The sequence below is a fragment of the Canis lupus genome, chromosome 16 (assembly GCF_048164855.1).
Source record: "Canis lupus baileyi chromosome 16, mCanLup2.hap1, whole genome shotgun sequence".
Taxonomy (NCBI): Eukaryota; Metazoa; Chordata; class Mammalia; order Carnivora; family Canidae; genus Canis; species Canis lupus.
Genome location: NC_132853.1, coordinates 23,509,659 through 23,572,486, shown reverse-complemented (window position 1 = coordinate 23,572,486; position 62,828 = coordinate 23,509,659). Strand labels below are relative to the sequence as shown.

The 62,828-nt window shown below is 41.6% G+C and overlaps 1 protein-coding gene, 2 long non-coding RNA genes and 2 pseudogenes across 10 annotated transcripts; 1 reads left to right on the top strand and 4 right to left on the bottom strand.

Annotated features, from left to right (window-relative positions):
- Positions 1-7,620: 7,620 nt before the first annotated feature.
- HEATR6 (HEAT repeat containing 6) lies at positions 7,621-49,607 on the bottom strand. 8 transcript variants are annotated; one of them, XM_072779564.1, is made up of 24 exons: positions 49,366-49,607; positions 45,452-45,559; positions 43,208-43,348; positions 42,616-42,731; positions 41,707-41,821; positions 39,743-39,844; positions 38,591-38,728; positions 36,303-36,598; positions 34,890-35,067; positions 29,473-29,679; positions 28,926-29,025; positions 26,273-26,628; positions 25,124-25,246; positions 24,681-24,767; positions 22,006-22,140; positions 21,114-21,236; positions 20,297-20,421; positions 19,357-19,453; positions 18,130-18,334; positions 15,335-15,939; positions 14,860-14,961; positions 14,128-14,268; positions 12,818-12,898; positions 7,621-12,705 (listed from the first exon to the last, which is right to left on the bottom strand). In XM_072779564.1, exons 1-20 carry the CDS (start codon positions 49,585-49,587, stop codon positions 15,365-15,367), a joined length of 3,549 nt encoding a protein of 1,182 aa, XP_072635665.1. In that variant the 5' UTR covers positions 49,588-49,607; the 3' UTR covers positions 7,621-12,705; positions 12,818-12,898; positions 14,128-14,268; positions 14,860-14,961; positions 15,335-15,364. The 8 variants fall into 8 exon arrangements, with proteins under 8 accessions (XP_072635665.1, XP_072635663.1, XP_072635667.1 ...); XM_072779562.1 differs by having other exon boundaries at positions 15,369-15,939; XM_072779566.1 differs by lacking the exon at positions 14,128-14,268.
- Positions 21,962-32,335, top strand: LOC140606338 (uncharacterized). Its single transcript, XR_012008676.1, has 3 exons — positions 21,962-22,767; positions 23,314-23,559; positions 25,792-32,335. It is a non-coding gene; the product is annotated as an uncharacterized lncRNA (long non-coding RNA).
- On the bottom strand, positions 27,578-27,696 carry LOC140607586 (U4 spliceosomal RNA; annotated as a pseudogene).
- A 2,107-nt stretch (positions 49,608-51,714) lies between the features above and the next one.
- On the bottom strand, positions 51,715-53,845 carry LOC140605650 (heat shock cognate 71 kDa protein pseudogene; annotated as a pseudogene).
- Positions 53,846-55,176: 1,331 nt separating this feature from the next.
- Positions 55,177-59,390, bottom strand: LOC140606336 (uncharacterized). The gene is made up of 3 exons (XR_012008673.1): positions 59,249-59,390; positions 56,599-56,699; positions 55,177-55,366 (listed from the first exon to the last, which is right to left on the bottom strand). It is a non-coding gene; the product is annotated as an uncharacterized lncRNA (long non-coding RNA).
- Between the last annotated feature and the right edge of the window lie 3,438 nt (positions 59,391-62,828).

The following is a 62,828-nucleotide window of genomic DNA, read 5'->3' as shown; positions in this document are numbered from 1 at the left end:
CATATCACTTCGGCTGCATTTTGGATGATTTCCTTACTGTAATTCCAGAAGTGGCATTCCTAGGTGGGAAGATTTTTAAGGCTTTGGGGATATATATTGCCAGACTTTTTCCAAAAAGATGGGGCCTGAAGGTACTTAGATCTGAACCCACATTCAGTGGGACGCACTCTGGTTTGCATGTGCAAGGTGGGGTCGTTACTGGAAAGTGCCTCAGCCTCTGCCACTTTGGTTAAGTTACCCAACTTCACCACCTCCTACAGGTACAGGTATGACCAGTCACTCCCCAGGAATCTGAGAGCGAGTGTTCTTCAAATCTAGGCTTGTGAGTGCCCATATTTAATTTCAAAAGTACGTCATTAACTAATGTGATTCTCCTTTTGTGTAAAGGGATCAACAACACAGTTTTCTGGAAAATGACTTGTTGCAACAGTTTAAAATGCTCTTTTGTCGCTGAGCTGGGAAAAGTTGGAATAAACACTGCTGACTTTAGGGAGAAACGTGTAGAGGACCCTGCTCATTCTTGCTTGGTGTCCTCTGTGCATGTGCCACAGCTGTGCTGGGAGCCATGTGTATAGCATCTCACTGAATCCTCCAAAACAGCTTTCCCCAAAGTACATTACAGAGAACCCTTGCTCGGCAGGAGGCTAGTATGTGTTCCTTGCAAAACACATACTTTTCTGTTGCTTGGAAGAGCCTGTGTTGATCAAAGTTAAACAGATTCTTTCACAGCTTTCTCGGAGCTTGGTTGATCTAATGTTATTCAAGAATCCTCCAGGTGGGGATGTGATGAGAGTCAGCATTTGCCAGACTCCCCTGACATCAGAACTCTTTCTCACACATCTCATCTGATGGATGTTCCAAAGAACACGCTTTAAGAATCACAGCTGACAGCAATTGTGCAAGATAATGTTTACCCTTGTAACGTACAAATGAGAAACCGAGGCTCAGATAAATTGACCAAGGTGGCACAGCTAGTGATTTGTGGACTCAGGATTTGAACCCAAGGCCACCTGACCCCAGGCCTGTGTTCTGTTCCACTGTTCCCGGCAGGGGATTGGGATCAGGGTGCAGGGTGCCTCTTAGTCAAGAGTTGGGTGCATAAAACTAGAGGGTGAATATGAAATCAAGCTCAGAGCTTGGGAAGAGGATGCCATGTGAGTGCATTGGTCATGGAGCTCGAGCCGGTGGAAACCAATACAGTCTTAAGAAACCAAGGAAGTGGGTGGCCCGGGTGACTTAGTGGTTTAGTGCCTCCTTCAGCCCAGGGCATGATCCTGGAGACCTGGGATCGAGTCCCACATCAGGCTTCCTGCATGGAGCCTGCTTCTCCCTCTGCCTGTCTCTCTGTGTCTCTCATAAATAAAATATTAAAAAAAACAACAACCACAAAACCAAGGAAGTGGGGAACACATAGAGCATTGTAAGACAGGGAATGGATTCTGAGGGCCCTACTATTAACACTTCGTGGATTTCTTTCTTATGGACTCAGCTGGTTTATGAGGGAGGAGAATTCACCTCTGTGCCAGGGGTAAGGTGGAGAGCGAGACAGGAGCATTACTCCGTTGTGTTCCTTTACTGTGTTGTGTGGAAGAACCCAGAAGACTCTCGCATTATTACCCAGCAGCTCTTGACTGTGTTAGCTGCTCCATCCCTCCCACTACAGTCTTTTCCCTTGTCCACCCTGCTCCATGGCCTCTGCTCAGACTGTTTCCTGCTGGGGCTCTCTAACAGCTGCAGGCTTAACATGCGTGCACTACCCTGGCCTCAGAGGTGTGGAAGAGACGAAACCTGGTAACACAATAGCCAGAGCACTTCCATGCATTCAACAAAAATTCACTTGCTGGCATTGTTCTAGGCTTCAGGCATGTATTAGGAAACCATCTAGACACAAACCCCCTACCTGGAGGCATAGTCGTTCTAGTGAGGGAGAGAGACAATAAACCAGATAAGAAAAATGTAAGATAATGATAAGTAATAAGGAAGAAAAGGGGACATGAGCAAGGTGGGGATGGCACAGTGGGGGCTCACATTTTGGATATGGATGGCCAGGGAAGGCCTTACTGAGAAGGGGCTTTTTATTCCCTACACCATCCTTTGAGCAGGAAAGGGATACGACACTTGTTGTACCTCTAGTAGGTGCCAGGTATTGCACATTTATATGTATGCCATATGTATTTTTCCCTTTTCAATTCATAGATGAGTAAAGTGAGGCTCAGAGAAGCCAAGTAATTTTTCCTAGGTCGCACAGCCAGTGGATGGAAGAGCCCCAGTACACTGGAAAGCCCATGCTTTGTCTGCAAACCCATACTTTCTTCTGCAAAGAGTTAGCCAGGCCGGGTACCTTCTCTTTCTCCCTCTGATAGCTTTATTGAGGTATAATCTGCATACCATATAATTCATCCACTTGGAAGTGTACAATTCGATAGCTTTCCTAATCAGGTGGGTACCCATCATGTGACCATCATTAATTTCAGAACATTTTCCTTACCTCTCCCCCAAAACCCCATAGCCCCTAGCCATTAGCTCCTAGTCTCCCCAGCACCCCAGCCCTATGCAGCCAATAATCTGTCTTCTGCAGATTGTAGATTTTAATGTAGATTATTCTACATGCACCTCTTCTGAACCTGTCCCATACATGGGATCATATGTGTTTTTTTGTGACTTTCTTCAGTTAGCATTAATGTTTTTGAGGTTCATTCATGTTGTAGTATTCGTACTTTATTCCTCCGTATTGGATAACACTTCATTGCATGCATTTCATCTTATCCATTCATTAGTCGATGGACATTTGGATCAAGTTTTTGTGTGAATGTATGTTTTCGTTTCTCTTGAGTATAGATCTAAGTTGCTAGGACATATGATAACTCGATGTTCAGTCTTTTGAAGAACTGCCAGACTCTCCCTTTCCTCTAAGAAGCCACATCAACAACCACCATAGGCTATGGTTCTCCCTCTTGAACATGTGTTCTCCTGCATCTCTAGAAAGTGCCTGACCACTTCTAACCTGGATGACTACAATGCCTCATACCTGGGATTTCTCTCCAGTAGGTCACCCTCAGCTGTACGTCAGATTCACAGGGAGGAGTTTCAACACCCCAATGCCCAAGCCACACCCCAGACTCATTACAGCAGCCTCAATGGGGGTGGGGGACCCAGGTATGAGCCCCTTTACAGCTCCCAGGTGATTATAGGCACCGCCAAATGTGATAGCCACAGCACCTCTAACCCATGCTTCATGCTGCCACCTTAGTGCAAATCTGATGTGTCACCTGCACTCTTCTTGAAACCCCCCTTATGGCTCCCTGTGGCCCTCAGCAAAATCCCAGCTCCCCAGGATGCATTTCTGTGACCTCATTCCACCTACCACCCTGTCCTGCCTTCTTCCCCTCTCTGACTCTGGTGGCCCCTTGCCACACCTCCTTGCCTTTGGACTGACGGGTCCCCCTTCACTGGCTAGTCTCTGCTCTCCCTGGGGTATTGTCTGGGCCCTCTCTCCCATATTGACTGTAACATTGTGCTTATTGGCCTGTTTGTGAGCTCCTCTGGGCCAGAGCCAGTATATCATCCATCTTTGTATCCTCAAGCTGCAGCTGCCTGACACACAGCAGGTGGGTTTGTTTGGTGGGTGGGGAAGGGTGATGAGTGAGGGAGAGGATGCCTACTGGTCTCTGGAGGGACGAGAGCCAGGTAGGCAATCCTACCAGTTGCCTGACCGTCCTCTTCCAAGTCTCAACATTAATCCTGGGGCAGCCAGTGGGCCCTGCCCACTACACCTCCCTAGACCAGTGAGTTGCACGTGTGCTTCCACACTGTGGCCACGTCCCTCCACATTTCTCCACCTGGCCCTAACGTGCTCCATTCTTCTAGCTGTGGGCCTGGTGCCAGGAGGTGTTGACAGGAAAGGGGGGACTGGGAGTGACAGTCCTTCTGCAGCTAAAGGCATAATGCCCCCACCTAGAGATAAATCATATAAATCTACTTTCAAAGGGCCCGAATGGAGTGGAATGTCCCTTGTCCCTTCTTTAGCCATAAATCTTCGGGCTGGAGAAGGTAATCGTTTTCTCCTCTTGAAGAAGCTATAAAGAGCATGGCCCATCAACAGTTGGCAGGGTAGAGATTATAACCATCCCTCTGGGTGGGGTCCAGACTGTGTGCTCTCTGCCCACTGAGCTTTCCTCTCTCTCCTCTGTTGGCCTGGGCTGTGCCACCTCAGGAAGGCCTGCTGAAGGCTGCAGGCTGCAGGGATCCACTGCTTGTGCTGGAGGCTTCCAAGGAGCATTTGCCCTGTAAATAACTGAGCTCCTTTCCGCTGCTCAGCCAAGCTGATGACACTTTACTTCCCATGGATAAGAGGAGCACTGCAAAGGGAGTCCAGCTCTGCTGTGCGACTGTGGGTGACTGACTTCCTTCTCAGGGTCTTGGTTTACCTTGGGGTGAAGAGGTGAGGGTAGACTGGATGATCCAGAAGGGCTGCTGTCAGCTCCAATGTCACAGCTCACCCTCCTGACAGCAAGGCTGTATGAAGGTCTTTCCTTGAGTGCCCAAATTATCAGGAAAACCATTGTCGGGAAGGTCAGAATCAAACACAGCAAAAAAGTCACAAGCTGGAAAATGACTCCTCTCTGTATTTTCATTTCTTCTATATCTGACCTCAAGGTAACAGCAGTTACTTAGGGAATGGCACTGGACAGAGAGTCTCCAAATCCTGAATTCAATTCCTGCTCTGCCCCGTACTGGCAGCATCATTTGAGGCAAGTCATTCTGCCCCCTGTGGGACTCAGTTTGCTCATCTGTGAAACGGATTTTTCACACTTCCTTCACACAGGCACTTGCCGAGTGCCTGCTCTGTGTCTGGCCCAGGGCTTGGTGGGAGAGATAAAAAGGTGGATAAGACATAATGCTAACTCTCAAGTTGCTCAGTCTGGTGGGAAGACGGCCAAGTAAGAGGGCAATTGTAATACAGTGTGGAGAGTGACATGATAAGGATCATAATAAACACCTGCGTGGCTAGGGGATAGGGCACCTGCGTGGCTCAGTTAAGTGTCTGCCTTGGGCTTGGGTCATGATCCTGGGGTCCTGGGATGGAGTCCCACATGGGGCTCCCTGCTCAGCAGGGAGTCTGCTTCTCCCTCTGCCCCTCCCTCCCCTGCTCATGCTCTTTCTCAAGTAAATAAATTAAAATCGTAAAAAAAAACAAAAAAAAACAAAAAAAAAACCCTGTGATATTAGCTAGCATTCATTTATGTCTTGTTAGTGCTTGGCTCTCTGCTAGGGGCTAGATCACTTCATTTCGTCCTGTAACAACCCTCTGAGCTGAGCATAGCCAACACCCCATGTCACAGGTGCTCAGGGAAGATGGCCCGGAGGAAAGGGTGTGTCTGTTGGGACCTGAAGTAGGTAGGGGGGTTTGGCAGGCAGAGCCTGAAGAGTTGGGAGGGAGCTTGGGGACCAAAGGACTGCACATGCATGGAGCCCATGTGGCTGGTGCACACGCTGGCGTTGGGAGGCAACCATGCCATGTGAAGAGCTCAGTGAGCAGCAGTGTGGAGAATGAGCTGAGCAGCGAGAAAGAGAAAGGGGGGGAGACCTACAGAACCTGCTAGTGGTGGGAGCACCCTCTTTGGAGGCTGTCGTTATAGTCCCTAAGGGCCTGGGCTTAGGGACTCGTGGTCAGAGGGGACTGATGGTTATATGGGTAGACAGTGATTGAAGCTAATGATATCCAATATTCAGGCAGCCTCCTGGAATGGTAGAGCCCTACAGGTCGTCCCCATTCTAGCATCAGTCTCATTCCCAAAGTGACCACCACCCCACTGGTCACCTTGTCTGTCAATACACTGACTAGCACTCAGAGAAAGGGGCAGAGCAGGCAATGGACTGGGAAGCATACCACAGCCCTGCAGGGACATAAGCAGGTAGGATCTGCGCAAGGAGGTACATCATACCCAGGGGACGGATGGTTTGATTATTAAAGCAGCAATAGAGAGATGATTGGAAAGACATAAAGTTACATCTCTGCCTCAAATCACACATCCAAATAAAATCTAACATCTGGTAAAGAGTTACATGTAAACCAACAAACAATTGGAAAACAATATCCAGCAAGAAATGGTTAAAATGTGATGTATTGGTATACTGTGGACGCCTATTGAGTCATTAAAATCATGTTTTAGGAGAGCATTTAATGCTCATGAGAGGTAAGATAGCAGGCTACCAAAAGCTACACAGGTTATGATCAGAGTTTTGTAGACTGATTTCCCACATACATATGGAAGAGTGCTCATGTGAGTCCATGTGGATGGCACATACTCATACTCCCACATGCATGTATCATTATAGATCTAACATGAAATATACCAAAATGATAATAGTAATCATCACCAGTCATTTTTACTTACATAACTTATTGGGTTTTTTTGCAAAAATTCTACAGTGAAGGGCACCTGAGTAGCTCAGTTGGTAAAGTGTCTGCCTTTGGCTCAGGTTATGATTCCAGGATCCTGGGATTGAGCCCCACGTAGGGCTCCCCGCTCATCAGAGAGTCTGCTTTTCTCTCTCCCTTTTCCCTTCCCCCCCACCAGTTCTAGCTTTCTCTCACTCTTTCCTTCAAATGAATAAATGAAATCTTTAAAACAGTTCTACCATAAAGATTCATTGCTTTTATAATATGGAAAAGAGATAGATGTTACTTAGAAAATTAATCTATGCTGGCTCCGATATTAAAATAATTTAAACACTTGGTGAAAGAAAGTGAAAACAAACCTGAGGAGCATACCTCATGAGGACTGAAAGTCCAGTTGCCCAAGGAGCTCAACTTTTTCCTAATGCCCCACCACGAAATGACCAGATATGACTACTCATGCTCCTAGGACCTGACGGAAACTTGTGCTTCTCTGGAGAGGAGATCTCTGCCTGTGTCCTGAAGATAGTCCCAGCCAACTCAGACGAAAAATGAAGTTCATGGTTAGCGGGGATTTTTTTTCAATAACAAATTTATCCCCTATAAGATTTTCTTAAACATTCGATGCCTAAAGGTACTGATACATTAGAATTTAGTATGAGATGATATCAGATTTAGCCCTGGTTGTATATTTAACTCCATTAGTTTAATATGTCATCATTTCAGTACTCACTGCTTCTCAAAAGAGTGAAGACTACAACAGCCCAACCAGAGTCTCTGTTTTTCACAAGTTCTCCAGATGAGTCTGAAACTCGCCAGCTGAAGACACACTGTTACTGCTCGTGCTTGGGTAGTGGCTCTCGAACTTTGCTGTAGTTAGAAACACTTGTGCAGATTTTAAACCTGCTAATTGGAAAAAAAAAAAACCCGCTAATTGGCAAGAGGGCGCCCAAGACCGCTAAACCCAGATCCTATGAACTTTAAAGTCCCTGAGATGATTCCAATGCAGCCAGGTTTGCGATTCACTGTTCTGCTGAGAGCTACCTGGAATCCAGGTGCTATGGCTCCTGAGCCTGAGAAGTGAGCCCTGAGTCTAATAACTTTGTGTTCTCTGTCTCCATCTGCTGGCCATTCTCCTGCCTTGCCATAATTTACCTGCAAAGAGGCACTGCTGTTTGTATTTTTAAGAACATTTGCCAAGAGAATCAAAGAACCAAAAATAAAGTTTTTTAAAAAAGATTTTATTTATTTATTCATGAGATACAGAGGCAGAGAGAGGCAGAGACATAGAGAGACGGAAAAGCAGGCTTCTCGCCAGGAGCCCGAAGCAGACCTCAATCTCAGGACCCCAGGATCATGACCTGAGCTGAAGGCTCAACCACTGAGCCACGCAGGTGCCCCAAGAATTGAATTTTTAAGTAATAAAAATGCCTACAGGATGTATTCTTGTATATTATAAGATGGTCTACGTTATAAATGCAATAGGATAACACATCTAGGATCTTTTCTGTACTTGAAATTAAAAGCAGCCAATAAACATTAGCTATTACCATTATCAGTTAGGCATGTTGGACCCCATCTTTTGAGTACACGGAGTCATTTCTGAAGGAATGCTTCTTATTCATTTAAAAAATATACTGAGTGCTATTATATCTGGCACCTTGTTGGCTATGGGTACCTAGTGTAAACAGACACAGTCTGTACATTGAGAAAGACATCGAGAAAGGGAGATTTTTTAAAAATTATCATTATTATAGACTTTTGAGGGAGTATATGTTCCATGAATTTCCATATAGACTTATGTAACCACCACCACAGTAAGGATTCCAAACAGTTCCATCAACCCCAGAACACTCCTTCATGCTTCCCTGCCATTGAATGTTTTGTCTCTCCCAAACCTTAGCAAACACTGATTTGTTTTTCCTGAGTCTGGTTTTGCCTTTTTCATAGTGCCATGTAAACAGCATCATGCAGTATGTAGCATTGTGAAAGTGGCTTCCTTTACTCAGCATAATATTCTTTCTTCTGCTTGCTTTAGGTTTTTCTTTTTCTATAGCTTAAGTTTGAAATTGAGATTATTGATTTGAGACCTTTCTTCCACCCTAATTTCTTTCCTAATGCTGCAAATTTCCATCAAAGCCCTGCTTTAGCTGTATCTGTACATTTTGACATGTTGTATTTTCTTGTTCACTTTTAAACTATTTTTCTAATCTTCTAATACCCTCTGAGACTTCCCCCTTTGACTCAGGGATTACTTAGAAGTATGTTCATGTCCAAGTGCTTATAGATTGTTTTTTTCCCCCCAGTTATTGATTTCTGGTTTAATTCCTTTTGCGGGCAGAGATCACATTGTGTATATAATTTTAATTCTTTGAAATTTCTTGAGATTCATTTTACGATCCAGAATATAGTCTATTTATATTGGTTACTGAGAAAGAAGTATTGAAGTCTCCAACTATAATTGTAGGCTGATTCACCATCTCTCTTTGCAATGCTACCAGTTTTTGCTTTATGTAGTTTGAACGTTTATTGTTAGGTATACAGCCATTTAGGATTATTGTGTCTTCTTTGTTGACCTTGTCATTCTATAGTGTCCTTCTTTATCACCGGTAAATACCCTTGCTCTGAAGTCAATTTTGTCTGATATTAACATAGCTACTCCAGCTTTCCCTTGATTAATATATGCATGGTATAGTTTCTTTTTTTGTTGTTCTTTTATTTTTAACCTACACTATTTACTAAAAATGGGTTTCTGGGATGCCTGGGTGGCTCAGTGGTTGAGCCTTCGGGCATGATCCCAGGATCCTGGGATGGAGTCCCACATTGGGCTCCCTGCAGGGAGCCTGCTTCTCCCTCTGCCTTTGTCTCTGCCTCTCTCTGTGTGTCTCTCATGAAAAAATAAATAGAATTTTTATAAATAAATAAAATCTTTAAAAATGGACCTCTTATAAAGTGAATAGTTAGGTATTAAGGGCCTTTTTTTTTTTTTTTTAAACATCCTGACAATCTCTTTTAACTGGTATAATTTAGACCTTTTGAATTCAATTGTTGACATATTTAGATATAGGGCTACTCCATTTTGTTGTTTTCTATTTGTTCCCTATGTTTTTCATTCCTGTTTTCTCTTTTCCTGTCTTAACTGAATTTTTTTTTGTATTTCAAGTAATCTAGTTTTTTTACTATCTTTTTGTGTAATTTTTAAATATGGTGTCCTTAGGGATTGCAAAAACACTTAACTTTTCATAATCTATTTAGGATTAATATTTTATCGCTTCGAGTGAAGTGTAGAAATCTTATTACTACTATACAGATCCCAATACCCTACCTCTTAAAATTTTCATACGTACTATTCCTACATTTACGAAAACTCCAACAGACATTGTTTCACTTTCATTGAAAATATGTTATAAAAGGCTCGAGATGAGGGAAATAGTTGATTTTTTAAAAAAGATTTATTTATTCATGAGAGGGAGAGGCAGAGACATAGGCAGAGGGAGAAGCAGGCTCCCTGCAAACAGCCCGATGTGGGACTTGATCCTGGACCCCAGGATCATGCCCTACAAGGCAGAGGCTTAACCATTGAGCCACCTAGGTGTCCCCGAGGGAACTAGTTGATTATATTTACCCACATGGTTTCCATTTCTGTTGTTCTTCTTTCATTCCCAAAGTTTCAAATTTCCCTTTGGTGTCAAAGTTCTATTAACAAAATATTATCATATTAAGAGGTCAGATAAGAAAACCTAGAGGGAGAGAGAAAGCAATGGCCATCACTCCCTTGAGGCTAGGGCTGCACTTCCTCTGGACAGAGAAGAGTTCCCTCCCAGGAGTTTTAGGCAACAGCCTAGCTGCAAGAACCCCTGCTGAGCGGGCTTGTCAAGGGGCTGGTGTAAGAAGCAACATCAAACAGGGTTTCCCCACTCGCTCTGACTGATGACCATGACCAATGCGGCCTTCTTTGCCTTTCCTAGAGGAGGAAACAGAGACCTTCTCTCTTGTGATCTGCATCTGGTCTGCAAGTCCAGGTTTCTGTGTGCTTGGGGTCTAAGCCAGGGGAGACCATAGGGGGAAATGGCAAACTTAGTGCCAGTCTGCTGGTGCTCGGAGTTTGCCTGTCCCCGCCCCCAGATGTTCCCTATTTACTCCTTCCCCTTGGGATAGCTGTTCCACGCATTTAGTCCGCACTCTACAGCTGCATCCAGTGGGAGGGACAGGACGGAGAAGGCCTCGAATGAGAGTTGAATTTTTATTTCACAAACAGGGGCGTGGGTTTACAAAGGCTGGGGTGTTTCCATGAGGCACACTAATTTAGGGAGAAATTCTTTTCTCCCACAGCCTGGTGGCTAAAAGCCTGATTCCTAGGTTTGGATTTTTGCATTCACTTTTCTAGATGAGATTGAGAATGGTTTCGTCATTCAAAAACAATCTTATTTTGATTTTGATGGAAATTTAAATTTATAGGTTTGAAGAGAAATGGTCTTTTATAATATTGAATCCTTTAATCTAGAACATGGTATACCTTCTCTTTTTAATGTCTGCTTTTGTGACCTTTGAACATTTTTTATTTTTTCACAAAATCTTTGCATTGGCTTTGTTTAAATTTATTCCTAGATACATATTACTTTTAGTTACTAGTGTGAATGGAATATTTTCTGACATAAAAAATTGCATCCAATTATGGCCTGACATACGGAAGAACCATTGATTTGGGCAAATTGTAAACAGCTACCTTAAGGATTTAAGAACTTTTATTAGTTCTATTATTTTCTGAGCTGATTATCTTGACTTTCTGCAAATAGTGATTTGTGAATTCAGGGTCTCAGACTGTTCTATAAATAATGATAATTCAGAAACTCTCTTTGAAAATTTTTTTTGGAAAACTCTATTGTTGGTTTAATCCCCTCCTTGGCCATTGAATCTTGTATAGCATTAGGTAATAGTTGTGATGACAGGCTTGCTTGTCATTGCTGACTTTTTAAGGAAAGACACTGAAAAGAGAAGTATATTTTATGATGTTAACAATTATCTTAATTTTTTAAAAAGAATTTTAAAAAAATATTTTATTCATTTACTCATGAGAGACACACAGAGAGAGGCAGACACAGGCAGAGGGAGAAGCAGGCTCCCTGTGGGGAGCCTGATGCAGGACTTGATCCCAGGACCCCAGGATCACGTCCAGAGCCAAAGGCAGATAGATGCTCAACCACTGAACCACCTAGGTGTCCCTTTAAAAAGAATTTTGATCAGAAAAGGAAATTAAACTTTATCAAATGCTTTCACAATCCATAAAAATGGCTATTGGGGTTTTTTCTTACTTGACATGTTAATGTGATAACACTTTATTAATTGAACTGCTCATTGAAAAAATGTCTGCATTCCTACAGTAAATCCTAGTTGGTCATGGAATCAATTGCAAAGCAGTAATTCACAAGGAAAGGCTTCTGCAAATGATCCAAGCTGCTGCTGCTTTGAATCCTAACTATAGAGGGGTTGTACTACCACCACCACCACCACTACCACCACCACCCCCAACTGCATTTGTGCTGCTGTTTCTAGTGGCCATGCTGTGGTCCTTGGGTGTGCTGTACAGGAAAGGCAAATGAATGTTAAGTATCTGAGACATTGGCCCCAACACTAAGATAATTTCCTTGTCCACTGGAGCTGAAGATCTCTTTAGTTTTGACCTGAAGACTCAAAGTTTGTACTTTTAGTAGTAGACATATGCTTCTTCAAGATCCCACTCCAATGATCTTTCTCTAATGAGACAGACATTCAAGCCCAGGAAAGATGTCAAAGAAAAGTGTAATGAGGGCACCATTTCTTTCTTTCTTTTTTCTTCTTCTTTCTTTCCTTCTTTCTTTCTTTCTTTCTTTCTTTCTTTCTTTCTTTCTTTCTTTCTTTCTTTCTTTCTTTCTTTCTTTCTCTCTCTCTCTTTTTTTATATTTTTTTATTGGAGTCTGATTTGCCAACATATAGCATAACACCCAGGAGGGCACCATTTTTTATTGAACACCTGCTCTGTGCCAACTCCAAGCTGGATGCTTTCCATGTACCATGTGACATACTCCTTAAACTCTGAGGTACTGCTATCCCCAGTTTACAGATGAGAGGTCAAATAACTTGCCCACAGATGTGGTTATTAAGTTGCAGTTGTTCTTTAAAACCCAGGTATAATTCCAAAGCTTTTGGAAACTGGGTCTATAATTTCTGACTGGCCCGCAGCGATGGGTCAAGAGGCAGAACTCGGGAAGGTTCTGTTAGGTATGTGGCCTCCCACACATCTCGTCCTTTCCCTTGTCCAAGGCGACCTGTAGGGGCAAGATGCAGGGCTGTGTCTGGCAGGCTACCCAGGTCCTGGGGTAGAGTACCTCTTCATACTGCTAGGTTCAGCTTCCCAAGGCATCCCAGGTAACACCTCACCTGAAGGAGCAGTCAGGAGAATCCAGCTATTTGTCATCACGAGAGGTTCATGGTGTGTTGACAGTATTTCTGTCTAGTGCTCTGAAAATTCAAGGAAAATAAATATCTGACGTTTATTGAGTACCAGAAGCTATTCTAAGAACTTTCTGTGTATTAACTCACTTAATCATTAGAACATCCTTATGAGGTAGGCACTATTATCCCTATTTTACAGATGAGAAAACTAAGGTACAAGATGGTCACAGATAGAAAGCAGCAGAGCCAGGATCTAAGCCTAAGCTTTTAACCACTACACTGTATTAATGAAGTGAAGGCCAAATGAACTAGAGTAGCTATAACTCACAGAGCTCTTATATTGGAAAGACAGTGAGTCTGCTCAGGGTCTGTATTCATGCACAAATGTCAGACTCAAAGAAGCCCTTGCCCTGGTATTCCATGGGAGGTTTCTGCTGCCCTATAATCACTGCTTTCCTGTTAACTAACACCACAGGAGAGGTTATAACATGTACCTTCCTCAAGTTCTAAAAGTGGATAGAAATTAGGGAGTTTCTTTCAGTGATCACAGAAAAGGTTCAAAAGTAAGTGAGGTGTCCTAATGCGGTCAGTTTATTAAACAAAGGCTCTAGCCATCTGTACCTAATGACCCCTTCTCCAATTTTTTTTTCTTTTAAATATCAAAAGAAAGTTCAGAATTTGGCATTCTGAATTAGAATTCGGAATTGGAGCTGGACCTCCTATTTTTCTGCCTCAGACTCAGTTCTAACTCTTCATTGGCTGTGTGGCTTCCCTTCACAATGGCGGCTTTTCTGAGGCCCCAGTCCAGGGCATTGAGGAAGTTCTGGCCTCTGGGGTCCTCCCATATTGCTACAGTGAGAATCAGCATCCCGTCCAGAGAGGAGCTGTACCCCAGACACCTGGATTTCTAGCAGCTTACCCTTGGTCTTTCCCTCCATACAGACATCCTAACATATGTTTTCAGAGATCTGGAAACCTTTTCTGAAGTGAAAGGTTTTTTTAAAAAAAAATGAGATTTAAGATAAACAAAAAGCAAATCATCAAATCAAACCATTCAAAGTCTTTTCACAAATATTTTATCAAGAAATTCACCAGTGAGAGCTCCCCTACCCCCAAATAGTGGCTATGCTACATTTTTGCTTTTATGGAAGTGATAAGTAAACGAGTTCCAAGATTCATCCTAAGATTAGTACAGGTTCAACTCAGTCTCCAGTCTCTGTAACAATTCGTGTCTAGAGTCATCTCCAAAGAAAAGCACATTTAAAGAATGTGCTATAGGGGTGTTTCTACTGTACCTGTGTTCTAATTCTTTGGAAACCGGTTGGTACTCTACCAATGGAAAAGCGGGCCTTCAGTTTCTGGACTACTCTTTTTCCCAAACTGCCGGAGTATTTCCTGAGCAACCAAGAACACAGCAGAGGGAAGACAGCAACTCTCTAGGGGCAAAGGAGAAATGCTAAGGACATATGTATGCCCTAAAATATAGTATTTTAAGCTAAATAACAATAGTTAAATAATGTATTGCCAAAACCTGTTCTATGCATCTTGATTCTTATGTATCCCAGGTCAGATATAAGTATGGAATCATTTTGACTGGTTCCGTTATATTATCTAAATTCCTATCTGAAATCAATTCTAACATACTGTTGGAGGCTAAGAAATGAATGTAAATTCAAATGTAAATAATTCTTCACTGAGAAGTGACTTTTATAACTGCTTAGACATTATCAAAATACAATTTAAAAACCTCTCTTTCTAATCATCTAAATTAAATAATTCTTTTTTAAGGCAAACATTCAGAGGTGGCAGAACCACCATAAAGTTAGTACCGGGGACCACAGTCTCCTCAGGGATGTCAGGCAATGGAGAGAGGTCAGCGTTACGGCCAGGATGCAACAGACAGGGGCCTGTGCTGGCAGCCTCTGCAAGCCAGGATCCTCTTCTGTTAAGTGGATTGCAGGGAGGCAGGGGCGGGGGGGGCTTCTGGGGTTGGTCCTGGGGAGCTCAGTGCAGTAGCTGTTACCAACCTGTAAGGAACTTTGCAGTATTTTAGCGACTGAAGCAGCTACACCAATGCAAACTGGCTGAACATCAGCTCTGCGGGAAGCTTTCTATAAATGCAACTTGATCTGAAAACAGAGGAGATTAAGCACACTATTTTTCATTAGTTTATTATAAAAGAAAAACAATTCACAGAGACACAACACACAACATTCTCATTCCTAAATTCTTTTGCTTTTTGTCTCTATTTTCTGAGGCTAAATGCGCTTCATAACCGCCCAGTCTGCTTGGCCCACACTCAACTCTGTCTTCTGGCTCCGGCGGCACAGGTCAGAGGCTCCAACAATCTGGACTGTGGCCAGTGCCATGGAACCACTCTCTAAAGTGGTTGAGCCATTCAAGAAAAATTTAGGCCTATTCTAAATAAAAGCAAGTGGGTTGTTTCTATCCCTAAACTTAAATCCTACATATCTGATACTCAAGCTTGGGTCTTTCTATTACCACTTGACACTTGGAAGTATGGTGGACTATTCACCGATCTGTTGTTAATCCTGGGAGCGCTACTTGTGATCCAGACAAGTCACAGTAAATGGTGAGGATATCTTCTAAAAAGCCCATGATGGCCCTCTTGGCTGTGTTGCCAGCCAGTGCCTGGATACTGCTTATGTGCTCCAAGGCTGTTCTGACCAGCTGGTCTCTTTCATGCAAGTTGTGGGGTGCTCCAGTGTCCTCTCCCTCTGTTCCTGATTTTAAAAACTGTAGGATAAAGGACTGCACCATGTCCCCATTCAATTCAAGGGTTTCTCTGATGCAGGGCAGGTCTGAGGCACTGGCCAAGCTCAACAGGTGAATCAGTGCCTGGCAGATTTGGGTCCGTAGGCTGGCACAGTACTTGAATTCCAAAAAGTCTGTGGTGTCTTCACTCTTTTGTAAGGCAGTGACCAATGCATTCCAGATCTGAACGTATTGGTCAACAGACCCATAGTGCTCTCTCTTGCTTGGGATGGAAAGGGCAGTGGCAGATCTGATGCGTACTTTGAAGTTCTTGCATGATGTCACAACTGACGTCAGGGCGTTATAGGCCTGGGAGGTCCACGGGGCTGTTCCTAGAAAGAATCCACTGGCATTGAAACAAATGAAGGCTTAAAAATAAACAGGGGAGAAAGAGAGGGGCAGAGGAAGCACACACACTAGTGCTCAAGCTAATCACTGTTTTCACTTAATTCTCACACTAACCTTATAGATTAGGGTGATCAGTGCTGACTATGGGATTCTGACAAAGGGGCCAAGTACTGATTCCCAAACTTCTCATTTCCCTAAACAACCCTGCTGCATGCTCGGGGCCTCTGTTATTCTAAATGGGGAGTTTGGCAACTGTGAAAAAGGCTTCTTCTGTGGGAAGAGGCTGTCCTGAGGGCATAAGGCTTGATGGGAGGAGCATAGACTGAATTGTAGCCCCACCTGTTCTCTCAGTCGGATGCTTCTCAGCACTGTGTACACTGCACAACTGTTACGCCAGCCTTGTTCATGCTGACAAAAGAGCATTTCATTACCCAGATTAGCATCCAGACACTGCTCTGAACATAGCAAGTCATGCATTTTATTGAAAAAGAGAAAGGGATCCCTGGGTGGCTCAGCGGTTTGGCGCCTGCCTTTGGCCCAGGGCGCGATCCTGGAGTCCCGGGATCGAGTCCCGCGTCTGGCTCCCGGCATGGAGCCTCCTTCTCCCTCCTCCTGTATCTCTGCCTCTCTTTCTCTTTATGTCTATCATAAATAAATAAATAAATAAATCTTTAAAAAAAAAAAAAAAAGAAAATACTATTTAGGAAGTGACTGGGGAACAGAGAACTCACATTAACAAAACCTGCAACTGTCTTAATTCTGAGAACATGATGCCCAGATTTCTGTCGTCTCTCCCTTCTTGGTGGTCTCAGATTAGCCTGCTTTCTTCCTCCATCAGAGCTATCACTCCATTTTGGGGGGTATTCTTATTCCTCAAGATGGGCAAAAGAATAGATTTCAGCTTCCTTAACTCTCTTAGCACCTCCTCCCCCTTTCTTTGTTGCCTTTAAAGACATGCAAGCAGACACCTACCTTAATGAGCTCCAACTCCAAAGGCTATTTCATGTTAGGCTATTTCCTCCATGGAAAAGCTAAGAAGCTACTTCTCCATTAGTGCTAGGTTGAAAGCTAGCTCTCTCTCTTCTTTTTTTTAATTAAGTTTATTTGTTTATGTATGTAATCTCTACACCCAATGTGGGGCTTGAACTCACAATTTCAAGATCAAGAGTCAAGAGTCACATGCTTTTCTGACTGAGCCAGCCAGGTGCTCCCTGGCTGTGAGCTCTTGGCAGTAAAGGGGAGGAGGGCCAGATTTCCCTAACCTGATGCATGCTCTACTGGCCCAGGATGGATTTAACTTCTCCAGGAACTTACCTTGTTTTAAACCTTATCTGAGACAAACATATAAGGCAAATGCTGGTAAGGAAAGTGAAGGGATTTAGAAGCCACAACCCATCTGCCTAAGCAGCTATTAGCCACTGATGGTCTATCACGACACATAGCAAGTCATTACTTAGATGGCTTCCTACAACGCAGCAGCCCACTTCAGTTCCAAGGGCTCACACGGGATTTCCAAATTCCACCCTTTATACTTTGCCACTTTTTCTCCTTCATTTTTACCCCCTGTTGTTAAAACAACATACACTCTTGTAAGTGAAAGCAGAAAAAAATCCTACTCATTGTCCCCTCCAGAGGCAATTGCTGTTAATAATTACGCTAATTTTCTTTCAGTCTTTTTTCTACCCATTTATTGAGATCAAGCTGTAGAAACAATTTCACATCCTGTTTTAATTTGCTTAACATCAGAAGTACTTTCCAAGATTATCAAAAACTTTTTGTAATCATAATTCTAAGAGATTCCTTTGAATATATACACTATGATTTACCTCAACCATTCCCCTAAACTTAGGTGTTCAGAACATTTCCATTGTTTTCTAATACTGTTATAAGTAACATATTAAGGAATATCTTTAATAACAATGTAGGCTGGTGTGTGTTGTCCTAGGGTTCTCCACCAGAGAGAAAAGGGAGACTTTCTTTTTTTTTTTAAATGGTTACTTATTTTTTTTATTTTTTTATAAATTTATTTTTTATTGGTGTTCAATTTGCCAACATATAGAATAACACCCAGTGCTCATCCTGTCAAGTGCCCACCTCAGTGCCCATCACCCAGTCACCTCCACCCCCCACCCACTTCCCCCTCCCCTTTTGAAGTTCGTTTGAGACTTTCTTACCTAATGGAAGAGCAGGATTTTTAAAGACATTCCCCATTGCATAACAGGCATTCCATCGGACTTTCATGGCAGCCTCAATTAGAACAGTAGAAATCAGGGCCTGGATAGACTCCTCAATGATTTCAGCAAACCTGGGCTTTTCTATATGAGATGGTTGTAAAAAATGAAGCAAATTTCCAAGGGCCCGGACTGCATTGCTTTTTACCTACAATAAAATGTAAAAAAAAAAAAAAAAAAAAAAGCATTAGAAATCTGCTTTGCCAAAGAGATGTTACAGAAAGTATAATTTCAGCTTTAAAAAACCCAGGAAGTCTTGGACATCTTAAAGCAACGAGACAAGCAGCCTATAAAGCTGTAGCTTCTTGAAATGACTTGCATGGTGAACAGCCTATACCATCAGAAAGGTGAAGTTCTCCATAGGTCCTCACTGGTATCTTTAGATTAGACTTTAGAGAGGTCTGTCCTAATTTTGCAGAGATGGCATGGAAAGCCCAGGGGCAAGAGGACAAATCTAGCTTGCAGCAAGGTGAGGAGAGGCCAGGCTTCAAAATTCTTGTCTGGTAATTTTCCCAAGTCTCAACCTTTGCGGCCTACTAGAATCATCTGGGGAGCTTTCTTTTTCAAAAACTAATTCCCAGGCCCTAATCTCAGAAATTCTGAACAAATTAGTCCCACACAGGGCTTCCCAGTTTCAGAATCACTGTGCTAAATTAAGCACTCAGTATGGGTCAGCACCTATGCTAGGTGCTTTGACACAAGGCATCTCTGGGGCCACCGAGGTAGAGGTCATGACTTCCATGTTCAAGATAAGGAAACTGACCTTCACAGAAGTTAAATAATACACCAAACATCACCCAGCCATTACAGGGCAAGCCAGATTTTGAACCATGTCTGACTCGCCCTAAAGCCCATTTTTATACTTTCAACTTATTAAAGCCAAGGGCTGCTCATCTTTCTAACCTGACACTTAAAGACTTTTTGGAAAAAAACAAAACAAAACAAAAATAGATCATATTAAAACAAACATGGAGAGATCACAGAGTAGTATTACAAAAGCACTGATATTTTTCAGGAGACAGGAAACAAAAGATACTATGCAAGGTAGAGTAGGCCACATCATACCAAGTACTCTCTCAATCTCCTCTGAACAGGGATAAACTTGGTGGGATAAAACTATAATATAGTACGTATCCACCTGAGAAGCACTAGGTTTTGCTGTGAATCTACCTTGTCTTTATCCCTGGATGCTTCTATAGCTGATCGCAACATCTTCAAGAGCAGGAGACCAGAGAACTCTTCCTGGAAACTTGGGTCTGGTGTCTCCCTGTTCCATCCAAAGCAGGCAAAACATGTTAAATGGTAAAACCCAGTTAAGTATACACATATACACATACATTCACTTAGTATAACTATAAAAAATTTGGGAAGACAGCTCAAAAAATCTGTTTAGATTACACCAAGAACTTAGTTTATACCTTTTGACCTAGTAGGTCCACATCTAGGAATGTGACCAAAAGGTGTATCTCAAAATAAAGATATTGTGCACAAAAATGTTCACTGCATATCAAACCCTAAAATAATGCAAATAGTTCGATAACAAGGAAACGGTTAAATAATCACTGTGCGGTAATGGCTGTGTAATAGTAATTAACATTTATAAAGAGGAGAAAAAAAAGAGTCAGGAGAATGCTTATACACATCATATGTGAGAGCTAAGCAATGAACAGCAGGATGCTAGTATATGAGGAACAACAGTTGCCTCTAGGGAGGGGAGTGAGGTAGGAGAAAGGCTTCATAATGAATACCCCCTTTGTACTGTTTCAATTTTTTTTTAACCTGTGAATACATTACTTTAAAAAATTATAAATTTGACACTTAAAATGCAGCCATACTATGGTTTTGAATTTCTACTTTTATATTTTCCACATTTTTATAATGTGGATATATTACTTATTTTAGCATACAGTATTAAATATATATACATACACAAACATACATAAAGGATAACTTCCTAATCTTATTACTTGAAGAAATATAAAACAAAGCAGGAAGACTGATATACAACATGGGAGAATTACTGTTAGTTCTTTTATAGTAGAGGTAAGATATCCTCCTAGGGACCTAAGCCTCAGAGGTCACTGAGGGAGAAGTGAGCTGAGTCACCTACATGTTGACAATCAGAGTGTCTGTCAGGTTGCCCAAGGACCAGGCTGCTTTGGCCCGGACATTCAGAGATTTGTCTTGAAGTGACATCAATATTGCATTTGCTGTGTCTGCAACAAATATGACATCCTAGAAGATAAAACACTGTAGTTACTTTATGAGCTCACAATGCTGCCTTGAAAATTCTGAAATTCATTTTCAGAGAAAGATATAAGCCTTTACCACAAATCTCTATTTGAAAATCAAAATTTATTTACTCAATTTACTCTTCTACTATGTTACAATTTGGACATCTACTAAAAACCCCAAGGGAGGGTCTTCCATGATTTCAGGATATGCCACGAACATTCAAGGAGCCTATGGATTTTGCTCTTGTGGAACATCTTACAACCTGGTCTGTGACCGTTATCTGTGAATTCTGGGCTTACACTGATTTCTACCTTGGGAAATGATGCTGACAATGAAATATATTTCTAAAATACACCCTATTTATTACACACTTCTCAGAGAGATAAATGTCACAGAGTGAAAGAGAAATTTCTTTCTTTCTTAGTAAAAACTTTATCGGCTTTCTAAATTATTACTATCACAAGGTAATGTCCCATTTCTCTTTTTCCCTTCTCTCTTAGTCTGGGGTAATGTGCTAAGTAATTGGAAATAAATGAACTACAGGCACTACCATGTTTTAGTAGCGATTAAAGAAACCAGATCAAAAGCAATGTAACATAGTTTACTGTCTCACTCAAGAGCTCTCTATCCACCCAAACCAGTATGACTCTGGCCCATGAGAGGCACAGAGGGTGGTACAGGCTCCCTCTGACCTGTCTGAGGCAAGGGAAAAGCACGTAGACTCCAAGGGCCCGCGAGGTCGCAGCTTTCACTAATCGGTTCTTGCTGTCGTTCAGCCCAAGCAGCATGGTGATGCACAGAATCTGCCTGTCACTCTGCAGTGAGAAAGATTGGCAAAGGAAAAGTGAAACCAGAAGAACTATGAGCCACTGTCCTCAACAGGTGAATGTGACACGTCTGTGTCTGAGTTTGTATTCAGGAGCTGAACACAACTGAGATCTTGAAATGACCTTGGCAGAGTACAGAGATTCATTTTGGACCCAGGCATGAGGTGAATGCCTGCTTGGTGCTGGGCACACACAGCATCTGTGACCAGTAACCTTTACCACTATGTGAACGGTCAGTGCATTCTCCTCCTTCATAAGCTAGAACAGACACAAATGCCACCAGGGACTAAAGAAGGGGAGCAGCCTGCATACCCTGTACAGTGGGCACCAGCCAAGTATGGTCACACACTTCATGTCATTCCTCACATTGTGCCCACTTTACAGATGATAAAACTCAGTTTTACAGAAGTTAAGATCATCAGAGAGGCAGAGAATAAGAGTACAGATTTATATCCAGGTCTTAACTTTTGGCTTTGAAAGCTTTTCTGAAATGTCTCTGACTTCCAAGCCTCTCGCCTGCCTTCTACCACCCACCCTCTAAGCACAGGGAGGAAAGGCTCTTCCCAGGACATTAAGACTTTAAGTTGTACCACTGCCCTCACCCCAGACTCAAGTAGACTGAGCCCCCCTTTCTCAGAGAGCCTGTTCAATACTGACTCATAATGAAAAAGAATCTGAATCAAACAGAAGCTCTGATGCTGGGGCAGGGTGGGGGGAGGGTGGGCACTCAGGGCTGAGCAAGCACTCCTCAGTTTACCGGCAGGCTGCTGAAGGCCTCGGGCAGGATAGAAGACAGAGCGTCACAGGCGCTCGCTTGCAGAGTTGGGTGCTCGGAATTCTGCAGGGCTCTAGGCAGAGGGCCGTTCAGCATCATAGTCCAGAACATCACCACCTGGAACAGGGCCACAGTTAAAACCGCCACCATGAACCAACAATGGAACCAACTCAATGCAGACTGCCACAGGGGGCTGTAGTAATGAAATATCCTTCTATAAAGTAGTAGCTTCTTTTAAGTGCTTCTGCTAGTCCTTCTTCTACAGCAATGGAAGGAACTTCAGAAAACAATGACTGCCTCCTTCTACTTTAATGACCAGAAAATGGTCTGCTACTGTCAGGCGGCCAGAGAAGACAATCATGACAAAGGGGGTAAAGGATGGCGGTAACAGCAGCAGCCATGGCCCCTCAAGTTTTCCAGAGAGCATCTCATATGCCAGGCGCTGCCCTCAGTGTCTCACACACATCTATCCACCGCAGTCCTCAGCACAATTAAATGAAGTAGAGTCATTATCTCTACTTTCACACAAGGAAACTGAGGTGTGAAGGGATGGCATCAGGGTCCCACAGAGCCCAGAGGCTGGTACCAGAGCCCAAAGAACGCAGGATCCAGAGGCAGAGCTGGGGCTGGATCCTTCAGTGGCTACATCCCATCTCTGCAACCTTGGACAAGTCACTGAACCTGTCTCATTGTCAGTTCCTCTTCAGTAGAACAGGGTGAAGCTGTCTACTTGGCAGAGTCTAGGTGAGAGTAAAATGTAATGCTGTGTGTGAAGTTCCTCACCTGGGGCCTGATGCATAATGGCAACTCTTTAACTGAACAGGGGGCTCTGTTGTGAGCACTTTGAGGAATGAGCTCCACTCTAAGGCTCTCAAGAGGCCTCCAAAGATACCTAGAACACTTTCTTTCCCATGCGTTCTAAAAACCTGGGGATTCACGTGCATTTGCAAACCTATCTGTGGTTTGGTATCTCTACTTTCTGCCCCATGGATTTAGTCCTGAGTTTTACCATGTATCCCACAGCACAGTTCTGTTCTCCCCTAAATCCCAGCTCCTAAAAATCCAATTTGGGCCTTTCTCACCCCAAACCAGAAGACTTTGGACAGGTATGATGGCTCACAGTGATTCTCACCTCCTATGTTAAGGAGGTGGCCCTTTGCCTGCACAGTGGCTAGGGCTGACCTGTGTATCCAGTAGGGTGCTATGGAAATGACAATGAAATATCCAAAGCACGGTCATAAAAACACTGTAGCTTCTGTCTTGCTCTTGATTCTCTTGTTTCTCTGGCAGGGAAAGCCAGCCACTGTATCAAGAAGACACTCATGCAGTCCTCTGGAGAGGTCCTCATGGGGAGGAGGAAGTGAGGCCCACCACCAAAAGGCAGCACTAATTTGCTAGGTATAAATAAGTGAGCCATGGTGAAGATCCTCGAACCTCTGTCAAGTTCAGGTAACTGCAGCCCCTCCTGGGATCCTGACGGCAACCTCAGAGAGACCTGAGTTAAGCTACTCCCAATTCCTGTGTCACAGAAACCATGTAAGAGGATATATATTGTTTTAAGCTGCTAAATGTTTTGTATAATCTACTACTCAGCAATTGACAAGTAATATAGAAAGTGTATCTTTTCTTTTTTTTTTTTTTAAGATTTCATTTATTCTTTCATGAGAGAGACAGAGAGGCAGAGACACAGGCAGAGGGAGAAGCAGGCTCCATGCAGGGAGCCTGACGTGGCACTTGATGCCAGACCCCAGGATCACACCCTGAGCCAAAGGCAGACGCTCAACCTGGGGTCTCTGTATCTTTTTTTAATGGATGAAACGATACCCAAGTGTGAACAGATGAGTCTCGCCTAAAGTCACTTGACGAGCAGGAGGGGGACATCTGGATGCAAACTCAGGTCTGTCTGAGCAAAGTTCAACTCACCTCCTGTGAATGGTGACATTTCAGTTTTATGGCAGTCTCATGAAAGGACTAGGGCTAGGTATCCCTAATTCCTTGCAAGGATGATGGAAATTGCAAAGGGAAGAGAACAGGCAGGACGAGGAGGACAGGAGGAAAAGCCATCACTTTTAAGAGGTCCACATATTCCTCTTCTAAAGGCCTGCCAGTGTGGGGGCAGCAGAAACAACCTCAGATCACAGGACTTTAATAGGAACTAGGGGGGTGCAGTGGTGAGGGAGTTAAGGGAATGGAAATCTATCAAGCACCTACTATGTGCCAGCATCTTTACATTTCAATCTTCCAACAGCCCCAGGAGTTAAAGATTATTATTCCTCTTTATGAGGAAACTATGCTCATACATCCATTAATGGTGCTCCCTACATTTGATCTCATGCCTTCTGATTCCAAATCCTTGGCTCTTCCCATTATTTCAGTCTGCCTCTTGGGCAGGATGAACAACCAAATTAGGTTTTATGCAGAAGAAATATTGATGTTTCAATTGCTGGCTCTCTATTACACATAATCTGACCACACACTGAAATGCAAATAAACCGAAGCCCAAATAAATCCTATTTATGCTAGTATCATGTCATCACAGATTATAAACTAGTTTTTGACAGTGGAAGAAACTATACTGTTTCCTTCACTTTATCACTAAGCCTCAAATCTGACTGAAGTACTAAGAAAGGAAAAAATGTGAACTGACATGTACTTACCAAGCTGACTGGCACTCTCTGATCAGATGCTATGGAAGAGTCTGGTTTATACTGTTGTATTAAGCCTGTACCCAGTTCTTCCAGAAGCTGCCGAGGTAAAGGAAATAGATTATCAAAGCCCAGTATTAGAAGCATGGAGGTAGGAAACCTCACTTGTTTGGAGATGACCTCAAATCAAGGGGAAATTAATTTCCAACTGAATTTTCTTTCTTATCTTAGCAATTCCTATGTCAGAGGCTTTCTTTCAGGAAAAAAATCACCAGATATATATTGTTAGTATATTGTCAAATGAATTCTTTGGGTTTATATTAGAGCTGAAAATAAAGGAATGTATGACTTTCCCTACCTGAAACCTCTATAAAAACCTCAGAATACAGAGACATGTAGCAGAGGGAACAACATAAAGGAAGAGAAGAAAAAAGGAGACTTTTCACAAAAGTTACCTTTGCTCCATGAAGCTGAATGGATGGATCTGCTTCCCCCATGCACTTGCAAATCACCTCTCCAAGCTCCATTAAGTACACTTGAGCCATTGAAAAGTAGCCCCTAGCCAGATGAGCTAACACCTGCAAAGAGAATACACGCCAAGACCTGAATGCAATGTGGGGCCACAATATCCAGAAAAGTGCTTTAAGGTTTCAGAAATCACTCACACTTAACCAGGGGCAGTGATCTAATGTTAAATGAAATGAACCACCAGAATCTTTACAACTAAAATCAATTCACTATATCATATAATTCCATGATGCTTTATAATTTATGAAATGTGTTTCATTAAGATTGTCGATATTAATGAAGCTGGGAACAATTCTGAGGCAAGGGCTAACTGAATACTTCAATTGAAGGAGCTAAGGCTGCAAAAGTTAAAGGCTAAAGGGCATGTTTAATATCAATCCAACAATTAGCAGGAGAGTGCAGAACCAAACCCGTGTCTTAGATCACAGCTGAGTACAGAAGAAGCGAGTACATTAACCTAAGATTGTTCTCTTCCTTTGAAGGAGCATTTATTTTGTAGTCTCTAAGCAGACAAAAGATGAAAGAGAAATTATGGAGAGTTACAGATTTACTTAAAGCTGCAGAAATCAAAGATGAACTGTACAATTTCTTTCAGAATTACTGTATCAACATGGGACGCCTGGGTGGCTCAGCAGTTGAGCATCTGCCTTTGGCTTGGGGCGTGAGCCCGGAGTACTGAGAACAAGTTCTACATCGAGCTCCCTGCATGGAGACCGCTTCTCCCTCTGCCTATGTCTCTGCCAATCTCTCTCTCTGTCTCATGAATAAATAAATAAAATCTTAAAAAAAAAATTACTGTATCATCTAGCATACCCACCTGTCACATAAAAACAGAGGTGATTAAAATGGCTTACAACAAAAAGGAATGCATCTGATATTTACAACCAAGTCTTCTCCCAACCTCCACCCAAAACAAAATAATAGAGCACTCACACCTAAAATACAACTTCCCCTAACACCTCTGCCCTGTGGCTCCATTTTACATTATTTTCATGGACTCACTTCTCACAATCCAGCATCCTTTGAAGGCAGAATTATTTCTTCCATTTCAGAAATGAGGAGCTGAAACCTCCTACCTGTAAGGCCTCCAGCCGCATAGGGGATGGTTCATAGGTGCTTCCTGCCGCACAGCCAGCATCGCTACCTGAACAGGAATCCTCCTTGGGCAATACAACAGTGGAAATGCAGAGTCGGATGAGCCAGCAGGGCTCTGAAGTCCCCTTTGGGGAGCTAACTGATGCTTCTTCCAGAAAGGGTCCTGAGGGGGCCTTCTTCCACCAGTCAGGAGTGCTGAGGTGGGGAGTCGCTGAATTGCTATTGTTGAGTCCGGAAGAACAGGGTTGCTGTAAAAGCAGCTGGACTTCAGGTAAAGGTGCGTGAGTGGAGACTATGGCTCCCAAAAGAGTGAAGCTTGACACTCGAACATTCACATCTGTCAAAGTTAGTGGGAATCACTATCACTGTGGAAACAGCTATCATAGAGATTGTAATTACCACCGCAGGCAATGGAGAACTAGGACATCCTTGGTTAACCTATATCTAAATTAAATCCCTAGCCCTAACTTCCAGCTTAGAGAAATACATGGGACACAAACAGAAGTTCAACAACACTGTAAAGAAACTGAGCATGTGAAACGTGCTGGAAGACAACTGTCTGGGACTCATCCGTAAATCAACGTGGCGAAAGAAAGAAAGGGGTGACGAGACTGTTCTAGGTTAGAAGAGACTAGAGTGACATGATAATGATATGTAATGCATACACCCAGAATGAACTCAAGTGCTTACAAAAAATGAGGAAACGGGGCACCTGGGTGGCTTAGTAATTGAGTATCTGCCTTTGGCTCAGGTCATGATCCTGGGGTTCTGGGGTTCTGGGATCGAGTCCCACAACAGGCTCCCTATAGGGAGTGTGCTTCTCCCTCTGCCTATGTTTCTGCCTCTCTCTGTGTCTCTCATGAATAAATAAAATCTTTAAAAAAAAAAGAAAGAAAAAAGTCGAGGAAAAGACTTTTTGAGACATGGGGAAATCTGAACGTGGAGTAGATACCAGACAGTATTATGGAACCAGTATAATTTTCTTAGGTGCATGGAACCAATGTAATTTTCTTAGGTGCGAGAATAGTGGTGTGTTTTTTTGGAGATTGTCTTTATTCTTAAAAAAAAAAGGTTCATGCTGAGATATTTAGGATGAAATATCGTGTCTGTAACTGACTTTCAAATGGTTCAAAAATATAGATATTTATACACGTATATGCATACACATACACAGATGCATATATGTGGATGGAGGCAAAGCCAACATAACAAATGTTAACTGTGAAATCTAGGTAGATGTAGGCTGATGTTCACTATACTATTCTTTCAGATTTCTGGGGGTTTGACTATTTTAAAAATAAAAATATTGGAAGATCAAGCCAGATACTTGGAAGGGACTTTTGATTAGCAATAATTGCGCCTCGGATAAACCTCATTGGCTATGATACTGCCACTACGCAAAGCTGGAAAGGACTTTTGAGACATGACCTACTGCTCTCAGTTTACAGATAGAGAAAAGCTGGTGCAGTGAAAGAGCAAGGGACTAAGCCCAAAGACGTGGATTGTTTCCATCTTACTTCTGCCACTGACATGATAAGAGACCCCAAGGCAAGACTTACCTTTCTGGGTCCCCTTTTACACATTGGGGAAACAAGTGAATTGGACTTAGTTTACACATCATTAACTCATTTAAGCCTTATAAATATCTTATATGAGGTGGGTCTACTTCTTCCTCTTAGGAGGAAACAAGGGTTCTGATAGCTGCAATTATGAGATGGCAAAACAGATATGGGCTGCAGACCCTCAGCCTGACTCCAGGTCCACTAGCTCTTCCATGATGTCACAGAAACATTACCACCTCCTTCAAGTACCAGAATTCTCACCGAAAAACTTAACTTACTGGAATATGGTCTGATCCTAAAGCTTGCAACCAAAAGAAAAACAAATGTTCTCCATGCAAGTATTATAGCATATATATATTATGTGTGGGAGTAAGCCAGGAAATAATAAGAAATAAGATTCTGTGTCAGTGGGGATTTGAGGTTCTAGAATTTTATCTGAAATTCAGAGGAGACAATGTTAAAGAAGTTAGGTTTTATATTCCAGTTTTTTTTTTTTTCTAAAAAGATGATGTCTATGTGACTATCCATCCTTTTTTTTCTAAATATTTATTTTAGAGAGAGAGCACATACGCACAAGTGGGGGGAGAGGCAGAGGGAGAGAGAATTCCAAGAAGACTCCCCACTGAGTGCAGACTGCACTCCCCCAGCCGCCCCCCCCCCCCGCCCCAGCATAGTGACCCTGAGATCCTGACCTGAGTCAAAATCAAGAGTTGGATGCTTAACCAACTGGTCACCCCTATCCATCCTTACTTTTGCCTGAAGGACATGAACTGTGCATTATATATCAGAGCCTGCTCCCACACCCCACACTTGCCTCACCCCTAATTCTAAAGTCACTGTACCGAAGTAGTAAAGAACTAGTAATCCTTACAGTTAATTCTCTCTTTTCCTTCCAGTGGTGTCCACTGGGGCTCAGTGGTCAAAAGTGGGTTTCTAGCAATAGCTGATTTCCCCAAAACATGAGAACAAGTAGAGATATCTTAGAGCTATAAAAATGCCTTAAATATTTTTTAAACTAACAATCTACATTTGATGGATATAAAAAAGCAATTGATTTTAAACTACCACCAACCTTTGTGGCGGATATAAGGCTTTATCTGGTTCCAGACTTTGGTCAACAGGCTGAGTTTCAGACGGTTATAAGGTGAATTTGACACTAAATTTGCAAGGCACTGCAAAATAAAGAATAGCCTATCAATAGGTCTGATTAAGCCAGAGCAGAGACACAAAACTTTATAGCATTTAATTTAAAAAGCAAAGTCTTCATATTCATTTGAAAATCAGTTTTTCTCTTTTTTGTCCTTTTTTTTAGGGGAATAGTACTTATGTTCTCATTGGTACAACTTAATACTAAAAATAGGAGTATTTTAGTAAATCATTTATTTGGACATATAGAAATTATGGGTAAGATCAAATAAGTAGGCACAACAGGATAGCTTTAAATAAATAGGGTAGCTTTAAATAAAATCACCAGTTAGACTTCCAAATAGGATATCTTTTAAGTAAAATTACTACTTAGTTACATTCTTAAGTCAAATTACTTTTGGAAAGTATAAAACATTATGCAAAACTGAGCAGAGAAAACCCTCCAGAACCTATGGGTAACTTGGCACGCTTACCTTAATTATTTGAGTAAGGGTCTGTGAGGATGATTCGGCCACCAGAGCTAACAAAAGACATCTGTGCAATTCTCTAATGCTGGATGCAATCATTACGGAGAAGGGCGTGAAAGCCCTTCTGTGATCACTGGTATCTTCAGCAACAGAAAGAAATTGCTTTGAGCCTTCCAAGATAGCAGATAAAACTTGCAGAGCACATGCACGTGTCTGAAATTTCAGGATGATCCCAATCAGTTACTGATCACGAGTCAAATCCCCTTCTTCCTATTTTTGTTTTTAATTTTCAAAGTATTTCCAATCATGTAGGAAAACAGAGGCAGTAGGGTTATCTAGCAGGTCCTAACAGTAGCCATGAACTAGGCCACTTGCACTTCCATTACATTGCTGTTAGGTTTTCTTATGGTAAGGAATAAGTCTAAGCTACACCACAGTATGAAAACCTGAAATCATGAATGTACGAATAACTTAAAGATTAGAGGCTACTTCATTCAAGCATAAGGCCAAGTGAAAAGAGACAGTGAAATACTCATGGGGTAGAAAAAAAATACATGAGTATGGAGTCTGTTTTACATTAAACACGCTGCTTTCTCTGCTTTCCTGATGCATCCATTTTTTACAATTAAAAAAGTTAATTAAAGAGAGTATCAGGAACTTTATGTACATTCATCTTAGTGGGCATCATTAGTGATCCAACTTTTCAGAAACATTCATAGGAATCAAAACAAACGCTGCCTGCAGTGAGAGTCTTTGATAAGCAAATAAAGGAAAATCATTAACTATAACCTGAGGGATAGAGAGGAAAGTATGTGCCCCTTTGTCAATGGTCTGCTGTGCTTGTCAGGAAAAGGCTCACTGGAGTTAAGACTGTGTTTATAATGTTAAAAGATGACTTTCAATTTGTACTCGATGATTCTGTGGTCTTAAAAAGCATGAAAGAAAAAAATGAAATAAAAAGAAAGCCAATTTAACCAAAATGTAACGTAGGTGATAAATGCAGGGCTAATAATGTAATACTGTACCCCCAAAATGCCAATTAAACACTGTCAGATATTTTTAAAATGAAGAATCAACATTATAATTCGAATCTAAGTATGTGCTCGTCATGAAGCATATCTAACTTTGGTGTAAAAAGGTTTTCCAGAAAAACATCAACTATATCACCTCCAAGTAACAAGAAATAAGTCACTTTTGCATGCCTTTTGTAGAGTGGACTTACAAACAAAAAACTGAAAATTGACTGCTTTGAGAATAAATTTATAGTATAGCAATATGAGTCTCCAGAATTAAGCATCATTGCTGAAGTTAGGAAGTTGACAATGTATTAAGAAATTGTGTGCCTCTGTGTGTGTGTGTGTGTGTGTGTGTGAGACAGAGAGAGACAGCGAGAAAGAACTCATGCACAAGTCACAAGTCAGCTGACTCAAAAATTACTTAGATCAGGGCTGGCAAACATTTTCTGCAAAGGACCAGCAGCACATACTTTATATTTTAGACATTTTAGACCTTGTAAGCCTAAAAGTCTCTGTTGCAACCACCCAGCCATAGTAGCAGAGACATTAAATGAAGAATAAATCGGACTATGTTCTAATAAAGTTTTACTATGGACAATGAAATCTGAATTTCATATAATTTTTATGATGCGGGACTTGATCCCAGGACCCCAGAATCACGATCTGAGCTGAAGGCAGACACTCAACCACTAAGCCACCCAGGCGTCCCTAAAAACCATTTAAAAGCATAAAACTATTCTTAGCTCATGGGTCTTACAAAAACATAGTTTCCCAACACCTGATTGGATGGCTGATCTGAACTGAAAAAGATAGATGTTATGCTAAACTTCCATTTCTTTAGATGGCAATTAAAAACCATGATTCCAAAAAAATAAAAAAATAAAAAAAAATAAAAAATAAAAAAAAATAAAAATAAAAACCATGATTCCCCAAACAGCTCACAAATCAATTACAATTAAAAACCAAGTTGTGGAGAGAGATGAATTAATGCTCAAAAATGAAAACAAAAGTAATGTCACTGAAATATATCACTGAGGTATGAAATCTATGTAAAAAAATGTGATCTTATATCAAATTCTACTTCTCTTAGTTCTAATTTCCTTTAAACCTTGTTTAATATATCTTTCTTGCTAAAAAAAAAATGCTATTTATGACACTGAATCAAGTTCTGCTTCACTGGGTCTTATATCAATATTTAATATACTATTTATCAGTTCTGATCAGCACTTTCAGCAGAAACTACTGATGTGCAAACAAACCATAAGAGGTGCAGCTCTCCAGAGAGTTCATTTTGTTAAGTTTTTATTGTCAGAATATTAACAATGATGGTTGAGGTCTTTTCAATGTGATAAATGTCAGTGTGCTCTGTTTCACCAGTGGGTAGTTTCACTTCTTTGGACAGGCAGTCTTGTTCAAAGGTAATGAAACAGGAAAGCACTTTCCCTCTTTTTGCTACTAATGTGTAAGGCAGAAATATTTGCTAAGGTAGCTCAGTCAATCCTTATGTTTTCCTTTTTTTATGTTTGGTCTCAATCTTTCTGGGAGTGGATAGCAGTGAGGTTTTGATACACCTGGCTATTCCCTTGTTTGGTTTCATCCCAGGATTGCTTATTCTGCACCCATATTCAAGGTTAATTTTATTGGAGTGTATTCCCAAAGTTGGTTGCCTTTAGGGTGGAGGCATTTGAACACTACATCAGTGTCTCTAGATCTGGAGATATCCAAGCCAAGGTCATCTGTTCTTGGTTGGCCTTATGAGAGAAAACCTGATTACCTACTAGTTCATGATATTTAAAAACTTGCTTTATTCCCTTTCATAGTTATGCTATTACTCTAGATTTTGTTTCCACATTTCATAGCTCTCCAAAAGAAAAATAATCATCGGGATCCCTGGGTGGCGCAGCGGTTTGGCGCCTGCCTTTGGCCCAGGGCGCGATCCTGGAGACCTGGGATCGAATCCCACATCGGACTCCCGGTGCATGGAGCCTGCTTCTCGCTCTGCTTCTCTCTCTGTCTCTCTCTCTCTCTCTCTGTGACTATCATGAATAAATAAATAAAATCTTTAAAAAAAAAAAAAAAAAGAAAGAAAAATAATCATCATGGTATTTGAAAATCAGGGTAATTCTCAAGGTACCAAGAGGAAAGTATGTCCCACAGTTTGTTCCTTAGATCAAATCTTGATATACATAATCTTTTTTGTAACACCTCAGGGATTTACATAGAAGAAATCTATAAATTAATCATGGCATTTTTACTGATAATTTGCTCCGTGCTGTCTGGCATACAGGATGTGCTTTCTGAAACACATTTCCAACATATAAAAATGTGACCATTTCCCAAGTACTGCCCTGCTGCCAAAGCCTAAAAGAAATACGTAAGTTTTCTCCTTTGCAATTAATCACTGTAGCATCTCATACTGCAACTTCCTGAAAATAATCTATTGTCAGTGTTTTGAATGGAAGAGTCCAGTCCCCTCTTCTTCTGTCCATTTCTCTCTGGAAAGTTTCTCGGTGTTACCAGTGAAAACTGTGCTTTCAAGTGAATCTACCCTTGGTCGTATCATTACTGCACTTCAACAAGATGTGCTATTGTTTTGTCACATTTCATCTTGGCTAAGAGAAACTTCAGGCACCCAACTCTACACTTACAATGAGCCTTTGAGCAGATGACCATTCAGCCTTTACACAAGGCTGTACCTTTTAATCTAGCTCTGATCAATGCAGAATGCTGCTCCATTCCATTTACATCTTTTTATTTTTGCACATAGCTTTCTAGGAGTCTTTGTAAAAAGCCTCTCTAGTATATACTTTCTTCTAGTATATGTCTTGGTGCACATGGACAGTCTACAGAAATATGCAGAAGCTAAGCCTCACTGTGGACCATGACTGTCACACTTATTTACACCTTTGTAACCTAAAATCTGCTACAAAGTTGCTGATTACAATCATTTCACTTGCCATTACACTGAACCAACCCACAAACTCTAATCATTACTTCAACCTTCTTTAATACTTTTTAAGGATGATGACTCTTTTCCATTTCTCTAGGGCCTTCATGTGGCTTTTGTACTGGATCTAGGACATCTTTAGGAGGAAGTTTTATAGTTCTATAACTTTTCTTCTTACCACATTCCTTGCATTCACCAAAGCTAAAAAGCAAGAACATATCTGAAAGATACTCAAATCAAGGAGTATTTTGCAGTATGTAAAATTTCTAATGACACTCTAAGTCAAATGTAAACATTTAGAACTATAAAGATATATAAACAGGGATCCCTGGGTGGCGCAGCGGTTTGGCGCCTGCCTTTGGCCCAGGGCGTGATCCTGAAGACCCGGGATCGAATCCCACATCAGGCTCCCGGTGCATGGAGCCTGCTTCTCCCTCTGCCTGTGTCTCTGCCTCTCTCTCTCTCTGTGACTATCATAAATAAAAATTAAAAAAAAAAATAAATAAAGATATATAAACATCATGAAACTGATTTTAATCCACTTTCATGAGATCTGACTCCATAAACTCTCTGTACTCATACCCCATATTCACATGTCTCACATCCCCTTAGCTGGGGAGCTGCACCCTTAGCTGGTGGTTTAGTTGGCCTGCTACTTGCTCCACAGCACCATCTCCTCGGCTACTGCCAGCAGCTCCCCTCAGCTGAAGGCTCTTCAAATATATGTACTTTTAACTTTTATGGTAGTTTTCCTTTCAATTACTAGAATGGCTTCATTACTGACTTATTTGCCACCATTCATTTCCCTTTTTCCTCCCAGGTCCTCATTTGCTATTGATTCAGTCAATCGGAAAAATTTCTGCTGCTTTTAACTACTCAGGATATTGGGTATTTGCAAATTTTTTTGTGTACAACTGAAGCCCATTTATTTTTTCTTCACCCTTTAAGAGCATTTGAAGGGTCATCTAAAAGTTTTCTTATGTTTCCCATCATAAACATTTTTCTAAGCTTTCCATATCCTTCATAACCACTACAGACCAAGATATTCCACTAAATACTTAAGTTGCTTTTTATTCTTTCCTAGTACAAATACCATGGCAATCAACATTTTCATCAAAGGGAAGGATGCACACAGCTGCTTCAGTGTAGCTCAAAAGGGACACTGAAGTTCTTTTCTTTTTTTCTTTTTTCTTTTTTTTTGGACACTGAAGTTCTAACTCAGTGTGCTAAGGCTTTAAGCAAGCCCTGGGCAGGAGGCCATCTCACTATGATCTTTCTCAACCTGTTATTCACATGGGCCCACTTCCCATCCTCCTCCCTGTCCACTGATTCTCCACACAGGACTTGGGTTGGTATTAAAGACAGCTATATTCAGATGAGACCAGGTAAGGCAGAGAAAATAAAAAAGATGTGTAAAGTTCTTCTTCCTAGTATCATACTGAGAATTTAAATGCTCTTACCTTCGGAGAAGGATCTTTTAATGTAAGAGTCATCAAGGACACGGACTGAGGGCTGCCAAGCTCAGGTGTATCAGGTACAAAGGCTGACCAGTAGCCATAGAGAACTTTTTTTTCTATTGATTTTATAGTAGAAAGAAAACAAGCTAATGCTCCCTGGCGAACTTTGGCTTGGTAAGACCTGCCCAAGAGAAGGAAGAAAAAAGTCTTTTAATATTAAGTTTAAAAAATATAGACATGAAAGGCTATTTATTCCAGCCAACTCAAATGATACATTGAAAACTCAACATTCTGAATAAACCCTAAGGTATAGATGCCAGCAATGGTAATAAAAAAATGATTTTTTCAAAATACCTAATCAAAACATGTTAAAACAGTTTATATAACAAGTTAATAAAGTCAAGAATAGAAAAAGGGCAACAGTTTGACATCAGGAAACTACTGCTAGATATAAAACACTGCAGAGCATCTAGTCATCCAGCAAACATGCCTGGAGTACTTAAGGATGTGCCAGGCATTGGGCTGAGGCCAGCAGACATAAAGCCACCCCTGCCCCTGATAAGCTCATGAGTGGGAGAAACAAGACAGTTAAAGAGATAACTGCAGCACACTGTGATTAACACTAAGGCAGGGATAAGTCAAAGGGTCAAAAAAATAAGCCGGAATTGGGCAGGGGGTAGGGAGGAACACGGGAGGGCTAGGAACACGGGAGACTGTCCAAAAAGACTTCTCAGAGGATGTGACTGCTGAGCTCACACTGAAGAGGAGTAGTGGTTAACATGGCAAGAAGGCACACAGAGTGAAAGGAAATTCCAGGCAGAGGAACCACATGCACAAAGCGGATGAAGGATACACAGCAAAACGCAGAGTAAGGCAAAGCCCCATATAAACGAATCTTCAAGTTAAATCCCACATACCGATCAGGTTTTTGTTTTTTGTTTTTTTAAAGATTTATTATTTATTTATTCATGATAGACAGAGAGAGAGAGAGAGAGAGAGAGGCAGAGACACAGGCAGAGGGAGAAGCAGGCTCCATGCCGGAAGCCCAACGAGGGACTCGATCCCGGGACTCCAGGATCGTGCCCTGGGCCAAAGGCAGGCACCAAACCACTGAGCCATCCAGGAATCCCTACCAGTCAGGTTTTTTTTTTTTTTTTTTTTTAATTTTTATTTATGATAGTCACACACAGCGAGAGAGAGATAGGCAGAGACATAGGCAGAGGGAGAAGCAGGCTCCATGCACCGGGAGCCCGACATGGGATTCGATCCCGGGTCTCCAGGATCGCGCCCTGGGCCAAAGGCAGGTGCCAAACCGCTACGCCACCCAGGGATCCCCCGGCCAGGTTTTTAAACAAAGTTATAAACTTAGAAGCAACACAGATTATAAAGCATAACAACATAACCAAATACTACTACCTCATTTTACTCTGCATGCCTCCTTCAGCATCAGAATAGTCAGACTCACTACTGCTGACCCTTTTCCAACTGGCAGAACGGAACGGCGGGGAGACTCGGTCTTTTCCTGCAGCGCTTCCCTCCACCGGCAAACTCTGGCCTCCAAGGGGGGAGGAACAGGGAGCCTTCCCTTCATGCACGTGCTCTCTGCCCGAGCTAGGAACACAGGCTACTTCTTTTTCACCGCTGGATTCTTCCTCTTCCTCTTCTCCTTGCTGGATTTTCTTCGATTTTACTTTTGATTTTTTCTTTTTATTCTGATTTTAGGAGCAAATGAAAAAATATATATGACAGCTACTGGTACCTTTCCCACTTGATAATTACTGAGTATGTCCCCAATATGAGGAAAGAAGAAAAGAGGAGAAGAGAAAAAAGTGGCACTTAATTCCTGTAGTAAAGCGCTTATGCACACACCCTACTGGGCCATAGGAAACAAGGCATAAAGTACACGCACCAGGGCCATGCATGCGGCCCGAGTTTATATTCTCCCTGTCACTCTGTGCAAATCACTTAGCCTTCCATTCAGCCTAACCTTCCTCATCTGTAAGTATGAGGTTAAGGGCACCTTTCCTGCATAGTTGTGGAAGCATTCAGCCACAAGAGAATTAAAGTATAGAAAACGACCTGAGTGACAATTTTCTCAGTTCTCCCAGATAAGATACATAGCAAGCGCCACACTAGATGTAGTAGAGAGATGCTTATCCACCATATACAATGCATGTGTTAGGGCACTGGGGCTTTATAGATACTAAGTAAAAGCCAGGGTTTTTTCCCTTTCTCCTATTTCCTTTCCATGTATCTTTGTGCTACCCTCTGAATTCTCAAGGTCCCTGACTTTGAGTAAGGAAGGTCCTCATCCCTTCTCTTCTGGATTATTAACATGGCTCTAGACTCAAACCCTTTTACTTGTTACTGTAGTGATTTTTCTAAGATGTGTATCTGATCACCTCACTCCCCTATACAAGAGTCTTTGTTTCCACCATGTGTAAGATAAAAACTCCTTAGCGTACTGTGTAAGACCCTTATGATATGGCCTCTGCTACCACGTGTCCCAGCCTTCCATGCACGCACCTGACACTCTAGCCTACTGGTTAACAAATGGGCTGTGTTGATCTTTATGCTTACGTACCTTCTGTTCCCTCCAAATAAAATACTCTCCTTCCTTTTTGTATTTTTTTTTTTAAGATTTTATTTATTTATTCATGAGACACACACACACACACACACAGAGAGAGAGAGAGAGAGAGAGAGAGAGAGAGGCAGAGACAGAAGAAACAGGCTCCATGCAGGAAGCCTGACTCCTTTTTGTAGTCTATTCATTCTTAAGTCTCAGTCTGCCTGCCAAACTTAAAAAGCCCCCTCTTAAGCCTCTATTTGGATTGGGTGCCCTGAATGTGATCCCAGAGTACCCTGTGAATATTCTGATGAAAGAAATCACAATACTGCATTGTTTATTTATCCACTTCTTCTTTCCCAAACTCCAAAAAGCAGAGTCTATATCCTTAATGCGATGTTCAGTTAATGTTGCCTAAGTCAATGAATGAAAGAATTTCTAATTACAGGCATTTTATAGGTAATACCTGATACATTTCTAGATGTAATCCCATGGCCAGTATTATCTCTCTATGCTCTAGGTTCTCCAGTGGGAACATGAGGGAGATGGCAGCTATATGGACAGGCTGGGCAGTTTGGCATTTGTAACAGAGACCTACAATATTTACCAATTAGCCTTTTATTTTATTTTATTTTATTTAATAAATTTTTATTTATTTATGATAGTCACACAGAGAGAGAGAGAGGCAGAGACACAGGCAGAGGGAGAAGCAGGCTCCATGCACCGGGAGCCCGACGTGGGATTCGATCCCGGGTCTCCAGGATCCCGCCCTGGGCCAAAGGCAGGCGCCAAACCGCTGCGCCACCCAGGGATCCCACCAATTAGCCTTTTAGAGAAAACGTTGGTTTGCCTATAGTCTTAAGCATTTGGGGAACGAAGGATATGCAGCTTTGGGTATAAAGTGAATGTCCACTGTTATGGCTGCTACACTGTTTAGGCATCTTAGAAGTATAATACGCTCTAACTGGTATTTTCAGCAGTCTGATGAATTTAAATTTACTATGCTAAAAACTCTAAACTGAAGCCAAATTCAAAGGGAGCCTTTGGCACAAGTCGTGTTACAAATCACAGAAAACACATATAACACGCAATTAAAGACAATCTACAATTTAAATCTAAGCAGACAGAAGCATACCGCAGTTGGTCCGGAAGCGCTAGATTCAGATTGTTGTGGTCTGACAGGTGGTCGCCCATCATACTGAGGAAGTGGAGTGGGGTATAAGACCGTGGGCAGCTCTATGTTTAGTCCCGGGAGTCCATGAAACATAGACTTCTAATAATGATGATTAAGAAAACACACACATAAAACTAATCATAAAATAGAATGATTCACCATGTTCTACATCACATCAATGAACAGATTAATGTGTAGAAGCATATTTAGGAAACTAAAATGGATAGAAAATTGATACTTTGGAGGTTCAGGGCTTATAGAAAAGTTTAGTCTCATCTGGATGGATCTGGTCTGTCTAGATTAGGTGAAGTTTGATTTTAGTTTATTTACTTATAGTTTACTACTGAGTATGTCCCCAACATGAGGAAAGAAGAAAATGACTCAGCATTCTCATTGAGAAATACCATCCTTAAGAAATACTCCCCCCATGGAGAGGATGGGTTAATTATTAATTTTTAAATTTATCCAACCTGTTTTATCCAATTCTTTGTGGTCTATCTATAATTTTTAACCAATCTATCATTATTTCACTTATCTGTGTCTAGACCTAGCTGTCTGTCTATCTGGGAGATTGGACAGGTAAAGATTTGAAGTTTTAGTCACGATAAAGCTAGGTTATCATACATGGATGGCTTTGACCCGAGGCCACTTCCTGACTGAACTGAAACGTGGGTCCCCAAAGAGGCTGATCTGACCTTCCCACTGACCGGCAGGCTCAGAAGCCAAAGCATGCAGCCTACTGACGCCAACTTGACTGGTTTGCCTACTGCATGGGGCAAGAGCCAAAGGGAAGCCCTGGTTTCTTCTTTCAAGTACAAACAGGTTTGAGACGATCTGAAATTAAATTATCTACATAACCTATTCTTTTCCTAAGTTAAGATTCATAAGTAAAGTTTTAGAATTTTGAAACATTTAGTTAAAACTGTTTTTCAGTTCTTAATTTTAAGTATGCTTGTATATGAACATTTGAATGATCTCTCCTAAAATATAACATTTGAATGATCTTTCCTAAAATACTGGAGTGATGATATAAAGTGGTCTTTACAGCCAGGGTATAAAGTAGGAAAGACACTTGCCATAATGAGGACTTGGGTTTAAAGGGCAATGCCTTACCTTTAGCACAGCCAGAAGAGCTCCAAGTTCCTCAGTCTGTGTCAGTTTCATCTTACCCCCATTTAGAAGAGACTGTATGCCTTTTAATGCATTTTGTAACAACTAGGGGAAAGAAGAGGATGAGTTTAAAGGTAAAGGAAATGTGGTTATCTAGGGATCAACTTTCTACCATCACTGAGGCTAGAGGAGAAAGTCTCTAGATGACACAAAAAAAAAAAAAAAAAAAAAAAACATTCAAAAGGAGGAAAAAAGAATGAAGATCCAGAGGAGAGAGATCTGATGAGCTACTACTAATTATTTTCTAGAAATATAGAGTGCTTTCACCAAAGAAGAGTGGTCTTATCGTACATGTTCTTAAGCTAGCATGTACAAATGGTGAGCAAGAAAAAAAAAAAACAGGTGTGTAGTGGGAAGACGGTGACAGGGATGAGAAAGTGGCAGTGGAGATGGGAAGCGGGGAAGCTCTCTGATGCAGGAACCTCATTAGATCTTAAAGGCAAAGGCATGTATGTGGGAGAAGATTTCTAGAGGGCAATTCTGATCCAGACTGACCTTCTGACTCAGCATTCTCATTGAGAAATACCATCCTTAAGAAATACTCCCCCCATGGAGAGGATGTGAACCATAGCCTTTTTTCTGAAATAGTAGAAACACTGAAGAAATTCCATTTCCATCGGTTACAACAATGATGGTGTAAGAAGCTGACCCTCCTCTCTACATGGGAAATTCAACCACAGTATCAGCAAGCATCTGCCAAGCACTTTAAATGCTGTGTTTCATATACTGCTCATAGGACCCCACAAGGAAATTGCATCATTTGTCCCATTTCAGAGAGAAGGGATGGAGGCTCAAGAAGTTCAGTAACTTGCCCAAGGTCTCCCAGCGACAGCAGTTAGAAAGCATGAGGTACATCAACATGTATGGAAAAGATGCCCAAGAAATATTAACTTTAAAAAGGAGAGTTGTAAAACAGCATATTTAATATGACCCCACCTGAAAATTATAAAATATGCTCATTTACATAGAGAAAAAAAATATTTGGGGACTTGCAGAACAAATTGTTGTTCCAGGTGGTTATATCTGAGCATGGAGCTATGAGGAACTTTCAGTGTCAAAGATCTGTAATTTCTGCTATGTGTCACCCTGAACTTAAAACATGGTAATACATTGTCATATTTGCATCAAAACTTTTAAAAAGAAATACTATTGCAGATACTGTTGAAATCTACTCCTTTCCCTACCATCAAAAGGATAGATAGTTACTAGAGGTGCCTGAGTGCTCAGTCAGTTAAGCATTAGACTCTTGATTTTAGCTCAGGTCCTAATCTCGGGGTTGAGATTGAGCCCCACATCAAGCTACACACTGGGTGTGTGGAGCCTGCTTGGGATTCTCTCACTCCCTCTCCTTCTGCCCTCTGCGCCCTGTTGTATTCTCTCTTTCTCTCTCTCTAAAAAAATAAACAAATAAAAAAAAAGTTACTAGTCTAAAATTATATCACTTTTATAGTCAGGAGGAAAAAAATACTTTTAAGAATCCAGAACTGCAAAACAAAATAAACTTTTTTTTTTTTTTTTTAAGATTTTATTTATGCATGAGAGACATAGAGAGAGAGAGAGAGAGAGAGAGAGAGAGAGAGCCAGAGACATAGGCAGAGGGAAAAGCAGGCTCCATGCAGGGAGCCCGATGTGGGACTCAATCCTGGGTCTCCAAGATCATGCCCTGGGCTGAAGGCGGCGCCAAACCGCTGAGCCACCAAGGCTGCCAAACAGAAACTGTCTTATAACTTAACTTTGAAAGATACGATGTCCATCTTTGGAAGTTTTAAATATTCCATGTATGCCTATTATCTCTAGACAAAACTAATTCAGCAACCAAATTATACTTTTTAGTAACAGCTTCTGTTCTACTGCTGCTTCTAGACATCTCTGTAACATTCACAAGGATCAGTAGTAGCCCCACCTACCATGCAAAACGTGATATCATCCATATCAGATGATTTTGGAGACTGTAAAGTGGTCAAGAAAGCCTGGAAGCAGATATTTGGGTAGGGCTCCTCCAAGTATGGCTGTCCTGGCACACTAAAACACACATAGAAAAAGTGACTCAAACATAGTCTCCTTTAATGGGGCTTGCAAAGAGTAAGAATTAAAAACAGCAGTAATACCAACCAATGGAGCTGGAATACACCCTTGTATGAAACTGTATTAAGGAAGACTATTCACTTTGGGTGATTAACTATGGCTATGGGACAGAACAAGGATGGAATAAATAAGAAGGAGGAAGAGCAGTATGTATCCAAAGGGAAAAGTTACAGGTCTATAGTGGAAGAATTATAGAGAAAGAAATCTTTTTTAGTTTTTTTCAGTGCTTAAAGGGAAATAATGCAGACAGGTCCTGTCAAGCTAGAGTCACTCAGCTGAGCCGGCTGTCCTAGGCCGGCCTGAGCCTAGGACAAGATTTTTCATGGCATGAATCTACAACTTGGTGGCTGGGATTAGCTCCAATTTCTTAGAAGAAACTGACCTTGACAGAGGCCTCACCAAAGCTTAACTTTATACAACTATATTCTAAAAGACTTAATATGGTTAAAATTTATAGAAGAAAACAAAACCTTGACATATTGCACATGGACTACTTTTACCCTATTTTAGGGATAAAGTCCTAGTCTGTTTTTCCTTTATCTTTTTTATCAGCAATATTAAAATTAAAAAATAAACAATATATGATGATATTATTAGCAAGGAACACAGGAAACACAAAGTAGGTAATTTTTCTAAGTTGGCTTTGGCTTCAGACAGATTGAACTACCTATAAAGGATCCATGAGAGGCTCTACCTTATTACAGCTGGGTGATGTGACTGGATCCACATACCTGAGACATAAGTTTGCCATACAGTGCACTGCAGCTCTCCTAACTTCAGGGTCGGGCTGAGCCAAGTCACTCAACTTCATCAAAATCCCGCTCTTGCCTAGCAAGTCTGGGAGATACTAAAACAAAATAATAGCTAATGTTGGTCAAAGAAAACTTCTAGAAAAATATTACTCTTTAGACATGCCATTTTTTAAACTAAAGGGCAGTTAAGTACCAAAAGACTAGCTGCCAGGTAAATCTTCCAGATGGGCATGCAAAGATGTGCCCCCAAAACACCAGTGGGGATCACCACTCCCAGCCCAGGTAATTGCTGAAACTCTTTAGTTGTAGGCGCATAGCTGAAGGGTAATGATAATAACACGATTTAATAATAATGGTAATAATATTTACCGAATGCCAAGCACTTTGCAAGGATTGTCTTACTTCATCCTCAGAGGAACTACTGTATAGATGAAGAAATGAGGCTCACAGTGGTTGAGTAAAGGTTGCTCAAGGTCACATATTTCTTGAATGATAGGATAGAAACCTCAGCACAGGTTCAGAGCCTGTGTTCCTAACTTTTGAAGGAAAGAAAGAACACAGTTTAAACTACCTTTTGACATTTTGAGCCATTGCAGTAAACCAGAGCTGCCAGGGCTTGAAGAATTTCCATGTGTGTCCAGGAACTACACTGCTGAAGAGCAGAAATAGCATATGCCAGCAGGAAATCCAGGTTCTGTTCATCCACAATCACCTATCAGGAGAGGAAAAAATATGCATAATCTAACTTGTAAAAAAATATTTTAATTCTTTCAGACACGTATGCTCATCTAAATCAGGCTATGAAAGAGAGCACATGTGTCCATCTTTTTGAGGTCAAAAAGATCAACTCTAAAGGCCTTGAAAGTTTGATCAAGACAAGGCCTTCTCCTTGGCCCAGGGCCTTGCTCATTTCCTCCCCTTTACTCCTTCCACTCAAAGTAGAATCTAGCAAAGTCCTTGTAAATTTTCCTTGAGCTAACCGGACACTGGCAGCTATAAATCCATACATATAAGACTCAAGCCAATGAAATTGTCTTCTACATGTAAATGCTATGTCTGCTAAATAGCTACTATGTCTCACTATGATATGGGAAATACAGCAGGAAGAGATGGCATATCCTTGTCCTCAAGGAATTTATAGTCCTTTTGGGGCAATGTCAGCTAATCAAAGTATCAATTCATGAATAATTGAGATAAAATGTCATCAAAAGCTAGAAAGTTGGTTAAGGGCTGTAGGTATATGTGATCAGGAATTTTTCCAACTGCCAGTATTACAAAGTACTAATATACCTGAGAATAATAAACATTCAGAAGCCACCATATCAGTGTGAAAAATTCTAAACTTGAAAATAGCCTCATCTCATTTAGGAGACATAGCAGACATTGTTTACCTACATCTTCTCTCTCTTGCTGGCAGAGTACTGATTTTATTTGAATGCTCATCTCTCACACATGAGACCTGACGGTAAATTCCAATTAGCTAAGACAATGATTCTCTAACAGGGGCGATGTTATTTCTGAGGGAAATAAGATTTTTTTGCCCATTTGGCCATGACTGTAGACATTTTTGACTGTCACAATTGGAGGCATGCTACTGGCTTCTAAAATTAGAAGCCTACTGAGAAGTCAGGGATGCTGCTAAAAACCTACAATGCACAACTAAGCCCCCCACAACTAAGAATCATCTGATCCAAAATATTAATGATGCTGAGATTAAGAAACCCTGATATAAGAGTTGAGCTGCACATTGTAATCATCTAGGGAACTTAAGCCCTCAGGTGATTCCAATGTGCAGACAAGTTGACCCCTGGTTTAAGCCACTCATGGTAATATCATTCCCCTGAACAGGCGGGTATAGAGGGGTTCTCATATGACCTAGGTCTCCCCAGCCAGATATCAGGGGAGTTCTGATGGATAGTGTGGAGGACAAGGTGCCTCGTTCTTAAATCAAAGGGACACAAAATAAATTGTTCTTTTGCTTCTGTGGGGTGTTATTTATTTCACATGGGATTCCAGGAACTGAGGCAGCCATCCTGACTATGAGAGATGCTAGCTGAGGATGACCCAGACACTGATAGCAAATGGAAAATATCAGGAAGTTTCTCATTACTCAGTTCCCCCTTAGAGTGCCTCTTTTGGGGGTTATGAGATGAGATAATTAAAAAAAAAATTTTTTTAAGGTATTCTAGATTGGCTTTTCTGTTTCTTGCAGCCAAAAGAATTCTAGATTGCATCATGCTAACTGTAAGTTTTGTGCTAACTATATTCACATACTCATGGGGTATCTTATGGTAGATAACAGCTGTAATTTCTGATGAGATTTATTTAGGATTTATTTAAAAAGGTTTTGGAGAAAGGGGAATTACAGTACAGATCTTGATATAAATAACAAGGGTCTTTTATCTAGTGTCCTCTTGTTCTCAAGCTACTTCTTATGTTTTATGATAAGCAAAAGTAGACCACAAAAATGGTACCTTTGGGAAAGGGGAATAAATATCAGAAGGAAAGGAGTAGGGGATTGTTTCAAATTATTCTTAGATATGTCTTGGTCAGATACATCTTCCATAAAAAATCCTAAAACCTGGGGGCCTCAGTGATATTGGTTTCCTGAACCAAACAGAAAGAGACACCTCTAATGGACAAACTTCTAGAATTGTACAGCATATTTTTTGGGTCAGAATTTTATTTAGTATCATTCTTAGTAAGGAATTGTTTTTTTTTTAGTTTCTCAAAAGATTAGCCTATCATATCTAATACAGATGTAGTATTTCGAAGGGTTAATTCATGATGAATTCTAAAGTCATACAATGATTACCTGTAATCTGTTAAGTAAATGGTGGATAAGTTGAGACACTTTGCTAACAAGATGATTCTGATTAAGAGGCACCAGTCGGCAAGCTTGGACAAGAAGAGTACTGACATCCTACCAAAAAAAAAAAAAAAAAGACAATGAAAAGGCAATATGCCTATCAATCAATTGAAGAACCAGCCCCCCCACCCCCCCACCCAACATGGCCAAATGGAAAAATGAAAGTGAACGTTCACATTCAAAATGAGGAAAGATGAAATCTGCAGCAGAAAGTAGGAAAAAAAATTAAATGATACCACAGAAATAGGATGTGCTAAAAAAGTAAAAGACTCAATATGGTTATCAGGCTAAAGACTCCAGCCTCTACATATGTAGAGAGTGCAATTAAATAACCAAAGAAAGGGTTCTAGAATGTAAAAGCACACATTGAAGTTAAAAATACCAAAAGGTAGCAAATAAATGCATGAAAAGATGCTGAACATCACTCATTATTAGGGAAATGCAAATCAAAACTACAATGAGACATCACTGCACACATCACTGCACACTGCACACATTTTAGCCATGTCAGAATGGCTAAAATAAAAAACACAAGAAACAACAAGTGTTAGTGAGGATGTGGAGAAAAAGGAGCCCTCATGCACTGTAGATGGGGATGCAAACTGGCACAGACACTTGGAAAACAGTACAGAAGCTCCTCAAAAAATTAAAAATAGAACCACCCTAAGATCCAGCAATTGCACTACTGGCTATTTACCCAAAGGATAAAAAAAAACACTAATTCAAAAGGATACATTCATCCCTGTTTATAGCAGCATTATTTAGAATAGCCAAAGTACGGAAGCAGCCCAAATGTCCATAAATGGATAAAGATGTGGTTTATATACACAATGGAGAGCAGCCCCGGTGGCCCAGCGGTTTAGCGCCACCTTCCGCCAGGGGTGTGATCCTGGGGACCTGGGATCGAGTCCCACATCAGGCTCCCTACGTGGGGCCTGCTTCTCCCTCTGCCTGTGTCTCTGCCTCTCTCTTTCTATGTTTGTCATGAATAAATAAATAAAATCTTAAAAAAAAAAAAGGACTATTATTCAGCCATAAAAAAGAATGAAATCTTGCCATTTGCAATGTTGTGGATGGGGCTAGACAGTATTATGCTAAGCAGAATAAGTCAGTCAGAGAAAAGCAAACACCGTATGATTTCACTCATCTGTGAATTGAAGAAACAAAACAAGCAAAGGGAAAAAAAGAGAGACAAACCATGAAACAGACTCTTAATTACAGAAATAAACTAATGGTTATTAGAGGGGAGATGGATAGGGGGATGGGTGAAATATGTGATAGGGATTAAGGAGTGCACTTGTGAAGAGTACCAGGTGATGTATGGAATTGTTGAATCACTGTATTGTACACCTAAAATTAATATAATACTATGTTAACTATATGGGAATTTTAAAAAAATTTTAATTAAAAAAATAGAACTCATTCATTCTATCTTAAAAAAGAAAAAGTAAGTAAACCATATTTTCAATGCTAGTGGGAAAAATCAGAAATGACACTTGTATAAATTTATTGTAAAACTAGGTAATTCTAAAAAAGGGGGGGCCACCTATTTGTAAATCACACTATTCATTCGTCCACTGATATTTATTGAACTAAACGGTTTGGAGCACCTACTATGTGTTAGGTAGCATGCTAGATCTTTGGGCTCCAAAGGTGAACAAGCATATTCCTGAATCTTAAAGAGCTCATAATGAGGGAGACAGAAATACTCACAAATAATTAAAGTGAATTAAATGCTGAAGGAATTAAGTGCAAACTCTGTGGGGAAATGGTAATTAGAGAGGTCTTACAGAGGTGCTTTTTAAAAAAGATTTATTTATTTTAGAGAGAGACAGAGAGACAGCACAAGCATTTATTTATTTTAGAGAGAGAGAGGAGAGACAGCAGAGAGAGAGAGAGAGGGAGAGAGAATCCCAAGCAGACTGCACTGAGCACAGAGCCCGATGTGGGGCTCAATCCCAGGACCCTGAGATCATGACCTAAGCCAAAACTAAGAGTCAGATATTTAGCCCACTGTGTCACCCAGGAGCCCACAGAAGTGATTTTAAAGCATAATCTCGAATGATCTGAAGGATGATTAAAATCTGCCAGACAAAGCAATAAAAGACACTGCAAGCAAAGGGAATGGTGTGCAAAGACCTAGAATACCAGTAGGTGTGAAACACTAGTAGATGCTTGAGGAATAGCAGGTTTAAAATGACTGCACACAGGGCACAAAAGAAGTGACAGGATACTGGAAATGCACATATTTTTTGATATAAAAATATCAAATTATACCAATAAAGCAAAAGTTCCCAAGTACCCCTTTAATTCCACCCCACCACCTAGTGACACACACTATCATTTTGTTGTAAACTCTTCCATTCATTGTTTTGAACCCTTTACATCGATAACCGTACATATTCTGTTCAACGTGCTCCTTACCCTATATTGGTGTCATGCTGCAATGAACCATTCTGGACCTTGCTCTGACCATCTACCAATATGTACTGAAGATCTTCCCAAATCTGAATTTTGCCTTTCTAATCAGAATTTCCCCCCCCACCCCACGAAAGAAAAGATCACTCTAAGCAGCAGAGCAAAGAATGGTTTGGAGGAGGGCTAGACAGGAGGAACCAGAAGAGAAGTTTGAGGAGATCAGTGGAAAGGTTCAGGAAAGAGTCCTCTTGTCTGAAGGCTTAAGGCCCTGACAATGGGAACACAGAAAAGGGGATGAGAAATATTTATGAGATAGAATCTGAAAAACTCGACTTGGATAGATCTGGGAGGGACAAAGGGCAAGCACCAGTGTTTGTGCCACTGTGACTTGGCGAACTCCGCAGGTTTCCGTTGGGGGATGGGATGGGTTATGGATACAATGTGCCTACAAGACAGTGTAACTCATTTTTAGGAACTGTCAGGTTTGAGGTGCCTGTGAGCACCAGAGGCAGTGGTATGACTGAATCAAGAGTTCTGGGAGTTCAGTAAGTAGTATCCAAGGCCTGATGTGTGTGACTATTACTTTTACGCAGAGTCAGAGTACTTCTAAAGACGAGGTTGAGAGGGAAGAGCTAGCACGAAGGAACAGAAAATGGTAGGGACCATGTGACGGCCTTAGGCTCCAATTTTACCTCTGCCTTTTTGCCAGCAGTATGACATTGGATCTTTATGTGCCTCAGTATTTTTATCAGTAAAGTAGATCTAATAATACCCACACTGTAAGATTCCCAGAATCGTACACGGGACAGTACACGAAATGGTAGAAGTGGATTTTATATACTTATATATATGATATAATACTTATTATATACTTATATACTGATTTATATACTTATATATATGGTCCCTTTATATATGGTAGAAGTATTTGGGGTTTTGTTTTTCTTAAAGACCTTACTTATTTATTCAGAGAGACAGAGCAAGAGAGAGGCGGAGACACAGGCAGAGGGAGAAGCAGGATCCCCGCAGGGAGCCCCAGGCGGGACTCGATCACGGGATCACACCCTGGACGGAAGGCAGATGCTCAACCACTAAGCCACCATGCGTCCCTATATACAAAGTATTTTGTACGCAAAGAGTGGAGCTGGGGGACCGGAAGGTGGGACTAGGGATGACACCTGCGGTGTTATCAGAGAAGTCATCAAGCGGGGTTTTGCAGGATGCGAGTTTGCCAAGCACTGCAGGATCTTCCAGAGACAGGAGGGCAGAGGCTGCCACGGTCCGGGGTGGGGAACAAACGAGCCTAGAACTAAGTAACGCGAAGCGCGGCTGGGAAAAGCCGGGAGCGGCAGGCGGGACGAGCAGCAGGCGCGGGACGGACGGGACGGGCGGGACGGGAGCGGCAGGCGGGACGAGGCCGCCCCACCCGGCACAGCGCCTACCTCGGGGGCCACGCCGCCGCCCTCGCTGTAGTTCTCAGAGATGAGCTGGTCGAAGAGCAGGTGGATCTCGGTCCGGGCGGAGCTGCTGTCATCCGGGCGCAGGGCGCAGAGCCTGGCCGACAAGCAGCGGAACCCACTGCTCTGCTCCGGCGGTGGTGGCTCTCGGGGCACCTCCCGCGTCGGCTCACCCGGGAGGGAGCCGGCCACTTGTACCGCCGCCATCTTGCCTACGTAGGATAACAGAGAACTACTTCCGGGGCATCCCCGCCTCCGCGCGCCGGCTCCGGAACTACTTCTTTAGGCCAGGCTCCTATTGAAAGACCCGGGATGCTCTCCGGGATGCTTTGCAAATGGTTGTGCGAAATTAGCTGGGAGGCTTTTTCATCTCCCACTTGTTTTTGAGCCCCGACTGAAAAGTGGAGCCCTGTCCTCCTAGGAAGTGTGTTCCTGGGAAGGGCTGACAGGCCTATTTAGTAGTACTAGCGTTTCAGGCGGGTTGGAGTTGGAGAAGGGCTGCTGTTGGTGGCAACAGCAGAAAGTGCTAGTTCTACGACATCCTTGGCCTCTTCTCATATCGTGTGAGAGCCCTTGATTCTTGGGCACAAAAGCACCCCGAATAAGGGGTACATTTCCCAGTATTCATTGCAGCTGGCTGTGCATCCTCCTTTAGATCTTGCGCTTCACCACACAAGTCATTTGAAGTTCAAACCAAGTCATGTAAAAATATAACCTGCAAAGGTTTGACCTGGTTGAGATTGGACACCCCGAGATTTCCTGTATTCTTAAAAGCAAAAAACTGGAAAAGAAATAGCCATTTTAAAAGCTGTAAAAGGGGATCCCTGGGTGGCTCAGTGGTTTAGCGCTTGCTTGCCTTTGGCCCAGGGCGGGATCCCGGGATTGAGTCCTGAGTAGCAAGTACCACATCGGGCTCCCTGCATGGAGCCTGCTTCTCCCTCTCCCTCTGCCTGTGTCTCTGTCTTTGTCTCTCTCTCTCTCTCTGTGTCTCTCATGAATAAATAAATAAAATATTTTAAAAATAAAATAAAAGCTGTTAACGGTTTTTAGTCACCCAAGAGGTGAAGGCATAAAATTTACACTTGGTCATCTCTTGGGCCTTTGAATTATGCAAATATAAAGCAGATTCTTATCAATGGTTCTTAGGGAAAACCTTGAAGTCACCTGAATGTGCATGTTTTAGCCTGAGACTAAAACACTTTGTTTGGCAGTCACAGTTGGTGGCAGGCTATGGAAGAGCTTGTTGTCTGAAGACTTTAGACTTCTTTGGGGAGAGATATTAATTTTTTGTTTGGATTTAGATTCCATTGTGCTTGTATATTATTGCATATTCTTGGGAACGTGTGTATTTGTGATATTCAAACATTTGCTCAGAGAAGATCAGGAGCTGAAACCTAATCACGACGTGTTAGTTTGATTTCTCCCAAAGCTGAACCTTAGATGATGTTGATGTATGAGTGATTTATTCAGGAATGAACAGGGAAGAAAGGGGAATCGGTACCTATATGTACTATTGAATTGGCCGTTTTCTAAGAAGTCCCCTCCTGAGGAATGGAGATAGAAGCATATAACTGTTAGTCTTTGAATTCTTCGAATTCTGTTGTCAAGCATTACCCCACCAAGCATCAGTTCTCCAGTGCTTCTTATTTGAGCATGCATTGGGGGTGGTGGTTCCTGCAGGAGTTTCTTGTTGCACGAAGAAGCCCTGAGGCAAAAGTGAGAGGTATAGGGTACAAGTCCAAGGCAAGTCTCTGACAAGTTACCTTGTGCTAAACTAGTAGATGCCTGACAGAAACTGGTTGCTGTAGGGATTGATTAAAATGAGAGTGTAAGGCCAAGAGTATTTGAAGCAGTGCACAAGATATTTCCAACACATTGTGTTAGAAGGATGTGAGACCTGTGTCATTACCACAGTGGAGGTGATGTGACGTAGACTGTGGAAAGATCTGAGTTCAGTGTGGCTCATCTTAGTTTGTAACGTGGATAGCCCACATATACTGTTACTCAGGACTAAATGACCCAGATATTGTAAGTATAACGATACCATTCTGTTGAGTTCTGATGGAATATACCCTTGCAGATGGCAGACAAAGAAATGAACATTCCTACCCTTTAGTGACACCAACTGAAGAAAACATTTATCAAGCTCTAGGGGGAAGCCCTGAGAGCCCCTCTTCATTGGCTCATATTTAAATGATAGCCACTCCTAAACTGTGGAACTTAGACCTTGGCGAAAGTTCTTCCAAAAAAATCTCCTCACACATCCTAACTCCTCCTCATTTTCTCTCTCTCTCTCTCTCTCTCTTTTGGTGCCAATTTTAAATGCAGTTTTATTTAGACATTGCATTTTCCACTTAACAATACAGTGCTTATAAAGTGCAATGTTTATTTCCTTTCTCTGTGCACATATTCCATATTCACATATCAAGAATGCCCAGTATATTTACTATAGAAGCTTGACTTTAAAACTGCCATGGAATTTGCTACAAATTTGGGTCCTTCAAATGTGTGGAACAATGCTAGACCGGTCATCAGGTTGACTTATTCAACTTCTTCAATGGTAGTAGGCCCAGAGGAGGCACCACCAGAGAAAGGAGCTCCACCACCAGGAAAGCCTCCAGGCATTCCTTCCGGCATGCCTCCTGCACTCTGATATAGCTTCGTAATGATGGGGTTGCAGACTTTCTCCAGCTCTTTCTGCTGATGTTCAAATTCTTCCTTCTCTGCAGTCTGGTTCTTATCAAGCCAGTTGATGATTTCATTGCACTTGTCAAGAATCTTCTGTTTATCTTCGTCATTGATTTTGCCCTGAAGTTTTTCATCTTCAATAGTTGCTTTCATGTTGAATGCATAAGACTCAAGTGAATTCTTGAAAGACACCTCGTCTCACTGCTTCTCATCTTCAGCTTTGTACTTCTCAGCTTCCTGGACCATGCGCTCAATGTCCTCCTTGCTCAAGTGGCCCTTGTCATTAGTGATGGTAATCTTGTTCTCTTTTCCTGTGCTCTTATGCACAGCAGACACATTGAGGATACCATTAGCATCAATATCAAAAGTGACTTCAATCTGAGGAATGCCACAGGGGCAGGAGGTATGCCTGTGAATTCAAACTTGCCAAGTAGGTTATTATCCTTGGTCATAGCATGCTCACTTTCATAGACCTGAATAAGCACACCAGGCTGGTTGTCAGAGTAGGTAGTAAAGGTTTGTGTCTGGTAGGAATGGTAATATTGTGCTTGATGAGCACAATCATGACTCCTCCAGCAGTTTCAATGCCAAGAGAAAGTGGGGTGACATCCAATAGCAGCAAGTCTTGAACATTTTCAGATTTGTCACCAGAAAGAATGGCTGCCTGGACAGCTGCACCATAAGCAACAGCCTCATCAGGGTTGATACTCTTATTCAGTTCCTTTCCATTGAAGAAATCTTGCAGAAGTTTCTGAATCTTGGGGATATGGGTAGAATCACCCACCAGGAAAATATCATGGATCTGAGACTTGTCCAGCTTGGCATCCTGAAGAGCTTTCTCTACAGGGTCCAGGGTGCCATGGAATAGGTCAGCATTTAATTCTTCAAACTGGGCACGAGTAATTGAGGTAAAGAAGTTGTTTCCTTCATACAGAGAACCAATCTCAATACTGGCCTGGGTGCTGGAAGAAAGTGTACGTGCTTAGCACGTTCGCAAGCAGTACAAAGACGACGGACTGCCCTCTTGTTTTTGCTGACTCCTCCTCATTCTCAATATTTTTTAATCCTACAGTGACCTTGGGGCTTTAAAGATGTTAAGCATGTTCACGGCCAATTTCCTTTTATAAATTCTGCACATAAGGTGATTTGGAGCCTTATTCTGGAATATCACCTCTTTCATGTTTTGGAACTCTGTCAAGACTATTTTAATCACCTCATTAGAGTCGGGATTATTTTAACTGAAGTAGGCTTTACCTCCTTCCCCTTCTAATTCTCATCTTTGTTTATTTCCTTGAGAAAATTTACCATAATGTATAGTTATCTTCTTTATTATTATATTATCTGTTTCTTCCTCTAGAGTGTGAAATTTGTGAAGGCATACAAATTGTCTATCTGGTTCCTATTGTATCCCCAATGCTAGCACAGCACTTGAGTCATGGTAGACACCTCCCAATACTTGCAAGAAGAATGAATAAATTCACCATTTATTCAGAGCCTCCTATTTCTCATCTGTTGGTTGATGTGGAAATCAAATGGGATCTTTGTGAAAATACTTTGTAAACTATTGGGTTCTATAAATCTTAGCTTCCAAATCAGATAGATACTGTTATTTCCCCCTTTTTACAGATAAGAAAAGTTTAGATGTCTTAAAGAAAGAAAATATGGTTTGTCAAGGGCCACACAGGCAGTAAATTGGCCAAATTCAGACTACAACCCAGGCCAGTTGTTATTGTGAAGAACATAGACAAGAAATTGTAAGTCTATTTTTACCTCCCATGGGTTTTTTTTTTGTATATTTTTTTATTGGAGTTCAATTTGCCAACATATAGCATAACACCCAGTGCTCATCCTGTCAAGTTCCCCCTTCAGTGCCCGTCACCCAGTCGCCCCACCTCCCCGCCCACCTCCCTTTCCACTATCCCTTGTTCATTTCCCAGAGTTAGGTGTCTCTCATGTTCTGTCACCCTCACTGATATTTCCCACTCATTTTCTCTCCTTTCCCCTTTATTCCCTTTCACTATTTTTTATATTCCCCAAATGAATGAGATCATATAATGTTTGTCCTTCTCCAATTGACTTACTTCACTCAGCATAATACCCTCCAGTTCCATCCACGTCGAAGCAAATGATGGGTATTTGTCGTTTCTAATGGCTGAGTAATATTCCATTGTGTGTGTGTGTGTGTGTGTATATATATATATATATATATATATATATATATATAAAATGTTACATATATAACATAATATGTATAACATATAAATGTTATATGTATAACACAATAACATCTATATATATATATATAACATCTTCTTTATCCATTCATCTTTCAATGGATACCGAAGTTCTTTCCACAGTTTGGCTATTGTGGACATTGCTGCTATAAACATTGGGGTGCAGGTGCCCCATTGTTTTACTGCATCTCTATCTTTACCACCCATGTTTTATAATGGGGAAAACCAGAAGAGAGGGGCTGGCTTTCAGGATCCAGCTGAACTAGGATAGGCTAGGAAGGAGGATTTTCCTAGACTTCTGTTCTAGAGTCCTATAAAATTAGCACTAAGGCCATCAGCCCAACTATGTGATAATAACCATAACAATTGTAGTTAACATTATTGAATGTTTTCTGTATCAGGCACTATGCCAAGTACTTTACATGAACTAACTTCTTTTGTCCTTGTAGTTCTATGAGGTATATATTGTTATACAGATCAGAAAACTGAAGCACAGAAAGGTTAGGACACTTGCTGAAAGTCACACAATTGTGTAGTGGATCTGAGTTTGAAATTCAGAGTCAGAGCTCCTAACTACGACGCTATAATGCATAGGCCCTGGAGTTTGACACAGGATTAGAGGTAAGGCCCTGAAACTTATCTACCATATAACTTTGAACAAATTATTTAATCTCTCCAAGCCCCAGCATCCTTATATGTAAAATGGCATTGATGAAAAGCATAGTCACAAGGTAGTTGTAAGGATAAATTAGTTGATGCTTGTGGAGAATATAACACAGTTGCATACCAAGTGTTTGATAAATGTCATCTGTCTCCCACTCTGTCCTCTACTTTATCATCACCCTTAATCAAATAACAATGCAAGCAGTGTGGGTGCTTTTAACAATGATGATTTATTAAAAGAAATGACTCTTTTTCCTTTCCCCAACACATCTCTTGTAATCTCCACACACACGCCCCCATTTTCAACTGTCTTCCTGGTCAAGGAGTTCTGGTCATATCTTTGAAGATAGGAAGCGATGAGAAATTATTAGAGAAGGATGAGCCTTAAGATAAATCTTCATCTGAAAAATGGACCAAAAAATTATACATGAGACCTGCTGTTTTGGGGACCTGAAATTACAGAAGGCAATTGAGGTGACAGTTCCCAGTTCTTGGAATCAATAAGCACCTACAAAGAGCCAGCAAGGCCAAAAGCATCCCAAATGTTGTGGATGGATTGGATAGATAGTACCTTCTAAACACAAATGGGTAACTTAAAGTTTATGTTGATTCTATTGTGTTAATATTACATTAGTTAATAAATACAATTTAATTTATAATCAAGACTGAATCATGATAACTTTTCATTGTGCATTTTTTTTCATTGGATGGCTACTGAAAATAAACTATCATGTGAAAATCCTGAAATATTTCTACAGAAGAGGGATTCTCCTAGGTCCATCTGGCAGTGTGCATCAGAGGCTTAAAATGAACATAGTCTTTGGTCATAAATTATAATTCTTGGAATTTATCCCAAGGAAATTACTAAGGGCATGTATATCAATTTAGTATTCATTATAACCATGTTAATAACATAAACAATAAACATATTAAATGTGTATTAGTGGAGATTACTAAGTATATGAGCATATATGATGGAATTCTATAAGGCTGTTAAAGGTGATGGTATAGAAGATTGGTGTTAAAGATCGTTCACCAACTATTTCTAAGTGAAATAATTAAGAAATCAAAATAGACACAAGATTATCTCATTTCAATTTATGTATTATATATTTGCATGTGTGTTTAAAATATGCACCAGGGACGCCTGGGTTGGCTCAGCTGTTGAGCGTCTGCCTTCCGCCCAGGGCATGATCCTGGAATCCTGGGATCGAGTCCCACATCAGGCTCCCTGCAGGGAGCTTGCTTCTCCCTCTGCCTGTGTCTCTGCCTTTCTCTGTGTCTCTCATGAATAAATAAATAAAATCTTTTAAAAAATTAAAAAATAAAATATGCACCAAAGTATTAAGCAGACATCATTTGGGAGTAGGGGATAATGTGACTGATTTTTATATTCTTTTTGTTCAAATAAATAGTCTGAGTTCTGTCCTGGATATACTGGGTAATGAAATTATTTTAAAGGTTTGGAAGCCACCATCCAGTGACAGATACTTCCTTTTCTTGGGAAAGGTATAAGAGGGAGAGGGCACAGAGACAGGCTTCTGTCCCACCCACTTCTGGAAAGTCCCATCACAGCCAACCTATCTAGCTTGGATGAGGTTTGAGGAAGAAGGGAAGGGCCTGATGTTTTTACCTGTCCTTAGGCTGGAGCACAGATGTGGCCACACCCATTGCTGACACAGTGCTCTCCTAGATCACAATCCTCGTCATTTGTGCAGAGCTCAACGCAGGTTCCTATGTCAGAACAGACCAGCTGAAAATGACCCTGCTTTAAGCACAGTTATCAGAGAGGACTGATTGAAAGAACCAGTTCCACTTTTGTCTTTTAGTTCAGTAAATAAGGGAATTTGTAAATGATTACTCACAGAACAATACTCATTAACATCTTCTAGATTTTAGGTAAAAACAATGCATTCACATTCTCACAATAAAGGAAGGCCTATTTTAAAGAAGAGAATAACTGTGTTTGCAGAAGAGAAGTGTAAAGAAGCCCATTCATATGTCCTTACTTCACTCATCTGCAGGAAAAGGGACAGAAGACAGGAAACATATTCACCAAATGTCGTCAAGAGTGCCCTGCAGTCACCCTGCAGGATGAATCTGACTTACAGTTGTGGCAGCTGGGGTGCACCGAGGTGAATCCCCCTATTAGTAGTTACAGAAGTGGAATTAAATCGTGACCTGCCTGGCCTGAGGCCAAGTTCCCTCTGCTGTCCCACATGATGAAATAGACCCTAACATGAAGAGCACATCTCCCAATTTCAAGGAGTCATTCCTGACCTGAGTGGAAGCCCCCCAGGTTCCCAGAGCCTCAGAGATAGTCTTTAAGAACCAGTGAAGTAGGTCCAAGAAGCTGGTTAAGACTCCACAAGAGCTTCTAGTTAAATGTATGCAGAGCTCTGGACAAAAGTATGCTGTGCTTCTGTTGTGCTTGTGCTTTTGCTTCTACTCAACCAATATCAGGAGTTTCTCTACCTGATTTTGTGTCTGGACTTCTCTGGGTTTTTGTTTCCTCATTTGTAAAATGGAGCTCTTGGATCCAGCAGGGAAAATGAAATTCATTCTCCAGTGTCAACTCTGATCAGTAGAGATGACTATCCGATGCTACGTTGAGAAGGCTGGGATACCTTGTCCAGGCTCAGAAGGAAAAGAATGCTGTGATGACCAGCAGTGTAAGACTGTAAGAAGGGGGCCTGGTGGAATGTCTACAATATACTTGCAGACCTCAGAGAAAGTCAATACAACACCTCCATGCTTTTATTCTCTGTTGTTATGTATTGGTGAAAAGATTGCAGATTTTGTCCTCACTCATAATAGTTTGGTCATTCATTAAATCTGTTCATTTCTTACTATGCACACAGCATAGAGCTAAGTTATTCAGAAAATATAAAGATATAAAGTAGAGCAGCTTAGAATCTAACAATGGAGAGAAGACTTGTATTCAAAATATTAAAAACAAGGCAGTATGTGACAAGCGTCCTGAGAGGTTTCATGCAAAGGAAAAGGGGCTCAGAAGAGAGAGGACATTACTTCCAATTAGATAAACCAGAAAAGGTGAGTCTTGAAGTATAGGAATCTTTTTAAGGCAGAATTGAGGTGGGTAGTGGTGGTAGAGTCTTGTAGAAGAGAAAAGAATTACTAGAAAAAGTTCACAAGGGGAAATGTAACAGGGCCTGGAGTGGGAAGATGTGTGCAAGGCACCTAGTTTAAGGAAGCATTTGTACAACCCTGAGAGTGACCACCTCCTTAAATATGGCACCCTGGTGCCTCATCTCCTCATTCCTCTGTCTAAAATACAAGGAATACAGGAGGACTGGCAAATAAATGCAAGGTGGGATAAGGATAAGGGGGCAGTTGGAAGTCAGGCAGGAAAAGGAGGCAGGACATAAAGTTACCAGGGCCAGATCTTGAGGACCTGAGGAGTTTGGGTTTCATTTGGTAGGCCAAGGGAGGGATATGCCTGCAGTTCACTTAAGAAGACTATTCTGGTGTGAGGACACAGAATGGACCTGGATTCAGTGAGCAAGCAAACCTGAGAAGCAATCAAGGACCAGGAAGTGCTATCAGGAAACTACTGTGTTGGCCCAAGCATGGGGTAGTCAGGGCCGGACTTGCTGTGTGGCAATGGGGAATGGAGAGGAAGGAACACACGCAAGAAACAATTTCAAAGAATGGATGGTATTTGGCAACTGGTTTAAAGTGGGGGGAGGACAGCAAGGGAGAGAGAGGAGTTAAGAGTTGAATCCAAGAATCTTTAGGGAGAAGAAGGGGGCTATAGTGAAGATAATCCAGGAGAGAAGAAAGTTTAAGGATTGAGGGAGTTACAGATTTTCACTGCTGAGGAGAGCCAAGAGATTTGCAGATTTGCCAGCAGATCTTGGGAGTGAAATTCCTGGAGATTGCTGGGGACAGGAATGGTGACACTCAGTCTTCAAGGGGTGAAGGAATGAGTTGTGGAGTAGTAAGGGCAGAGAGTTAAGACTGCTCCCTTGAGAATGTTGGTAGTAAAGGGAAAAGTGTAGAATGAGATGATTCACATTTAACATGATTAAGAAAATGTGTTCTTTAGTGATCTGATCTATTTGTAGCAAGAGACCAAGAAATCCAGGGGGGAAAGAGACACTGGGGAAGATGGCAGGTGGCTGATGGGGGAGCAAAAGGGAAGAGTCCAGCCACAGGAACCAGCCAAGAAAAGGAGGGGGAATAATGGAGACAGAAGGAGAGAGGTACAGCAGTCAAGGTGGCTCCTGGACTCAAGTATCTTGCCTTCTGCCCAGACTCACCTAGAAGTCTCAATGGTCTCACCGCAGCCTGGAGCTCCTGTACCTCTGAGCTGAGGGTGAGAAGCATCACCAGAAGGAGGAATCCCCCCAACTTCATGTTGCTGTCGGAAGTCTTCGGTAAAAAGGCAGCAAGACTGAGAACAGCTGAAATTTATGCTCCTCCACCCACTGAGCCGGAACACAAGGCCAGGGGTGGGACTAGGGATGAGAACCTAAGCCCTGCCCAGAAACTACTTCTGAAGAACTCACACCAGTAGGTCTCCTGAGTAAGGCCTCATTGTTGCCCAAGATAGTCTCTGAGCCAAAGGAACACCCTTCTCTGGCAGATGAGTAAGAGTCTCCTAAAGCAGGAAAGCTGTGAGTGACAGAGAAAGGGGTGCAGTGGGTGAGGGTGACCACTGACTCTTATCATGTACTTTATCCACTCATTCCTTTTTCAACACAAGTAAATGTCTCCTCTGGGCCAGGCACATGCTAGGCACGGAATACACCCTTATAGAATTTACAATTAAGAACTGGATATTGGCAAGGGTGCAGCCCCCTATTTCACTTCTCCCCCCCCTCCGCCCCCCCCCCCCCCCCCCCCCCCCCCCGGCTCTGGGACCTAGAGTCTCTGGTATTGAGGACAGAGAGTGAGGAGAACCGGCAGGGATGCTCCTAGGTCACCGGCTAGTGGGAATGAGGCCCCGTTAGTTTTCTGGGTTGGTCTGATTTAGGCAGCTGTGGTTGTCTTTGCCTATATATGTCCTTTTCTTGACATAGGATTTCATTTTATCTTGTCCACCTTCTTTTATGAGAACCCTAACTCTCAACATACAAGATGTCTCTCATCAGGCAGCACTCGGGTAGAAGGGAGGAAGGGCAGGGTAGCTACAGCAACCAACCATCTGGGAGTGAGATTTCATTTCCCCCTTCTTGTAAGTGTTCTTAAGCTACATAAGTGATTTTCTGAAACCTATACTCCCCTTGGTTTATTTGGAGGAATACGCCCTCCTTCCCTCCCCAGTGGCAGTAGGGGCAGAGGCACATGTAACTTCTGACCATGAATATTGTGTCCCATAAGATGTCTTATTTGATGTCGTATAAGGATGACTGGCTGCTTGGGAATGGCAGGATTAGTTTGCAGATTCTTATAGCTCTAGGGAGAGGGTTGACTTCTTTTCAATCCCCATCACTTCAAGTAGAGTCCTTGACATTTTACCTGGGGCCCTGGTTTTTAATTCTAGGGCTACAGAAAGAGACCCTCCCTATCATGCTTCCTCTGTCACAGTTCCTGAAATGACACCAGTGAGAGGTCCTTTGGGCAAAGAACTGACATCATAAACTGCTAGTAACCCCATGTAGGTTAAGAAATACAGTTACAGGTTATTCACAAAGCAATTTTGCCAACTGCCTCAACTCAATCCTGCCTATCCCAAAGCTGAAGTTGGTTGGTGTCCAATTTCTATAACAGAGTCAGAGCCAGAGAGAAACATTTAAGAGGTCCTAAACACTGAAAAAACTATAATGATGTTCTCCATGTGCAATTCCAATTTTTAAAAAATGCTTAAATTTGAAATAAAAAAATATTTTGAAATAATTTTGAAATTTCAATGAAACTCAAAAGTATGTTGAAATTAAGCCTGTTTCCTTTTAGATGTCCTTTTTTCCCTGATTTTACTTTGGGTGCCTTGTTTTGCCAGTGCCCTAAGCACATGCTTTGTTTGTCCTTTGGGTTACTCAGAGCTGAATAGGGCCTTGGCAATGCAGCCCTAGCTGGCTTCCCTGCCTCCTTCCTTCCTCTTCACCCTGGCACTCTGTGCTGCTCTGGTTGCTGCCCCTTGCCAGTACATCATACTCTGTTCTTTGAACTTGGAACACCTTTTCCCTTTCTTTTCCTGCCACGTCTTGCCAGGCTTAGCGCAAACATCACTGCTAAAACCCTCCTCAGCCCTGGGAGGGGTAACTTTATACTTGTCTGATCATAGCACTTAGCACACTACATTACAATTAATTATTATTATTTTTACATATCTCTTCTGTGAATATCCTGATGGCTAGGATGAGGGAGTCATCCTATGTATATTTTGTCTTCTGTGCTCAGTGATAAGCATTTACTTTGCTCAATAATCATTAAATGAACACATAGTAGAGACAATGAGAAATGAATGGGAGTTTTTACTAAAGGTTGGGAGAGAGAAGAGTGGGAGAGTGGAAGGGGTTTTGGTGCATGGGGTTGAGAATGGGTCTGAATAGCACCCATTGTGCACCTTTTCATTGCCCGAATGGAAGCCCCATAAAGGCACTAATAGCAGGACAGACATGGTATTGCAGCTTGATAAATTTTCATTTGAATCCTTCCATGTGGTCATTTCCTGGGTGTGTTCGTGGGCAAATATTAATATTAGTGAATGAAAAAATTGCTTTAACGTTTTTTGGAAAAAGCCTATTGATCTCTTACTCTGTATCACACCCTGTATAAATGCTGGAGATGTGGTATGAACAAGGTGGACTTACTCTTACAAAGGGAGAGGTAAACATTCAACAGCACACATGCTAGTATGAAACGAAGAAAATAATCTGTTTATATAAGCAAATTTTGAGCAAATGTCCCCCAGGCCTATCAAGGGGAGTGACGTTTGCATTTAAACTTGATTGTGCTCCCAATCTGCCACCCCCCCCCAAAAAAATCAGCAACCTTCAAAGGGTTCCCCACCCATGATTCTTCCTGCTTCTCAAGCCATATATTGGAGGAAATGTGACCACTTTGGAACCCTAAGTTTAAAGTCAATCCAAAAAGTACTAGATATTTTCAATCCCACATTTAGAATGCTGCAGGAGAGAATTTGATGCTCAGATTGTTGATGATACAAACAAAGTTCCTGAGGGCCCTATGTGTGTGTGTTCAGGGGGGACAATTGAGGGAGCCATTGTAATTAGGAAGATACCCCATATGGTTTCCAATACAGACGAGCACTATTACTTCCCTTTTACAGGTGAGAAAATGAAATCACAGAGGTTTAGTAACATACCCAAAATAATACAGCAGAACTAAGATCAAACGCCAAAGACTGCTCTTAACCGGTACACATTACTGTCAGGCCAGGTCCAAGTTCCTAGAAAATAACTTTGACTTCTCTGTGGGACACAGGTAAATGGGTTTTGAAGACATGGCAATAGGCCTGGTGCTAAGGTTTCATTAGCAGAGCACAACTGCTTTGCTACAGTGGATTCTGATGCCCAGTCAGGTTAAAGGTAGGACTCATCCACCTAAAACTGTAACTTTGATTTTAAGAGAGTTGAGGAACAGCAATATGATCCTTATTTCTGGCTGTTCACTAAGGCTGATACGAGTATAGCCCAATGCATAAATGTGAGGACTCCAGGGTGCAACAGATCCAGTTTGCCTCTGGCTCCACTACTTGGTAGCTATAACACCTTGGGAAAATTAATTTCCCTTTCTGAGCCTCACTTCCTCATCTGTAAAGCAGGCACTATAATTCCTACCTCATTGGCTTGGTGGGCAAATTAAATAAACATATATGTACATATATCTACTTCTGGCACAGTCCTCAAAACTGGCAGCTACCATTATAATTAA

What these genes read in the sequence shown, in the direction of transcription:
- HEATR6 (XM_072779562.1), bottom strand. Translation starts at nt 49,587, where the DNA reads ATGGCGGCGGTACAAGTGGCCGGCTCCCTCCCGGGTGAGCCGACGCGG. An exon ending in TAAAAGATCCTTCTCCGAAG is followed by an intron (nt 29,680 to 34,889) that starts GTAAGAGCATTT and finishes CTGAAATTTCAG; the next exon opens with ACACGTGCATGTGCTCTGCA. An exon ending in CCCTTACTCAAATAATTAAG is followed by an intron (nt 29,026 to 29,472) that starts GTAAGCGTGCCA and finishes TTTATTTTGCAG; the next exon opens with TGCCTTGCAAATTTAGTGTC.